Raw genomic sequence first — 52,128 nt, 5'->3', positions numbered from 1 at the left:
TGCTGCCTGGTCTACATCTGAGGTTTGTGGTTGTACATGTTGGAGTTGTTTTCTAATACACCACCACTGACTGTGCTCTGGGCCATGTAGTGCATGCTCTGGACGTAGAAAGTTTGTGCTTTATAGAATGGGTGTAAGTCTGACAAGCATTATGATTGTTGTAAATTGCTTTTCCATTTTTATCCTTCTTGCAGTCATTGTTTTATATTGCATCCAAAGTCTGTCATCTTGTTGTCATGCAGCTGACAGAAGGTAGTCTTAAGGCTTCATTCACCTGACCTATTTTTTCCACCATGTATTTTAGGATGAGGTGGTTCTTAAGTACCTGGGTTTCTCCATTGACCAGAATGGGAGTTTAGATTATGTGTCCTTATGAAAGCATCTGTATTGGATCAGCTGAGTCACACCCTGGCAGTGTGCTGGTGCCTTGCAGTGCTTTAGGGACAATAACTGTTCCATTACAAGGTGGAGAATGAAAGCAGCTGAGAAGGGGGAGCATCAGTTGATAATATGAACACGCATTAAGATGGTACATTCTTGACATGCATCAGAAACAGTGTGGCCAAGCAGGACCAAGGCAATGATTGTCCCTTTCTCAGCACTCACACCTCAAATCCTGTGTTCACTTTTGGGATCCCTCACTGCAAGAAAAACTATGAGGTACTGGCGTGTGTCCAGAGAAGGCCAACAGAGCTGGTAAAGGATCTGGAGCACAGCTCTGATGAGAAGCAGCTGACAGAGCTGGGGATGTGTAGCCTAGAGAAGGACCTATGGGAGGGAACTTCTCTCCCTACAAGTACCTGAAAGGAGGCTGCAGCAAGGTGGGGATCAGTCTCTTCTCTCAAGTCACAAGTGACAGGATGAGAGGAAATGGCCCCAAGTTGTATCAAGCCAGGTTTATATTGAATATGAGGAAAAAAATTCTTCACTCGGAGGGTGGCCAGGCATTGGAACAGCCTGCCCAGGGATGTGATGGAATTACCATACCTTAAAGTGTACAAAAAACCACATAGATGTGACACTTGGGGACATGGTTTAGTGGTGTACCTAGCAGTGCAGTTTGCAGGTGAAAAATTCCTCACTGAACAGGAGAATTATTTTTGACAAAGCCCCAAAGCTGTAATGGCTTAGGTGAGGAGGAGAAAGTCTCAAGACAGAAGTGTCCCACACATGGAAGGAGTAATACAAGGGGTTTGCTTTGAGACCAGATGACTGAGTGCAAAGCTGAAATGTGGAGATGCTGGCACAGCCCTGACATGAAGGAATGGGTGCAGTAAATTACACAATCTTTGTTTTAATAGATCATATCCAAAATGCTATTCCTGGCGACTACCGCTGTAGGTCAAACGTTTATCAGAGATGGCCTAATCAATAGTGTCAATTAAAACTGCAAGGAGAGAGAGAACAAAGAGAGTTGAGATCAGAGAGAAGACGATCGATGACCACTTGAGAGACCAGCAGTGCTTCTGAAACAAGAAATCCAGGGGGGAAACTACAGAGGAGACTCCACAATGAATAAAGCACTCTTTTACAAGCTTTTGCCATGATGTTTCAGCAGCTGAAGGATGAGCCAGTCCAGAAGCATAAGGACAACTGGAGGAAGATCCAAGACCATGTGCATCATCCCCAGGTAGGACAGAAGCCAGGTAACTGTGCTAACACAATGCTTGCCAAGTTGCCAGGCACATTAGCTAGAGCACCATGTTGAGCTAATGAGGCTGGAGAGCTCTGTGCTTGCATCCCACCAGCCTGGGGTGCACACAGCTGCATAACTGTGTCTTATGACCAAATTCAGCTTGTGTGTCAAGACTGACATGGTCTTGAACTCTTTGAACTCACTTTGGCAGAGTGCCTTACAAAAGGCAGAGGTTGCTTCTTGGAAGAAGCCTGTTGGTGTTGGGTTATCGCTGTGCTAGGGAGCCCAAGGTAAATAACGTCTGGGGTAAGGTCTGAGCATCTGCAAGTGCCAGACCTGGTCCAACAGCTCCGTGTGCTTCCCTTTGGCTTTTCTCACCACTTTGTGTCTGGTCATCTTGTGACTGTTTTCACCTCTCTGTACAAATATTCCCTAGCTGGCCATAGGATATTCAGGATAAAGCTGGGGATGTCTAGCAAATTGAATTCAAAAGAAGTTTTCATTTTATTCTACTGTTGAATCCTCCCTCTGCCTATCCCTCTCCTCTTAGCCCAGATCCCCACCACTGAGGGTGGTAGTGCTGCCCTGTTCTCTCCACAGTCACGGTGACAGCAAGCAAGCTCTGCAGCTCATCTAAATAATGTTATGGACAAGACTATCACCTCCTGCATCACTTTTGATTCTTGTTAGGCAACCATATTTCGTGACTGGCTTTGCTACTGAGCTGTGCTGCACCATGGCCTGAGGGTTGCTTGACAAGAATTTTGGGAACGTTGCATGATTTTTGCCCCCACTTGTGGATGGGATGGGAAGTGATGGGAGTCTGGGAAAAAGAGAACCTGTCATAATCTGTCTTTGAGACTGGGGAAAAGGGAAAACAAAGGGGATTAGCCAAGCCCAGGAGTCTGTATCCTAAGTGAGCAGGGAGCCTGAGGCAGATAGATCAGAGTGTCATTATTTATGAACACTCACAGATGTAGAATTGGAAATGAGCAAGAGTTCAAAGGGAGATATGGGTTTATTAGTGCAGCAGCTGGGATGAAAACTGATGGTGCCACAGCAGCACAGGCAAAGCAGTCATCCCTGGGCCAGGCACACAGGGCCTCCCTGGGCAGGAAGGGTTGTTCTTCAGGGCCTGTGAACCCTGAGTGATGGACTGGGGACTGGGCTCACTTTGTGAGCTCACTCCTAGTTCTCTCACTCTGTTTTATGAGATTGGGCAATGTTCTTTCCATGTGGGTAAACTGAGACACTGAGCAAGTAAAGCTGACACTTGGCAAGGAGGTTAAGAGTGTTGGTACTGTAACTCGAAGTGGATGTAGATTACAATAATGAACCCAGTACAAACTAAAAATATGATAAAATTGTGCTCTCCCAATGCACAAAAAAGCATTATCATTCTCTTTGCATCTCAGTGAATTTCTCCAAAAACCTCCCTCCCCTTTCTTCAAGTGGCCTACAGATGGAGCAGTCTGTGCTGCTGACTTGGTTGTTCTTCACTCATGAGAGCTCCAGGGACAGTCTTGCAGGAATCCAAGAGGAGCTCAGAAAAGAACTGAACTGCCAGATTAGGTACATGGAGCCAAGGGAGCTGGGAACCATCACAGGAACCCCTCAGACCTCAGAGCATTGCAATATTCAACCTCTTGCTGAGATTCTCATGCTTGAAGGCTCACAAAACATTTGGAACAAGAAGAGAGGTTTTCTTGTTTGCTTCCTTGAACTTGAAATCCTCTCTAGACTTGTGCTCTCAGCACCTTGGTGCTGTGACAGCAGGAGGAACTCCGACAGCCACATAACTGCAAGGGAGAAGCTGCTTTGCACACAGGCAAGAGCACTGTCTCTCCCAAACCCTTGGTCTTTTCAATCCTTTGAGTGGTGCTTTGAATATTTCTTATCCCTGAGCTCTCCCTGTGTCCCTTCTCAAGTCCCTCCTTGCAGGTCTTTCTTCCTGTGCTGGAAGACCTATGCTGTCACAGGGGAAAAAATACAGGATTTTTTAAGAGTGTGGAGATATATCAGTGCCAGAAGGCAGCAAAGGGGTGGATTCACTGTTGAGACAGTCAGGGGAGATGGGGAAACTGCTCCTGAATGTATCCTGCCCAGAAGGAGCTGTTGCTGGTGGGCAGGGAAGAGTTCTTGGATTCTACTGTGTGTCACACCTGTGTGGGGTTTGGGTACCAGTCTGGGTACCAACAGGTGGGTGGGAATGTGGCCAGACCATTGCCCCTTTCATCAGCTGAGGCACTCCTGTTTTCCATGGAAGGAAGGCATATCAGTCTCAGCCCTCTCATTGCTGCCCTTATATCTGATCTGACACCTGTGCCTTGCACCTACCTGCAGCACAGAGGGAAAGTGCAGGGACATCATTCTGGACAAGAGCCAACGTTTTCTTTTGCCATCCCAGCTTCACTGCTATTGTCTGAGACACCCTTTCTGTCAGAAACAATGGCTGAACCTGTTCTTTGTTCTTGCCCTGGGATAGGGTAGCTGATATGGTGCCCTGTGTGGATGGGAGCAAAGGTGTCCCACATCTCAACAAATCCTCAGGAACTGATCACTCTTAACTACAACTTGCTTTTGTGGAGTTTCTCTTCCTTCACTATCAGCCAGCTCCGAATGTATTCGAAAGTTCTTAGGCAAGTAATCATCAAGCCTTGGTTGCTGCTGTGACTGCACATATGTGCTTCAACTCTGCTCCTCAGTAGCCTGTGGCCTGGATGACTCTCCATGCTCCTTTCCAGCACCCTGGCCCCACGCCATTGCCTGTCTGTTCCTTTATTGTTAGCAGGGCCAGGCTGAACTGTCCAGCCAGGCTCTGTGGAGCTCCAGTGTCTGCGTGCCTGTGACAAGTGGCTGAAATGTCAGAGCACCTTGCACAGATGACCAAGGATGACACTTCGTGCTCGTTGCTGGTTCGCTCCTGCCCCCGCAGGACAGCTGAAGGTTAATGTTTGCCGTGTCGCTGCCGCTGCCGGGCTGGTCTCCGCTCTGCTCGGGTTAACCCTGTATCTTCCAGCTGCCCTCTCGGGCTCCTCGCCGCTTCAGCGGTTATCACAGCAGTGATTGATCATCAGCCCTCGGTGGGAATATGCCCTTCGAAACCACACAGCCAAGATGCTGTTTTAGCTGACTCCTCAGTCCCATCAGTTCTGACTCAAGTGCCCAATTTTAGGACAGGGTTCTTCAGCTTCCTTTAACACATGTGGAGCTTTTCCTGCACAGCATCTTGTCTGGTCTGTGCTGAGAATGTGAGGTCTCAAAATCCTGAGAAAACAGGTAATTTATTCTGGCACTTGCAGAGCCATCTCAGGTGGCTTCCTGCTGTCAATGCAGTCAGTGCTGTCACTCCAGCTCTGTAGGAGAAAGGCCCCTGGGAGACAAGCTGGGGCTGAGAACATAACACTGAGCCTTTGAACTTGTCTTCTCCCAGGGAATGTTTTCAATTCTCCCACAAGAAGAGCCTCCTTTCTGCCTACACTTAGTCAATGTGCCTCTGGGATGGGTCAGAGGCTTCTGTCTTTTCTCCTGATTACCAGAAATAAGTCTGATGTACAGAAGCAGAACTTGTAATAAGATCAGCATGATTGTCATTTTGGTGCAGACTGTGATGGTTTCAGTAATAGTTGCACTTTTGTATTGCTCTCTCCTTCTGAAACCTTAACTTTCCTGACTTCCCTTGTGCTGCTTGGGACCTCATTTGCCATTTCTTGCTTTGTTTCCTCTGTTCTGCGTAAATCCTGCGGCCAAATTAAGCAGTGTCTGAACAGCAGAGTCTGTGCATCCTGAACACATTTGACAAAGATGTCATGTCTTCTCATCTGTTATTAACAACTTTGCCTGCTTCAGCTGGCATAATTAGCCTTAAATTAGACACGTACCTTGCAGTGTCTAGACTGCATCTGTCTGTGGAGACAGCAAGTGGCTGTGTGGCATCCAGGGTCTCAGTGGAAGTGGCCAAAAGCAAGAGGATGCTGTGGAGCATCGCTGAGGCCCTCCCAGGCAAAGTTTTGCTCACAGGGAGCTGTGCTGATGGTGAGCAAAGGTGGCCAGGTCCCGGTGGTCTCCTTGCTGGCACGGCTCTGCCCTGCTGCTTCACTTGTAAAATCAGGGCGATGGAAAATGTCAACCGTGAACCAGCTGAACTTTCTGCTCTGCCCCGCGGGCCCGGGATAGGGAAGTTTGGACATTTCGAATTTCTTTTTTCTTCCTTCCATCCCTCCTTCCTTCCTTCTCCCGAGTGAGAAACACTCGGTGAGATCTCCCTTTCCCGGCCGGGGCGGCGCGGCTGGAGCGGGGCGGCCGCGGGCTCGGCGGTGCCGGCGGGCGGAGCGCGGCTGCGGCCGTGGCGGGGGCGCGGAGCGAGCGAGGGGCGGCCGCAGCTCTCCGGCCCCTCCGCCCGCGGAGCCGCGGTGCCAGCGCCTCGCCTCGGGCGGCAGGGGCAGGGCCCCCGCCCCGCCATGGAGAGCGGGATGCCGCTGTCGGGCGGGCAGCGAGCGCTGATCCGGGAGAGCTGGCAGCGGCTGAGCGGCAGCCCCGAGCAGCACGGCCTCGTCCTCTTCAGCAGGTGAGCGGCGCGATGCGCCCACCGCACCCCGGCCCCGGCCGCGCCGACCCGTGCGGGAGGGATGGCCCGGCTCCGCTCCTCGGGGAGAAACGCTTCCCTGCGCTTGGCATGGCTCCCGGCCCGCTGCCGGCCCGGCCCCTCTCCCCTCCCGCGGCTGGCGGCCCGCGGGGAGCCGCAGGTGCCGCGGGGCAGCGGGTGGGGCAGGGCCGGGGGCTCCGCTCCCCGCTGCCGGCCTGCCTTCCCCGGCCCTCGCCAGGGAGAACTTTGCCAGCGGAGACGGAGAGCGAGCGAGAAGCGGCGGGCAGGCTCTGTGCGCTCCTGCCCGCTGATCCCCCGCCCTGACACCGCGACTTCTGCTCTCCGAAGGGCTGCGTACCAGGGAAGTGCTGTGCGGCCCCAGGAACAGACCTGGCCGCCAGGGAGGCATTCAGTCGCAGGGCAGAGGAAATGGTGTGCCGGATGGAATGGCTGATACCCAGCTTCTTGCCTCTCCTCAGCAGATAAATGTATTAATTATGTGAAGAGAAAAAAGGAAAAATCAATGAAAAGTCGTTTAAAAAGGACAGCTGGAAAGTTGATGAGCAGCTTTCGGAGCGAGAGGGATCAAAATCTCCCAGAGCAGGACTAGAGCAGTGACAAGAATGTGGGGTAGAGGGATGCAGTAGTTTAATGTGCAGGATAAGGAGCAGACAGACTTGCCTGAATTACTGGTGGCCAATTGTATCTACCTGGGTGGCTGCTACTGAATCCCTGTTGTGCCTGACACACACTGGCAAGGGAGATGGGGCAGGGGGCAGGGGGAGAGGACATGGGAGCTGGTAATGGTGCTGGGGAGTGGGGCATCAGCTGAGTTTGTACATTCCCCCCTTGGTCCAGATGGCTGCTGGAGCTTCCCCAATTTGGGAGCTTTTGGGTTCAAGGGGATCAAAAAGTGGGAATGGGAATAGTTGAGATAACAGCCAACTCTTTGAGGAGAAGAGCCAGGCTGGAAGACACCCCAGAGGGTTGGGTGCCAATTCTCAGGTGCCATAAATATGTATCTGAGAGCTGGGGTTATGGGCTAGAGAAACAGAGAGGTTTTTGTCTATAGGCAATCTGGATTGCCCCAACTAAAACTTTTCAGAACTTTTGGACCTTTTACAGTTGGAGATGGATCAGTAGGTGGGAAGAAAGGCAGAAGTAGGCTGTGGGTGAGCTGCTGATGAGGTGAGTGGCACTTTAAATAAAGCTGAGGAAGTAAGAAGATGGGGTGTTCTTTCTTGCTCTTGCAGGCTGTTTGACTTGGATCCTGACCTGCTGCCCCTTTTCCAGTACAACTGCAAGCAGTTTGCCAGCCCTCAGGAGTGCCTCTCTGCCCCTGAGTTCCTGGATCACATCAGGAAGGTGAGAAAGGGGCTGTGGCATGGCTGGAGCACAGCCTCCATGGAGGATGAAACCCATTGCAAGGATTTGGGACTGTAGCGTGTCTGACCAGGGAGCACATGGAAGTCTCCTTCTGAGATGGTAACTGCAGGGGGTTACTCATGCTAGCAGAAGGCCAGGACAAAGTGCCCTACAACAGTGGGGAGGGAATGAGAATGCAGGTTATGGTGGCTAAGAGACACCATGCTGATTTCCATGCCCTCATCCGAGTGGATTGCTTCCTGTGAAAGCTGGAAGAATCCTTCTCCTACTGTGGAGGTGCCTCGGGGAGCTCACCTGTGTCCAGATGAGGAGTGAAGCTCCCTGCTTGGCCCCACGCTGACCAGGAGGTGGCACAGACCTGGGCAATGGGCCAGGCTACCCTGGACCTGCTGCTGTGGAGGGGTTGTTGATGCAGCTGCAGAGCCAGCAGGCACACAGCACCTCTCAGAGAGCCTCCAAGGGAGTGCTGCAGTGCACATTACCCTAACCCCAAACACAGAAAGGAGCAATGCTGAGGAGAGGCTCTTGCATGCACAGCACACCTGGTGCAGCAGAGACCCTTTGCTGAACCCTGAAGAGAAGCCACACTGGGACAAAGCACAGCCTTGGCTTGCAGATGTCTTCATAAACTGCCTGGCTCCATCTTTAAACCACTTTGGTGCTTTGCTTGCCTGTCTTTATTCCTTGTTAAGAGGCTGTTGCAGGACTGAGCTCCTCTGATAGCAGCTGCAAGCTTTTTGTTATTTTCCAGCCTCTCTTTATTGGCAAAGTTGAGATTATTGCCTTGAGCTGAAATAGTTTTTTGCTCTTGTTGGAGATAAATGGCCTGTTGAAATTACAGTGCACAATTCTATCACCTCTTGGCTTTGCCAAGATAACCATGCCCTGGCTTTAATCTCTTCTTCTAATTTGTTGTGTCTGTTGCCTTCATCTTTCAATAAATCTTTTCTGTCCTGTTTCCATTTGACTCTTAATGCTCCTGGGAGACTGTGGTATGTGTTTTACCAGACCAGGTCAAGAGACCTGGCTGTCCTCCCCACCCATCTCTTCAAAGTAGCTTGGCTGGTCTTAGAACTGGAGTGGCCTTATTCACAACTGCACCATTTTGGCAACCTCTAATCGGAAACTCTGGTCCTGGCAGCTTCTGGGGTTCCCATGCACTTGTCCTGGAGTCCTGGGAGTTCTAATGACTGCATCAGCACTAGGTCTTAACCTGCAACCAGCTCTGCTGTATGGTTGTTTATCCCCTCTGGGACAGGGTGGTCAGCAGTGCTGCTTGCTGTGCAGCTCTGGTGGTGTCCCATGGAAGGATGTGGTGTGTGCTGCTTCCAGCCTCACTGATGGGACACATGGATTACAGCAGAGCAAAGAAAAGCTCAGAGGGCATCTGGCCTGGGAGGGTGTCCGGCTGACATGGGTGAAGTAGAGGATCAGACACTTTGTTTCCTCTGGGAAGGAAGCTGAACCTTTCTGTTAACGCCATTCTGCCTTTCTGCTCCTGTGCTAGGTGATGCTGGTGATTGATGCTGCTGTGAGCCACCTGGAGAACTTGTCCTGCCTGGAAGAGTATCTCTGCAACCTTGGCAAGAAGCACCAGGCAGTTGGTGTGAAGGTTGAGTCTTTCTCGGTGAGGGTATTCTCCCTTGTCTCACTGTGGCTGTGTTTGTTCACCCCTGCCTGCAGCCCTCAGCTGCCCCATCCTTCCTCTGGCTTCAGCTGTCTGGAGAGAGCTGATGGCTCAGAGCAGCCTGTCCAAGGTGCTGATACCAATGTAGTGCCACTGCCCCAGTGAGGGAAACCTTTCTTTTAGCTCCCCTTGTTTTCTGCCCTTGCCCAGGCAGAAAGGACAGATGGGAGCAAAGCATTTCCACTGCTTGAAGAGCACCATGGTTTAGGACACTGCAGTCTCTCCTGTGCCACAGGGCTGCAGGCTCAGCCTTTGCCCTGGATCTTTTGCATCTGATGCTCTGGGCAAACCTCACCCCACGTGGAAAAGGGAGCATCCACCTCTCTGTGTCTGCACTGGGATGGGGTTTCTGCACCTCAGCCCCTGCTTCCTCCACACCAGTAATACCCAAGCATCTTCCATATTAAACTCTTGATCACTCCTCTCCTGCTGTCCAGCATGGACAGAAATGCAGTTGGAAAGGGTGGGCTGAAGAAAAGCTTTCTAACCACACCTGGCTCATTCGTATTGCTAGCTTTTGTTCTCTTCAGAGGCAGCAGGGTCCCTTTTGTTTGGGGCAGTGATGCCCACCAGCCCTGCACTCAGTGGGAGGGTGCTCCTGCATGGGGCTGCTCCCAGCTCTGTGAGGAGCAGGGCCCTGTGGAGAAGCCTGAGGCACTGAGACATGCCCTAAGCATTCAGCATGGAGTCTGATCCACTCTTCTGACATCAGGGCATTGCTCAGCTCTGCTGCTCCACAGCTGTGCCATGGGATGGGGCCAGCTACCTGCACCTGGGAGCCACAGAAACAGGATGTGCACCTCTCCCCTGGGTTACATGTGCAGTATTAGCCCTTGCTCCCTGACTTCCACTCCACACTCATCCATGGTGAGGGCCAGCATAGGGCAGGGGAAGAGGATGGCATGGGCTGGTTCTGGGCCCCCTCTGATGAGCCAGGGACTGGAGGGGCCTGGTACTGTTGGAGGAAGAGGAGCAGGTGCCCTGCAACTGGAGAAGTCAGAAAAGGTGGCAAAGTGAGACAAGAGACTGAATGTCATCCTCTGGTGCTGAGCTTGACACCTCCTTGTTTGGTTTGCAGACTGTTGGCGAGTCCTTGCTGTACATGCTGGAGAAATGCCTTGGTGCTGCCTTCAGCCCAGAGGTGCAGGAAGCTTGGAGCAAACTCTACAACGCTGTGGTGAAAGCCATGCAACGTGGCTGGGAGACCCTTCCAGAAGGGGACTAGGTCCTGCCAGCCATCCCTATCCCTGACCATGCAGCGGTCCTGAGCACGGGGAGTCTCACACCGCACTCGCTGCCTCTCCCCACCTCTGTCTTTCTGTGTGCCCCAGCCCATGGCTGCCTCTGCCACTCACACTGCTGCAGGGCTCACACCTGGTTCCATCCTGCTTCAACATGCGCATGTCTCTGCCTTTGCTAAGGGCTGGCAGGGCATGTCCCTGCAGAGAGCCTGGCAGTGCCACAGCACAGGTATGCCACCCTGCCCCAAGTTCCTTCAGGAACACCAACACCCAGGTACCTACTCTGGGTTTTAGCTTGCTCATCTTCCCTCCTCTTGCTACCCACCCTAGGTAGGTGACAGCTGGCACAGGCCTCTTGGGCTTATTTGCCCAAAACCCTATTTGCTGTGCTTTACCTGCCAGGTCTGACATGCTCAGTCCTCCTGTGCTGCTGCACCTGGTTCAGTTGTGGCAGTGACAGATTTGGCTCCATCCAGGTCAAAAGGCAGCAAGAGAGCAAGGCTGGTCACACCATGTGGCTGTCCTCAAACCTTGCAGAGAGTTTTCCCCCTCTCCCTTCATCAATATATGACTACCAGATGGTTAATCCTGGTGCTTTTTTCTTCCTTGACTCTGACCTGGATGGGATCCCTGGCCTTTCCCTGTGTCAGATTGGCCACAACCCAGTAGGTTTCCTAGGAATGCTTCAGGCAATGGTGTCACATTAATCCCAAGGTGAGAACTACTTTTGGCAGGGTTGGGCTGCCAGCTTAAAGGCTTTGTGTTGATTTGGCCAGCTGGTTTAACCTTAGAGCCATCTGAAATGCAGCAACAGCAGCAGTAGCAATGTCTGTTTACTGCTTTGTGTTTAGGAGAATAAAATAAATCCAAGGAAAACATGTCTTAAAAATGAAGGTTGCAATTGTGTCATAGCAACAGCTTCCAGAAATTCTGGCTCTAGGCCAGAGGAAGCATAGCTGGAATCTTTCTGCTGATGCTGTCAGAATCTGGAGCACTTCCCAGCTGCTCACAGTGCCCATCTGCAGAGTTCCTCACACTCACAGCAATGAGGAGACAGCATCTGCTAGAAGAAATCCCAGAAAACTGCTGAGAGGCAGCACCTGAGGGCTCTGTGAAGGGGCTGAACTTGAGCATTTTGAGGAAGAGTTCATCTTTATGGGGAACAATGTTTCTGGCCACTGTTAGCCCCAGAGGAGGACATGGAGCAATTATTCAGTTACAGGCAGCATCCTTTTTTTTGCTTCTTCTTCAGTACAGGAGGAGCCCAGTGTTGAGGTCTGAGATGGTCCTGTTCTGAAGACACATTCCTCCTATTCTCAGATGTCCTCCATCTCTGGGGGCAGGAGAAAGCTGCCTGCTCAACGTAATTGAGGTCTCCTAGGCCCCTGCCATGGAGAGGATGAAGGGGTGCCCTGTAAGATGGGTCTCTAGTGCCCTGCCATGGGCTACCATCAAAAAGCCCCCCAGCTGTGTTTGGAGGAAAGTTAGTAGGTGTTGTGAAACAGGCAGTGAACATCCCCAGGTTCCTTGTCCTCCCCATGGTACCATGTTCTGCCCCTGCAGCCCTGCAGTGTGGTGGTGTCCATCCTGGCCCATGGCTCTCTCCATCAGCTGGGTCAGGTGAAGTCCTCCCCATTCTTGCACCCAGCAGTGAGGGATGGAGGAGCTGGGGCTTTGATGGCACAGTAAGGGGCACAAGGGTTTGGGAATGTCCTCTTTGCAACCCTGTTATGGGGCATCCGCCTTCAGCATCATGGGACACCTCCTGGCTCTATGTGACAATAGGCAGCTCTGTGATGGGTGGGATATGGGTGTTACTACCCAAACCATCTCTGCTCCCTCTAGCTTTCCCAGCTCCTTGACTTCTGCTCTTCTGTGCCACATTTTATGTAACTCCCAAGAGAACTGGTTTGTGTGCCTCTTGTACCCAGCTGTACTGTTTATTAAAAAACAACAGTGAGTCTTTGCCTTTTCTGATGCCTTGTGTTTATTTTAATATAAAGGGCCCAAGCAGACAAGAAAAAAAGGATGCCAGAGAGGAGTTTACTGGTTTCTTGTTCATTTTAGCTTTGGAGACCTTGGTCACTGGGAGCACTTGTGTAGTGCAGCTTGATGACATGAGAAGGCATCCACCAGCAAAAGCATGTTGGAGCTTTTGTGCCTGGTAATTGAGTGGGTGAGCAGTGGAGGGGCTAATGGAGACACCCTGCTACTGATTGCTCAGACCCTTCAAGTCTGATAATCTCTAATGGAATCAGAATTTTAAGCAATCAGCCTAAAAATCCCTTTTCTGTTGTTCAGACTCTGCTTTTGTTTTTTGACATAGCACAGGCTCACCTGTTGCTGGTCACCTGCCACTGGTCATCCACTGCTGGTCATCAGAGCATGGACTTCATAATGGAATCCTGTCTGGCTCCATGGAGCATGATCCACCCTGCCAGCTGGATTGCAGTTATTCCAGCAGCCCTGCCCAGGGAGCAGCTGGTGGGCATGCAGGAGGTTCTGTCTTCTAGCATGTTCTAGCTTTGACATGATGGGTTTCTAGCCCTGTGAGAGTTGGGCACTTGATGCTGGAAGAATGGTGCCTCGAGTGGGGAAGCCAGGCCAGGGTCTGTAATAGCATCTTCCAAAGGCTGGAAATCCCAGCCCTGGCACAGGAGAGAAGGAAAAACATCCTGAGAGAGTCATGCTGCCCATTTAGGATGGGATTGTTCCAAAAGGCAATGTGTGATGGGCTGTGAAGGGCATGGAGAGCAGCAGAGATCTGAATTTAAAGAAATATCCCCTTTGGGTCATTGATAAAGTTAATTTTCCCACTCTTCCTGGTCTCAGAACTGGTGGTGGGAGCCCAAACCTGGCACTGCAGGGTAGGGCCAGCATGGCAGCCTCCAGCAGCACTCCCATCTTTGACTGCCTGTGCCAGCAGGGAGGTTTGCCACAGCTCCCACAGACTCCCCTTTGCTGTGGCTGCTGCCCAGTGGGGACAGTCCTGTCACTGCCTGCCAGCAGCTGGCACAGTGGGAGACTCCATGCCATTGCTGGGCCTGGCTGTGAGGGATTCTGTGTGCAGGCTGCACTCAGGGAGCGGGGTGTGCTGAGCGGGTTTCAAGGCAGAGGTGCAGTGTGACAGGGCTGACACCCCTCAGCAGGCCCTGGTGAGCTTCCCAGTGTGAGGCTCAGGGAAGCTGCAGCCAGGGGCAATCACAGCTCCCAGCCAGAGCTCCTGCCCAGCTCCCAGCACAGCACTGCCCTGTGTTAACTCTGTTGACCACTCCTTGCCAACCGTGGGGGGTCTCTGTAGGGGCATGCGATGGGTTTTACATTTCCCAGGTGTTCACCCAAAGGGAAGCCCTCCCCATGCCTCCTGCCCGGTGCCATTAACCAGAGTGGCAGGGCTCACTCCAGGGAAGCTGTGGAGGAGCCAGCATGAGGAACCTGCTGAAACCAGAGGCAAATCATTCAAGCAGGAATTCAGGTAAAAAATAGTATGTATTTTGGGAGGGAGGAGGGCAGAAAAGAACACTGTTCTCTCAAAATCTAGAGAAGAACTTCCAAAATGGTGTTCACACCCTTCCCTGGGATTTGCTGGTTCAGCTTTGGGAACACCTGCTCCATCCTCAGATGGGATGAGTTCCTCCTACCCCTGACCCTTGCTGTGGTCCCAGAGGGGCTCCAGGCCACCCTCCTGCTACCCTCAAGCAGCATCTGCACCTTTGGTGGTGTTCTGAGCCAGCTCTGCTAATGGAGTGACTGATGACAGAAGGTGGGCAAGAAAGGCACACGAGTGTCCCAGGACTGCAGCCCACCCCCAATGGGGGGATGGTGCCAAGGGCTGTGCCAGTCTATCTGGGACACAGTGAGGTGCCCTCCCACTCCTGAAACTTTGCTGCTTCTGCCCACATGTTGGGGTTTGTTTTTAAGGGGATCATAGTGGGCAGTCTGGAGGTGGGGATGCGTCCAAGCAGTCTCCCTGCCACAGAAGTATGTGCAGGATGTCCCACGCAGGGTCAAAAGCAGCCCACAGGTGGGAAAAGGCTCCAGTGGCAAGGGTTCCCCCTAAACCAGTGCCAGGAAAGACGCATGGGGGTGACAACGCCAGGCAGCAGCTGGGTGAAGTCATTTTATTCAAGGCACGGTCATAGCAATAAATCACGAGAAGGTACAGACCTCTGGCACATTCCTGCAGTGGGGCAGCCAAGGGCAATCAGACCAGCAGCCCGAGCTCCCGAGGACACAGTGCCACTAGCAGGCACTTGCTCCCACCCCCCGAGAGGCCACCAGCACGCCTGTGCCCTGCCTGGGGCTGCCTCTGGAGCAGGCAGTGAGGGGAGCAGCTCACTGAGGGGGGCACGGGGGCACCTGGGCAGGAGGCCACAAACGCCCCAGGGAACTTTTTGGGATTAAAAGGGTGCATCTGAGCTCAAGGCTCCCCCGAGGCAACCCCTTTGTGGCTAGTGTGCCGCAGCCACCGCCTCAGCGTGCAGGAGCGTGGATGGGGGGGGGCCATGGGACTGCCAGCCGGCTGAGCTGAGATCCACCAGCCCCACAGGAACGTCCTAAGGGCCCCCTTAATGCTCTCACTGCTGGGCTGCCTCTTAACCTCCTCCCCAGCCCAGAACTGGCACACTACCCCTCCTCCCAGGGGCACTGCTAATGCTAACCAGTGCCAAGGAGCATCTGCCTTCACACAACAGCACTTGGCATGCCAGCAGCCCTGGCGCTGGCAGAGCTGCACCTTCCTCCCTTCCCTCTCTGCACTGCTCTGGGACAATGCAACTCTGGTTGCTCTGAAGCTAGCAGGAGAATCAGGGACAGGAAAATCGCCCTGAGGCCAAAGCAGGGCTGAGTGAGGAGCCAGCATGCCCAGGTGGGTTATGGTGGGAGAGGAGCTGAGGAGAATGAGGATAAACCTTCATCCCCAGAGGCCACCACAGCTACTCTGGATGAGCTGGAAAACTCCAGGGATGCTGTCTGGGCAGGTAATGGCACATTTACACTAATCACAGCAGGACTCACACTTGAGAGGCAGTGTGGCTACTGGGGGAGCATCACACAGCTGCAGCTTGTGGACAAGGGCAGGCAGGCAGGATGTGGTGGACCAGGAGGACCTGGAAGTCCAGGTCCTGCCAGCCTCCACCTGTCCCCTCTGTTCTGTTGCATTAGGACAGAGCTATTCTGGGTCCCATGGGCAGCCCCAGTGAGAGCATGAGCATGACGGGGTGCTGCCAGGGAAGAGGAGTGAAAAGGAGCTGTCCTCAAAGACATTAAACACACTTGTCTCTTGACCTCCCACTTCTCAAGAGCCCAAGGGCACAGGCATTGTACAGCAAATGGGGGGATGGGGTGGGAGGTCGAGGAAGAGCTGGGCTTGCATTTGATGCCTACCTTGGTGCAGGGCTGTTGGTGCTCATGTAGGGGCTCTGGTGGCAGATGTAGGGACACTCACCTCCTCCACCAAAGCACAGGCATGTCAGCAGTCCCTGCTGAAATGGGCAAAGCAGGGGCAGGCAGCAGCCTGCAGGCCAGCAGCAGGGGAGGCAGCAGGACGGCTGCCTGAGCAGTGGATGGCTGGGATGAGATGCAAGGGTTACGGGCGGCTGTCCCCTGCCACTGAAGACCCAGAGGACAGCGTGGTGGCAGGCACATTCATCTGGGCTGTCTGGGCTGCTTCCTCCTCTCAGAGGGGACAGGGCCTCCCTCCTGCCCCCAAAAGCATGGCCTCTCAGAGAGACCCTCTCCCTATACTGCTGCACCCCGCAATGTGTGCTGGAAGAGGCAGGTGGGGACAGGGGGGCACTAGGGGGCTCAGCCAGTGCAGGCAGCAGGAAGGACCATCAGACCCTCCTGCCACTGCCCATGCAATGGGGTCTCCCTCACATCAGTCTTGTCATCCCCTGCCCCATCAGCAAGGTGGCCCCCCCAGTGCAGGGAAGGCTCCCTCCTGCCCCAGGGCACGTCCTCTGCTCTCAGCACAGTCAGTCTCAGCTGTGGCAGGGATGTTCACTGGTAGCGAGCCTGGCTTTCTATCACGGGGCCACTCCTGTACTCGCCCTCCACGGTCTCCAGCTCTGTCTCGAAGCTCTGCAGCCCCCCATCCTCCCCATCCTCCGCTGGCTCCAGGTGGTTGCCCATAGTGCCATAGGACTGGTGTGCCGGAGAGGCTGCCGGCGTCAGGCTCAGCTCAGGCTCCTGCAGGACGGTGGCCACAAAGAGCTGCCCCGGGGGCAGGGGGCCATCAGGACCCAGGGAAGCGACAGCAGATGGCCACAGCAGGGCTGGGGAGGGGTACTCACATTGGAGTTAGGGGTGGAGGAAACACTGCTCCGCTCCACATCATTGAAGGCGCCCTCAGACTGGTCAGACATCTGAGGGGAAGGAGGCCATGAGGAAATCATGGTTGGAAGGGCCCAGCTTTGACTAAGGACAGCCAGGTGCTATCTCAGATCCCCCATGGCAGGCCAGGAGAGGATGCACTGGGGTGAAGGAACAGAGTGGGTGGCTGGCTGTGCTCACCTGGTAGCTTGATGGTTTCCGTGGCTGCAGCTTCTTCAGGCAGAGGCCAAAGAAGGAGAAGATGATGCAGGAAAGGAGGACCACAAAGGTGAAGAGGGTGACAGGCCGGGTGGGACCTATAGCACAGAGACACTGGGGCAGCACATAAGCCTCCAAGAACCTGCTGCACGTCCAGCTGAGCCCCAGGCTGGTGCCTGCTTTGGGTTTTACAAGCTCTCAACCCCCTTCCCAAAATACAAGCTGACACCTCCTTCATCTGCCAGGTCTTCACACCACCCTTATTACCCTCCATGCCACGCCTAACTCAAGGGTGACACCAGTGGCTTGTCACCCCCAAACACCAGACAGGACCCTCAGCAGTGGCAGGGCACAGCCCCAGGCTCTCCCTACCGAGGCGCAGGACGGAGAAGAAGAGCAGCCAGAACATGCAGAGGATGGGGGCCACCACGACCTGGCTGATGGCGGCGACGTGGAGGCGCTGGTTCAGTTTGGTGGGGATGTACACATAGTAAATGTTGTACCGGTCAACCATGTGCTTGAGCAGCATGTAGAGCAACCCTGGTGGGACAAGAGGAGCCATTTGGATGGATGGCAGTGAGGACAGCCAGGCAACAGGGAGAGCAGGGCAAGCCCTGGGAACGATGCCCAAGGGTGCCCTCCTGTACCATGCAGGAAGCCTGCACTCCCGTGCTGCTGCTGGTGCCTGGGACAGGCTGTTCTTGGCATGGCTGGGACCATGGGCATGGGATCATACTCACCAAAGGGAACAATGATGGGGCATGTGATGCTGTAGGTCATGACAACAGAGAAGATACAGCAGGTCCAGGCGTACTCTAGTCCAAACTGGAACTGGTATGCTTGGCTCTGGGGCACAACCAACAGAGTAATTGCCACCTCTGTCACTGCAAAGCCTGCACTTGCACCTGACCCACGGGACTGCCTCACTCCCACTAGCCCCCAAGGGGCCTGAAGAAGTCCCCATAAGCATCCCCAGAGAACCATGACAGCCTGAGTTTCCAGTGAATGCACCTCTGCTGTGCTGGGGTCACAAAGGCTCCCGGGTGACCAGAGCCACATACCCGCTTGACATGGAGCCGCTCGGGCTCAGACTTGGCAAAGCAGAGGCGAGCAGTGTAGACGAGGAGGCCTGGGATGCGCAGCAGCTCCATGGCCGTCCCAATCAGGCTGGAGGTCACTACGTAGTTGACGAAGAAGGCGCCATTGTCTGGGAGGAAAACGCACCTGCCCCAGGGACAGAGAGGTGACACAGTGAGAGAATGCTCAGGCAGGAGCTGCAAGAGCTGCTGGCGGTGGACAACAGGTGCTCCCGCTTGCCTGGGAAGTTTGGGAGCTTCCTGCTACTCACTGGAACTTGACTTCAGCCTCATCCAGAAAGTGGGTGTCGAAGAGCCAGCGGAAAAACAGGTCCAGGCTGGAGAGGACAGAAGAGGAGCAGCTCAGACAGAGGGGGAGCTACAGAGTGATGTGAGACACCCAGCAGGCACGTGCTTTTTTCCCTTGTCCTGAGCAGGCAAAACCCTCTGCACCCTACACTGCCAGGGCCCTTCTGCCACATGAGACCACTGTGGAGTGTGTGCTCGCCTCCTGGATGGCCACCAGGATTACTGTAGCTGGAGCTATGCACGACCTGACCAGGTTCTTTTAGGGTCTGCTGAACCCAAGCAGCAGCTGATCAATGCCACCAGCCCCCTTGGGTCAGCTGTGGCAGCCTGGTAAACTGCTCTGCTCCACTCCTCTGCAGGGAAAGTTCCCAGATGTGACCATGTATGAGTGGCTCAGCACTGCTAAAGGAGTGTTTTCCTCCCCAGAGATTGCTGTGTTTTGGAGGGCAATGGGATGTTAGCCCTTTGGGGCTGGATTGCAGGGGTGAGGGGCCTAGGTGTGATCCTGGCAGCTCAGGAGCAGGGAGAGCAGCATGGCAGGGTGGTCTGTACCTGCTCAGACCCAGCGAGGGCAGGATGATAACCATGAACACCAGGAAGAAGAAGCACTTGTGCATGGTGATCTGATTTTCACTTGACCTGCAGAGAGGGAAGACAAGAAAAGAACATTGCACTTTTTTGGGAAAGAGCAGAAGGTGGGGTGAGGGGCTGGGCTTGGTCTCGCTTTTCACCAAGGAGTTACTCCCTGCTTCACAAGGCTGTGTGCATTTGGTCTGTACATCCCCTGGGGCCTTGCAAAGACTCTCCTAGGCTAGAGTGTGTTACCATGAGGAATCTGCTGTAGCCTCTCATCTCCTTCATCTTTGCCCTCTCCTACCATCCCTGCTGGTATAGACACCCAACAAGAGGCAGAGGGGGGTCTAGTGTGAATTCATAACCTGTTTCCCCCAGAAAAAAGAAGGGAGGTGGTGACAAAGCTCCTGCAAGGACTTATCAGATGAGGCACAGGGCTTGGGGCTGATGGAGGGTCAAGACAAAGAAAGCTCCTTGTAGGAGCTGGGCAGTTTCCCCTACTTTAAGCATATTGAACCCATACCTCTGCCTTGGAGGACTGGAAGCATGCCTGGGATGGCCCTGCTGCTGCCAGTCCACCATCACACCGTCCCTCTTACAAACTTCTTCCATCTTCAAGATCATCTTAAAACCAACTGACTTTGTCAGTAGCCTGAAAGTGTTGAGGACTTTGGGAAGCAAATGGCTCCTCTGTGCAGGGACCCAGGAGGCTCTGCTCCACTGTGGGTGTCTACCGCTCACTGCCTGCCTCCCTGCAGGCTGGGTTCCCCTTCCACTGCAGTTCCTCCCATCTGTGGCAGCCCTGGGGACTGTGGGGGCCAGCTCATTACCTTGTCCAGTGAGACTCGAAGAATGCTGAGTAGTAGACAAGGAAGGGCAGGAAGACGGAGAAGGCCCAGAGCAGCAGCGTAGGGAAAAACTGGGTGATGATGGGGTTCTGCAGGAAGAGAGAGGCCAAACACCCCCTCAGCAACCCATCACAGCACAGCCAGGCTGGAGACTGCACACAATGGTCTGTGCAGCAGGTAGGCTGGAGCATCCCCTCCCTGAGCAGGGGCATTTGTTTCAGGAAATAAGAACTTGAGACCAGCCAAGGGCACCACAGCCATGTTCTGAGCCCCAGTGCCCACCCAAAAGCTCACAGGTCAATGAGCAAGAAGGGGCTGTGCTGCTGGCAGCTCCTGACATCTCCTGAGCTCTTTCCAAATCTTTCTTTTTGAATGGACAGCAACCTGCCTGCCTCCATGGAGGCACCAGCACCAAAGCTCAGGTGCTGCCCCAAGGCTCTGCCACTGGAAACACAATGAGAAGGGGATGGATAGCAAGCACAGACATGATCTCATCAATGACTTTGTTTCCCATCAATGCCCATCCTGGTGATGGCTCATCTTAGGACAGTGTAGAGCTAGTGCCCTCCACCTGTCACAGATAAGCCTGGAAATTACGAACTTTCAGGAAAATTGGCATGGGTTAGGGACTACCTTGAGGCTCTCCACAGGGTGTGTGACATTGAACATGTCCATAGTGTTGACAATGATGGCTGGCGTTGTGAGGAAGAAAAGAAGGATGAACAGGCAGATATTAAGCAGAATGAATCGCACCCACCAAGATGTGCCACGGACTGATAAATTCTCCCTGTAAGAGGAAAACACAACTTGAACATGATGAGGAGGAAGAAATGCCCTGTGTCCTGGGCCTCCCATCATAGCTTCATGAAGCTCTGTCTCCTGCTATCTGCACCAACCATCCTGGCAGACATTGCTCTGAGCTTGCCCTCTTCCCCTCCCCTCACTGCTTTGCTGTGATATGCAGAGCCCCCCAAACCAGAGAATAGCCACAGTGGAGGTTCATACCATCAGGAGGCTTTGGAACCAGGCCAGACAAATCAGAGTCCGGCAATCACCCCTAATCTCAGCTGGCTGGGCCCTGCCACCTTTGGGAGGATCACCCTAATTGCCCCTGCTGACTTCTGCTATGGCAATAGGAGCGATTTTCAGCCCCCATCACCCTTGGAAAGTGTCCTACAGATACAGACACAGGTTTCCTACAGCTATATGGGCTCCCTATAGCTATGGGCATAGGCTCCTTATAGCCAGGTACATGGGCTCCTTATAGGTATGGACATGGGCTTCCCCATATCTGCTTGTTCCCCCTGCCTCCCTCCCTTCTGCCGTGGGGGTTCACCAGATGATATCACTGGGTGAAGGGGCATAGCGAACACCCCAGTGGTGTGACTTGACCACGGTGGTGACAGAGGACTGCTGGGGGTGCTTGCGGCAGTGGATGTGGCTGTAGTCCTTCAAAATCCTGCAGGAAGAGGGAGCCAGGGGTCAGGTCTCACTTCTTGTGAGACGCTTCCCACAGCCTTAACAGGGCAGGTAATGCCGCAGATGGCAGAGGCATAGAAGAGATCAACAACTGCCTGGCTTTGGTGGGAAAAGCTGGCAAGGTGCCCCAGCTCCCTGGCAGTGGTGGCCAACAGGCTAAAGGACATCCCCATGGCCTGTGCATGAGGGGGCACTCACACAGCTGTCATCCGCTCGTCCTGGAAGGTGACAAAGGCCATATCAAGCCGCTTGAGTGTGATGCGGTTGCGCTCCGCATTGAACTCATCTGTGAGCTTCTCCTCCAGCTCCCCGTAATACTGCTCAGCATCCACCTGTGGGAGCAGCCAGGGCTGTGCTATGCACGGGGCTGGGGCAGGGACAAGCTGCCATGCTCTGCCTTGCCCGTGGTGCAGGTGTGCTGCCTGCAGCCCTGCCTGCAGCCTCCTACCTCATCAAAGCCACAGAAGCGGCAGCAGAAGATGCGGGCGCAGGGGTGAGTTTTGATCATGATCTTCCCCTCCTTCTGTGCCTTGGTGGTGAAATAAAGCCGCCCCTTCATTGCTTTGCGCCTGCCAGGAAGCCAATAGCAAAGGTCATGTGGGGAGCACCAGACAGACAAACATAAACCCAGACTGGGTGCCTTGGTGTGGTGGGCAGGAGCAGCACACCCTCCCAGAGAGGCAACACGGACGTGCATGCACTCACCTCTCTGCATCCAGCTTCATCAGCTTGCGCACGTCAAAGCAGAACTGGACGTTGGTGACGGTGCAGCTGGGATAAGCCTCGCTGCAAGCACAAGGACATGGTGGCACCAGCAGCCAGGGGACAGGGACACTCCCTGCCACCTGCCTGCCACTCACACAGCAAGGCTGTGGCACATGGCTACTCACTGGAAATGCTTGATGATAAGTGAAGGGTCTGTGATCTCCTTGGGGATGTGGGTAACCATCAGTGTCCGGGCAACCTTGGGGAAGAGAAGAGGCAAAGAGATCTGCAGGATGGATCTGCAGGATGGAGCTGCAGGATATAATGCTGCCATCCTGTCCACCCAGCAGCGAGCTGGGCCACCAGCTGCCACTCCAGAGGCAAGTCAGCACAGATCTCCTCAATGCCCAGTCCCAAACCCTGAAGGCACAGCCAGACAATGCCATACCCCAGACAGATGGATACAGCAGAACTTCAGTCTCAAGATACAAGACAAGAGAGAGAGATTTGCCTCCAGGCTGTCACTTTATCCAGAAGCTGGTGAAAATCAGCCACACCTTTCCCTGCCAGCCCAGTTTCATGCTGTTCCCAAAAACCTCTGTACCTACTGGGACCAGCATTTGTGCAAAGCAAGAAGTTGGCTATTAGCAGCACTGAACAAGGCAGGGTTGGAGGAGGGGTGGTTTCTCACCTTCTCATTCTCTCTGTATTCCAGGTGGACAGAGTGGTGAGCCATACAAAGGATGGTGAAGATAAAATAGATTAGGGCGAAGATGCTGTGAAGCCACAGAAGACGGTCTCTGGAAGAGAGGAAGTGGGGATCAGTGAGCACTGTGGTGAGCATGTGGCACAAGGACCAGCCTGGCACTCAGCATCTCACTCATGGCCCCCTCTTCCACCCAGCAGGACCTCCCAGTGCCAGCTGTCAGACACTCACCCCAGGAACTTGAGGGGCAGCACCCAGGCTGTTGACTGAGATCCTACAGAAGTGCAGCTACACAACATCCCCAAGAGCACTTCTGCCAGCAGTGGGGTGCAAGAGCAGTGCCACTGTCTTGGCTGCCCTAACTGTGCTCATGTAGTACAGAGAGACAGGAGAGCCAGTGTGAGTGGTGTGTGGCTCACATGGACCTGTCCCTGTCCCCAGGACTGGGCTGTGATGAGTTCTGTGCCTAGGTGCTCCCAGCAGTGCCCACCACACACAAGCCCCCCTGCCTGCGGGAGCACCTACTGAGTTGGGATGTTGGCGATGGTTGTCCGGCCAAAGTGGGTAGGATTGTGTCCTGCAGAGGAAGAGGAGAAGCAGAAGGTTAAGAGAACCCAGTGCAGTGTGCATGTCCTTTTGCAGTTATTGGCTGTGGTCTTTGGTCCCTTCTTTTCCATCTCTCAGATCCCCAAGTCCCCACTGCCCTGAATTTCCCAGCCTCTTATGCTCTTCTGTCACCCAGCTGAGGGTGAGCTCTGCTCACATGCAGGCTTCTGAGAGAGGGGTTTTTTTTGCCTTCTTTCCCAGAGGCACAACGCTTGCCAAAAGGCTTGGAAGCTTGCATGGCACTCCTGAGTCATCCTGTGACTAGGGAAGCACCTACCCAGGAGGTCCCCAGAGAAGTTGACAGGCAGGATGACAGCCACGGAGAGCACGCAAACCAGCATCAGCAGGACCAGGAGGTGCCGCTGGAAGGAGAGGTAGGTGGTGGCATCGATCCCACACTTGCTCTGAATCTCCTCATCCCTGGAGAGAGGCAGGGGGGGTCAGTGCTGGTTCCTCCCCACCACCTCCTGTCATGGGGACACTGGCTTGCTCCAGCTTCCCACAACCCACACCAACTCATGACACCCTGACAGTGACACAAAAGGATTTGAGCACAGAGGGACCCAAGCAGCCCTCCAACTGCATCTCATTACAGGATTGGTTCCTATCAGGAGAGGTTGAAGCCCTTTTCTTTGGGATAGGATCTAGGGGCCAGGAGGAAATGCAGAAGTGAGCTCTCTGCTCTCTCTTCAGAGAGGATGTTTTAAGAGGGCTCTCCTCTGCCACTGCTCCCAGCAGCTCCTGGTGATGGGCCACCACATGTGGGCACCAGTTCCCCATTGGTGGGCAGCGGTGGGGCAAGACCATAATGCCAAGCACACACACTTACTTCATCTGGTAGATAGAAAGGAGCCAGGAACAGAATCCCTAGAAGGAAAAAGAGTCAGGATGAGACAAGGACAACCACCCCCAGTTCCCTAGTGAGGGACCGAGTCACAACATATGCTGGGGAAATATGCAGAGGTGGTGCAGTGCCTGTGGCCCTGAGCAAATGGAGGCAGTGCCCAAGACAGCTCAGCAATGCTCAACCCAATGGCAAAGGCAGCTGCCTCAGGAGAAGCAAGGAAAACACACTCCAAAGAGCTGATGGGAAGCTGAGCACAATCTCTCTTCCAGCCCTAATAGATCATGTAACCTTCCTGAAAGTAGTGATAAGATAATTTCTGTGAGTGGGAACAAGGAGTCTGCTGGGGCAGGGGTATAAAGAGACAGGGAAGTCTCTCTACAAACATCAACCATCCTGATGGATGTCAGGTGCATATTTTTGGCTGCAGGAGGATTTGCAGAAGAAGCTGAAGTCAAGCATTAACCCACTGTTTCAGGGGTGACTTGCTGGACTTCAGCTTCCTCTGAATATTAAGGAGCGTCACTGCAACAGGCTCCTGCTTCCAGAGCTCCCTCCTCTTCCCTTTCCATGACAGTCCCTAACATTCAATGCATGTTTTTTACCACTAGCAAGTGCTGAGGGGGCACTGCTGTAGAGTGCTATATGACAACCTAAGTTCTTGTGCCCTAACTAGCTTATTCCCTGTCACTGTGTACACACATGGGTTTTCAGACATTCCCCTGGTGAAGGAGGATTGGGTTAGAAAACACCTAAGCAGACCTGACATCCACAAGTCTGTGGGCCCTGACAGGATGCATGTGTGACTGCTGAGAGAGCTGGTGGACACCACAGCAAGGCAGCTCATGATCATCTTTGAAAGGTCGTGGTGATCAGGAAAGCTGCCTGAGGACTGGAAGAAAGTACCAAGCACTGTAACAGATTGCCCAGAGAGGTTGTGGAGTCTCCTTCACTGGAGATACTCAAGATACAATCCTGTGCCATATGCTCTAGGATGACTCTGCTTGAACAAGGAGGTTGGACCAAATGACCCATGTTGGTTCCTTTCAACTCTGCCCATTCTGTGATTCTGGACTTTTATGCTCTCTACAAATTTCTCCTCAAAACTGCTCTTCTCCCCTCTTAGTGTATTCTACATCTAACCTGGCAGAGTTGAGACTTTCCTGATTTGTGAACAGTTTGACTTTTTAAAGGATGACTTCTTACTTCTAATAATCTCCTTTAATCTGCTCTTTAGTGTGCTGGCTTTCCCTGTAGTCTTTCTCACTTATTTTTTGATGAGCAATACACATTTGCCCAGAGCACCTGGTACAGAGCCTTTAAAGAGGCCTCCTGCCACCTTGCAAGGATTTTGCATCTTTTGCTTCTTTCCTACCTAGGTTTTTTAATAAGCCATGACATTTTATCATAGTCGTACCAGTGGCTGATTTTCGAGCTTTTGCTGCCAAAAAAGAAAGAGACAGCAAAACATGTCAGTCTGTGTGTGTTTCCAGGAAAGCCTGATGTGCTAGAGAGAAGCAGATTTTACTTTAAAGCCCCACCATGCTGGCAGAGGAGGAAATATGGTGTGGGGGACTTGATCCTGAGGGGTGGGAAAAATCCTTGCAGCCATGCAGCTGGGCTCTGGCCATGCATCATTCTGGATCCACACAGCTGCAAGGAGAGCCATGCAGCTGTGAGATGCTGGCCAACAGGAGCATCCCCTCCAAACTGCCATTCAAAATAGATGCCTCAAAGAATCCAGGACAAAAAACCCTCAAGCTTCCAGGAAATTTAATTTCTCACACTTAACTTCTGACCAGGGTTTCTGATGAAGAATAGGACAGGCTGGGTTGGGACAAGCCCAGCCCAGGTTCCCACAGCCACAGCCACTGGCACTCACCACATCCTTGTTGTCAGCATCCAGAGGGCTGCTCTCTGATGGGGACTTCTCCTTCTCGCTCTGCTCTCCATAGAAAAGCGATGTCAGGCTTTGCAGTGAGGGGACGAGCGGAGGGGTGAGGCAGAAGAGAAGCAGCAAACACGAGAGGATAAGCACCCTTGGAGAAGTCTCTCCTAGGACAGCAGTCCAAGAAATCCCTCCCCCTCTCCCTGCATCCCACACTGGGGATGGTACAGTGATTACTTCTGGGCTTGGGACAAAGGGGTTCTATCTTGCTGCCTTCACACCAACAAGTCTCCCCAGCTTCTTTGCGGCCTGACCCATGATGGGATCATGGAGATGGAGCCATAGCTCCATTACAAGGGACTGTTGAACCAGATTATTTTCTATTCCACTGTTTTCAGATGTCTCAAATGGTTTTACAGTAAAAAGGAATCTAGTCAGAGCTTGCATTTTAAATCTTGATTGCCCTTTGATCTCACTGGTGAAGGGAAAACATCTCATATTCATTGCCAGACTCAGCTCCAGATTCAGAGGTGAAGAGGAACTGGAGGGGAGAAGGCAGAAGAAGGACTTTAACAGATCTTACTCTTGTGGGCTGCCCAGCCTTGCAAAGACCCCTCCTGTTGCACCAGCCTATTCAAGGAAAGATGCTTTGCTGCCCAAGGTGAGCTGTGCTCTGGCAGGCCAGCTGTTGTAGGTGGTACAGCCCACCTGGAAATATGGTCTGGGCTGTACTTTTACTAGAAAACTGCTTATTTTTGTGGAATTCTGCACCTAGCCCAAACGATGGGCCAGGCAATTTGCTGTGGTGACATGAGGAACAGTGTTATTGCTGTGTGTCTCCATCTGCCCCCTCCACCAGCCAGTCCCGTTCATCCCAAGAGAGTGGCAGAAGAGGCAGCAGCTCAGTCTCCACTGAAAACCAGCTCTTTGTCCTTCCCAGAACAGTACCCCCAATGGCACCAAGAACACTGTCACCAAATGCTAGAGGGAATGAAATCTAGCCCAGGCTTTCCCTCTCCCTGTAGCAGATGGTGGCTGTGTCTCCATGGGAAATGGGGGCAGCAGGCCATTCCCAGTAGGGAGGAGGGACAGGAACACCTGCTGATCTCTGTGTCATGCCACAGTGCTGGCCTTCCTTCCAGCCCTCTTGAAGAGAATGGAGCCATCACCTGCAGCAGCTCTGCATCCTCCTCACCTGTCATTGTCCATCAGCAGTGCCAGGCGCCCGTAGTCCCAAGCTGCTTTCCGAAGACATGAGAAGATCAGAAGGAGAAGCTGGAAGAAGAAAGGGAAGTGTTTTGCTGCAAGGTCTCACCCCATGGGATCTCCTCATATCTCCTTTGTGCTTTCCCACTCATGAGCCCAAGCTCGTGCAAAACTCTTACCCCAAACTACTCCTGCTCTGTGACCTCACCACTGCTGCCCAAGTGTCCTTTGCAGCCCACCATGATGTGGGTAAAGCCCTTGGACCCCTGTACTCACCTGTTCCCCCCTCAGCCAGGTGCACCAGTGCACTCATCCCTTTTCCCCCTCAGCCAGGTGCACCACTGCACAGGCTGACTTGTGTGTGGCTGTCAGAGCCTGCAGTGCCTGCAGAGCCCATAGAAATGCCCCCCTCCTGGCCCCTCACCAGCCAGAGGATGAAGTTGATGGCAAGCACGGTGGGCACGCCTCCGAAGGGCAGCCCCTCCAGGACGGTGCTGTGGGAGCGGGCACTGAAGCACTGCTCCTCCGTGCTGTTCACCGGCGCCTCCAGGAAGATGAGCATGTCCAGCGAGGTGAGGCCAGCACCATCCGGTGCTGGCTCCATGGAGTACGTGCTCTCCATCGACACCACTGTGAGGTCCCACGCTGCAACACAGAGGCATGAGTGTGGATGGAGAAGCCTTTGTTTGAAAAGGGGCCATGGCTCTTCCAGGTCCCTTCCATCAAGGTCTGAAGAGCTCACTAAGGGTAGAGAGGGGAGAGGACTGGCTGGTGATCTCAGAGCTTCCCCAGTCCCAGTCTCTCTCAGGGACAGGTTGTTGGACACAAGGCAGAGGGTGTTGCTGAAGAAATCTCACAGCTACTTCCTGCCCTTTCCCCACCCCATTAAACCCCATGCTATTTGGTTGTCTCTGTCATACCTGAGACAGGTCTCTCACCACCTCTGCTCCTCAGTCCTGGAAGCTGGGTTGAGTCATGGCCACCCTGGTATTGTCAGCAGGCAGGAATAAGAAGCTGAAGCATTTGTTTGAATTTCTGAAAAAAACCAGCAATGATAATATTGACAACTGGGCTGCTGGGGCTGCACTTGCTTCTTTCCCCACAGCCAGGTATCTATTTCCTATGGAATATCCCTAAGCCTGCTGTCCTGCTCCAGCACCATCATCTGTGTGACTCAGGAGTTAGAGGACTTCCCTTTCATCTTTCCATCTAAGCAGAACTGCTCCTCCCAAGATATCTTGATCTCTTCTGAAGAGTTAGCTTCTCAAAACCCTGAGTGTCAGGCTTCCCACCACCTTCCCCAGGAGCTGATACCATAGGTTACAGTCCTCACTGCCAGGAGACACTTAAAGGCCACTAATGGCCAACACTGTGGCTTTTTTCCAAAACCTTTCCTACCACCATGCTTTAGGTAGGAGAGGATCCTCTTCAAACCTGCCTAGAACCCCTGAGAAGGAGTACCCTGCAGCAGCCAGCATGGCAGTCTGTTACTCATAGGGATGCCACAGGACAGTACCAAATGGCTGCTGCACCCACCATTCAAAGATCAGGAGAGGGAATCAGCATAGCAAACACCAACAAACATGGGGTGGGGACAAGGGGGCCAGAGTCTCATGTTCTCACGTGCCTGTCCTCCCTCTGTGCTTTGGAGTCACCTTCAACACCTTTATCCAGCTGCTTCTCATGCCTGAAGAGCTGCATGGCCTTCAGAGAAGAACAGCTGTCTGTGGTAGACGATCCAGACGTTGGAGGCCTTGAGCAGCCAAATATTTCCTGGCCTGGGCCCTGAGCAAGGGCTTTTATCAATGACCTCCAAGGGGGCCCTTCCAACCACAATTATTCTACATCCCTATTCTCAGGAACTTGTGCACCTGACAAGAACATTTTCAGGCCTGCCTGAAGTTCATAAGGAGCTATATAAGTGCCTTGCCTTGCAGACATGATGGGCACAATATATTGGAGTCAGTATATTGTGACCAGTGCAAAGGCTATGTGAGAACTCAAGAGTGGTTTACAACATGTAATCCTGGGAGCTTTGCATTCAAGCCACTGAGCATCCGTTCCTCTCCTTCCTTTCCATCTATATTCCAGCTACAACGGAGACCTGGCTACAGTCCCTGCAGTCACCTAGCACCAGGTAATCCCTGCTGGAGGCTGCTTAAAGCCCACATGAACAGGGTGGAGGAAGAGAAACAGGACCCATGGTTTGATTAAGCAGTGGAGGAGAATGCAAACAAAGACAGATGGGACCTCCAGGGATGTGGAGACACAAAGTGTTTATGGCAGTTTTTGCCACCAAGACCAAACAAGATCAAATCTTCTTCAACACCAAAGGAAGCCTAATTGAGAGGTCCTTGGGGAGCACAGAGACAGCGCACAGAAAATTACTTGGCTTAGAAAGGGGGTATTCCTAAGCTCTACACAGATTTGCTCTTGTTGGGAAACATTTACTTGTGCTGTGTCAGTGTGATAGATGGGGGGCTACAGTAGCATGTGATTTTATATGCATGGCTGTGGCTTCAGCCTCTCTCTCTTAGACCTTGCAGTTTGCTGCTTGAGGAATCATGCCCTAAAGTTCAAAAGAAGGAGATTAGTCCTGTCCTAAAGTTCATGAGGAGCCCATGAGGAACCCTCAACCCTCAGCTGACCAGAGTGGGCAGGACAGGAGTGCTGGTGCAGGAGCTGACATATGTTACATGCCTGAGACACTGACTCTCTTTAACCTCCTCATCCAGGGAAAGAAAAAACTGAGGATGAGGGAGGTTTTAAAACACAAGAGTTGACCAAAAAAAAGAAAAAAGAAAAAAAAAAAAGGTGACCTGCAATTTTCTTCATTTCTGAAGCATAAATTCCATCCCAAAGCCCAAAGAAAAATCTCCACTGGAAGCCTAACAGTGGCTGGGATGATTGGAGCAAGGCTATGAGCCCAGAAGAGCTTAAGTCTCACCCCACTACAATATTAGGCTGGCATCTGACTACCTGCATAGATGTCTTGAAGGGGTGTCAGAAGCTGCTGAGTTACAGGCACCAAGTTCCCCAGGACATACAGACATGTTTCAGTCCCTTTTCCTGTGCATATGGTGCAATGTCACCTGAGCCAAAGGGCATCCCAGTAGACTTGGGGCTGATACTTCCACCCCACAGGTAGGAGGATGGATGGATGGATGGATGGATGGATGGATGGATGGATGGATGGATGGATGGATGGATGGATGGATGGATGGATGGACAGGCTGGCAAAGCCTCTCTGCAGTGCCCTCAGTCACAGCCTGTCTCTCAGCCATGGCTGGGAGTCCTGTACTTCAAGGGCCAGTGTGGTCCCATCAGGGTAATGACCCCTGACACGGGACCTCTACAAGAGACCTATAAGAAGTGAGGGAGCTACTCTGGCAAGCAGCAGCTGTTTGCCCTGGCTTGCCTGCCTCCTGCTTGTCACCTGGGCCACCAGGACCTCTAGCCAGGGTCTGCTCTTTGCTATGGCAATGCTCTCAATCTGTTCCTCACCATGTGCATGTCTCTCTCTCTCTCCCCTCCTCCTGTAAGCAGCAGAGCCACTGCCATCTGGCATTTTCAGCTGCTAAATAATTCACTGCCTTTTCGTTAACAAGGAGAGCGTGTCTCTGACCGAGGAGCTGTTAGACCATCAGCAAACAAACAAGGAGACCCTTAGCAACTTCAGAGTCCTTTCTCTGTCACCACCACTCCACTACACAGGAAGAAGATCCTGCAGCTTGTTTCTAGGCACCAGCTTCACGCTTGTAGGAGGAACATCCTGTCAGGGATGGTAGGGTGAGGGGGATTTTCACAGGGATCTGTACAAGTTGTGTTTCTCTATCAAGTCCTCGTTGCTCTCCCTTTCTTTCCCGTATCAGATATTTTGCTCCTGGTGGCCAAAAGCAATGGGTTCCTCCTGGAGATGGTGTTAGCATCTCCTGCTCCCAGCTATTCTGCCCAGAAAGCTCTCAAATGCAAGCCTTCACCCTTCCAGCCCAACCAGCTCATTTATCTCCACACAGCACTGCCCATACAATGCCAGACTGCACAGACAAATTTCAGGAGCAGAAAATACTTGAAGACCCAATCCAGCTCTGTCCCCTCTCTCTTAAGCACCTCCAACTCCAAAGGAGTTCAAAGGAGCCATCATGTCATGCTCAGGCTATAAGCACAGATTTTGCAGTGTATCACAGCTCCTCTGAACCTGATCTCAAGCCACTCTCCTGACACCTTTTGCTGCTCCTTTCATTACCAGATAGCCACAGAAACTCTCCTCTAAATACCCAAATCACTACTTTTCTGATCATTTGTTCCAGCTAGTCTCACCGTTTATGGTGCTGCTCTCAGAAAAGCTTATGCAAATTATATAGCTGCAATGTTACCATTAAAATAACTATTGGGGGCAACCAGCTAAAAGTAAATAATGTATATGTTCTAGGAACAGCATGCAGCAGAAACAGTGAGAGGAGATTTCTGCTCACATGCACCAAGAACAGCTTAAATTCAGACTTATAGAACATGTTCGAACTCCCTCTGGTTGGAGAGGTAAGTTTTTTGGTATACAGAATGAGAAATCACAGGGACACTGCAGGTCATTAAAGTAATTGTTGAAACGCCTAAGCTCAATTTTCACATCAAAAAAATGAGAAAATTCAGCATTTTGAAATATCACTTTCCAATAGTATCTGAAGGATTCAACAAAATCCACAGCATCATCAAACCAGTTCTTGCTCCCTGCTACGCCACTGCCATTGTGCTTTTCCCAATCTTTACAGGCCAAAGGAACAAATACTGTTGTGAATAACAGAGCTGGATAGGTGTCAGCTCCAGAAGGTGTCAGGACAGCTTCCCATTAGCTGTGTATGAGGCAGGGCCTCTAGATGCCAACCACAGACAGATGTCCTTCAGAGCAGCCACAGTCCTGGAGAAGTGACAGCAATGGACTAATCAAGAAACACAGGTGTGTACAGGATTGCAGGTGGGAAAATGAAGCAATAAGATAAAGGCAGAAATTTTGATATATGGTCTGTCCATTATAGGTCTTACTTAGAGAGAAGATACTAAAACAGGGTCAGAAAAAGTCAGAAAACATGTAGAGCAATTCCTTCTTCTCTTTGTGGCCTGTGAATGCATGAGATTTGCCATTGAAACTGATTTGCTGGATAATTTCTATGAAGCATTTTCAGTGCGTGTAAGCTTTGCCTTGAATATTCAGTGCCCCCTTTGTTTTGTTGATACATCAGCATATGTTTCTTCTCTCCGGTTGGGTGGGCACTAATCCAGAGAATCAGATTTCCAATTAAAAATAAGGCATGTCTTTTATGTGAATGCAATTTTTCATAATTTGTCTTCCCTTGAAGCATCCTGCCAGCAAACTCATTTGCTGGGGGATTCACGGACAGCTGGAGTAGCAAAACATCAAAACAAGTCTTGGGAGCATTGAGATGACTAAGCTGGGTTTCCCAGCATGCCTACGCTCATCCAGCCTCAGCATCCTCCTCTGGAACAGGTGGGATTACTGACTCTGGCTGGCCAGAGGGCAGCCAGGGCATGGGGCTGTTGGTGGAGCGTTTCTGTGCGTGGCCACACAGAAAAGCCAGGCTGAGGACCCGGACCTAGAAAACAAACATCTGTGCTACGCCTCTACATCCTTCTTCCACTACAAGTAGATTGTGGCTGGGCTGTGGAAAGGAAAATCAAGGACTGCTGAAACAGGGAGATCAGGTTCATGCCCTGGTGTGCACAGGACCAGGCAGGCAGGAAACCTCCAGCATCCCACTCTGCAGGACTGCAGTGACCGACCTTGCAGGACTGCAGTGACAGGGAGGGCAGGAAACCCGAGCCACTGCCACTTACTCAGCATGGCTAACCAAGTACCTCAGGACTTCAGGGAAAAGGCTCATCAACAGCCTGCACTGAGCTCAGCACACACCCCAGCAGTTTTGGCATCACAGGGCATGGTGACCTCTCCATTACTGTAGCTTGGGAGAACAGGCACACCATAGGTCATGTGTGTCCCCAAGGGGTATGAGCACAGAGGGCATGAGACCAGAGACACAGCCCTCCAAAACACCACAGAGGCCCAAGGCATTCCTCCCTAGCTCTCCTTTCAACCTTCCCTCTTAAGATTAATGGCCTCAAGATCCAAAAAGCAAAGAGAGGATCTGGCTGCTCATGGTCTGTGAGGTGAACACATGTGGGCAGCAGCATCCCTGGGCAGGGCTCATTGACACTGGTGTGAATGCTGTGCTCACACCCTGTCAGGATACAAGACAGACAACCCTCCAGCAGAAGACCCCATCCTATCACCAGCAGGCCATGAACATACACCAGCTTGCTCTATTAGCCAGTTGCAAATCAGATCCATCTTTCAAACAAGAAGGAGCATACAAGGCTTGTGGGCTATGGAGACTGGGGTTAGTAAGGTTTGGAGGTAAAGAACCATTCTGCAGCAACAGATGACCCTTAAGAGGTAAAAAAGCACCTGCTCATATATTAATTTTGTCATTGCCAATGGATCACTCGGAGAGGTCATGAGGACTCATGTTTCATTGTTCTACTCCATCTCGCACACATACCCACCACTCAATGAGAAAATGAATGTGAGTGCATGACTGCTAAAGAAAAACCTGCTTAAAAATGGTACACATAAATTTCACCCTCACTATCAGTAAGCTCTGGCACTGCTCTCTCACTGAGGAGTGCAAAGCCAGGCTAGGCTCACTGCCAGCCTGGCCAGGAAGGCTGGGGAAAGAGCCAACCCATGAGCCCACCCAGGCCCTGGGGGTGCAAACCCCACAGTGAGGTCCTTCCCCTCAGTGGTGAGCCTGCCTTTGGCACTGCTGCTCCTACCCCCAGTGCTTCACCATTCCCAATCTGCCCTGCCAACACTGTTCATCTAAATAACATAATGCACTAGGAGTCTGAGACTGGCCCCATTTTGGGGAGCTAAGCAAGTTTTTCTGCACTAAGGATTGGCAGGTTGCCACTACCTTCCGGAAACCCTGTGCAGGGTCATGCTGCCCCAGGGACTCACCTGAAACCAACACATACCCCTCCCCTGCTATGTGTCCCTGTGGTGGCTGCCTCATCATCCACAGCTCCCTGCCCTCCCCTTCTTCCCCAGCACCACCACGCAGGGCGGGTTTTTGGCACTTAGACCAAGTTCCATAAGTTTTTGAATGGGAAAGCATCCCTGTCCCCTTGGGACTCTGCAGGACAATGGCTGCAGCCTTCCAAACACCCACCTGCATAAACCCCTCCTCCTGCAGGTGTGCTGAGGACCGAGCAGACCAACGCTGACTTACTGCAGTGCTCCTTGCAGAATAAAGCCAAACCCCAGGCAACCATGAGCAAACTGTGCTTACAGGGAGATCTACAGCCAGGGAGATTTGTTTAGGCCAGTGTGTGGGAGATGCTGTGCAGGGAGCAGCGCTTCTCCAGCCTCCTCCACACATGTGCAAGCCAGCGGCTGCTGGAGCCAGCACACTGAGACTAGGAAGGAAGAATCGGAGCGGAATTTATTTATTCCACCCCCAGCCATTTTTGCCACATTTGACTAAGCTGCCAGTGCAGGTTGGCTCTAACCCATATTTGGTTTGCATTTCACTCTCCTGCTGTGCACACAGCCCCTCACACCACATTTTGTGTGTGCAATGCACCAAGCAAACATGAGCCAATGGGGCTGCAAGCTCCCCAGAGAATCGCGCACCCTTTGTCCTCTGATAAAACTTAAATCAGCACTCCTCAGCACAAGGATTACCTGGACCAGGACCAACCAAGCAGAGAGCAGGGTGCTAATGGTAGGTGATGGCTGGGAGCAGAGAGATAGGAAAGGGGCCTTATAACAAAGATGGGAACAGGCTTTTTAATAGACCTTGTAGTGACATAGTTTTAAACTATAAGAGGGTAGATTCAGACTAGATATAAGAAAGAAATTTTCTAAGTTGAGGATGGTGAAACACTGGTAAAAGTTGCCCACACAGGTGGCAGATGCCCCATCCCTGTAAACATTCAAGGTCAGGTTGGACAGGGCTGTGGGCAACCTCTTCAAGTTGAAGATGTCCATGCTCATTGCAGGGGCATTGGACTAGAAGATATTTAAAGATCCCTTTCAACCCAAACTTTTGTATGATACTATGACAAAGTCAGAGTTGACTTCAGGGAATGGAGACCCAGGTAGCTCACATGTGGGAAACGGGAAGGGTACCATCCCAGGGTTCCCAGTTAATCTACACACATGAACACATACATCCATTCAGAAAAACAGTATTTCAGGAAAACAGTAAAGAGACTGGTGTCATCAGATCCCTGCTCCAAGCTGGGCTGCTGCATGCTGTTCAGAGTCCCCAGAGCAACACCTGCACTTGCAATTAATTAATGATGATACATGCAGATGAGAACAACTCCCAGCCCCGGCTGCCTGTGACTGAGGGACATGGCAGCAGCCAGACCTAGAGAAGGGCATGAACTTTCCTGCAAAGGGTATCTCTGGGTTCCTTACTGCCTGCCAGCTCCAAGACCACAGCATGTGCCCCCATGCACAGCCCATTTTGCAGAGGCAGCTCCCATTTTGCACTGAAGACCAAGGAAGATACCTTTCAGCAAGGCAGCAACTGTGGTGGGATGTCAGGCATTACAGGCAGATTGCTTCTTCTGCCACCCAGGTTACAGTGCTCACACAGGATTTTAAGGTCTTTGTGAAGGAAAAGTGCAACCTTTACTGGGAAAAACACTCCCTTGTGGAAACCTGTACAGAAACCAGGAGTGGCTGTGCCTTGGTCAGGGCCCAGACTGAAGCTGTCACCATGAGTCACAGGCATCTTTCACAATGCCACAAGGTGCCAGGTGCACTTTGGTTCCTGGAGATGGGGAACAAGACAGGATGGAAATAGGGAAAAGGCCACTCTTTCTTCCCCAAGTCCCTTCCACTGTTTGGGGAGCAGGGAGCTTTGGGAGGCTCATCTGATGCCTTTGATAAAGCCACCTGCTGCAGATACTGTTAGCCATGGGAGCAGCCAGCTCAGCTGGAGCCATCACCTGAGGGAACTCCAGCTGAGGGCAGAGGGAAGGAGACTGGCAAGGAGAGGAGTTGGATTGTGCATGAAAGGGATGCAGACTGGGAAGCTCAACATCACACTGCTTGGGCCAGGCAGTTCTGGTGGCTTTGCACCCCAGTGTCCAGCCTGGCCAGGACAGCATGACACACCTGGGGATGGCAGGGACCGCACTGCTGAGTTGGTGGAGAAAGCAGGCACGTTTCAAGCCCTTGTGCAGCTGCTCTCAGCTGCTGAGCTCCAGCCAGCCCTCCTCACAGCTGATGCCCATCAGCCTGCTGCGCAGTGTGGAGTGAGCACACATGGTGTGCTACCAAGGGCCTGGCACTCATGCTGTGCACAGCTCTGCTCCATTCCAGCCTGCTGCTGCCTGACAGGGAGCACCCTCCCACCAAGCCCCCTCATCACACAGCTTCCTAGGGGCCAATGGGCAGTCCTAGGGTTATCCTGATCCCCTTCTCCTAGATCCAGATGTGCACCTTCCTCCACACTGCTCTGCAGGATGCCCTGGTGCCTGGCTGCCCCCAGCCTCTCCACCCTTCACCCCTCCCCATCTTCAAGCAGTCACATCATCCTCCACAGCTGACTCTGCCGCAGAAGCAAAGAAACACTCCTGTCCTGCCAAGCTCCCCTCTCTGCAAGTACAGGAGCTTCTTCCTGAGAGCAGTGTATTATAACACTACACACACACACACACACACACACACACAAAATATGATTTTAGAGCATCTAAAATCTAGAGCAGAGCTAGAACATTTCTATTGGCTTTGCTTGGTGCCAAGAGCAGAGTAAGGTTTGGACTGTAGCGGGAGCCCATAAGCGTAACCACTGGCCTTGCACATGCCTAAGCATAATCTTGGCCTTGACAAGGCTTTCCTCCCACCTCTGCCCAGCTTCCTAACAGATTTGGGTGCCACCATGTGACTGGGATGAATCACACTGCCCTGTGAGCATGGGAGCTGGCAGGAGTGGGTTGCACAAGTGGGGATGGCCCCAGCAGCTGCTGTGCCAGTCACATCCAGCCACGCTCATTGCATCCAGCTGTGCCAGAGGGATTAGCACTCAGCACACTGGTTTGAGTCAATAGTGCATCAAAGGGAAGGGAAAGCTTTTGATGGTGTACACCATGCAGGGCAATCCTGGGGAAGTGGAGGGAGCAGGTAGTCACTCTCCTCTGCTGGCTGGGGCACTCATGCAGTTGTCTCTGCAGCCCACACAGCTTTTGGGGGAGATGAGAGGAAAGCAGCTGCTGCAGCCAGGATGGAAGGCAGCTCTCCCAGGCACATGTGGCTCTGCAAAGCATGACTGTTTCAAACTCCTTCCAGTGCGGCAGGTGCTCTTGTATGGTGATTTGTCCCCCTAACTTGCATTTTCCCGAGGAATTCCCCTTGCCCACAACACCTAAGCACAGTTACAATCATGTACCTGCTGCAGTGCACAGCAGAGCCAAGCAGAGCAGAGCAGGCAGCCCATCACACCCACCACGATGCTCTCGTCTCCTCTATGGAAAGGATCTGGGGAGTCAAATGGCCCTGGAGCACCAGAGGTAAGAAGGAAATCATAGGACTTTTGGGACAAGAACTGGGGTTCATGATGCCCTCCCCAATTCACACCTATCACAGGCAGGTGGCCCAGCACAGGGGATGAATGTGCCACAGATGCTCAGCAAACAGACTCTGTAGTGCCAGAGCTGCAGGCTGGCACCTCCTGCACCCACTGTGCTGCTGTCTTGCCCTGTTCTGCCCATACCCACTGGCTAGCAGCTGCTCACACCAGCGCAAGGCGTGCTGGGAGTGACAGATGTGATGGAGAAAAACACAAGAAATGGGTTTTTTTCCCCTTCAGGCAGAGAAGGAAGTGTCACATCTGGACATGTACAGCAGCCAGGCTGGGTAAGGGACAAGGCACGGGGAGAAGAGAAGCCGTAGGCTGGGAGGCACAGCATCGCCCAGAGGATGAGACAGATGGCAGATCTGGCAGCGGGGTGCACACAGAGCGACCTGCAAGCGTTTCCTGCTGCAAGAGCACACAACACAACACTGCATAGGGGCTGCCAGCCCAGCCTGGCAGGTTGGCTGGGGGGGCTGCATCCAAAAGGCACCATCAGAGATGCTTCATGAGCAATTCAGCCTTAGAAAAAGGCTGTCTACAATCAGGGAAAGCAGAGACATTGTCCCTGAGTTCACAAGCCTACCTTCCCTGCACACAGGGCCACACAGGCAGCTCAAGGAAGGGCTGACACCCCCTGTGCTGATTTGTCCACTCTGCCGCAGTACAGGGTCCTCAAGCAGCCACCCCCTGCCCTCCACAGAAACACTGCTCACATGGACCAGAAAAGACTGGCAAAGTAAACATGAGGCACTGCAGAAGATGACTGCAAAACAAACCTCCCCAAGTTCATGCCTCCTTGTCCTTCCAGGGTGGTTTGGGTACAGCAGAGCCAGCACTAGGAATACAGCTGGATGAAGAGATTTGGGGACCCAGTGTTAGCAGGATGGTATCTTTCTCTCTGATGCCCCCACCCTGCAGGCATTAGTGTCCCAGCAAGAGCCACTGCAAGCCTCTCCACAGCCCAGCAGCCCTTGAGGCCCTGTCACAACTAGGAAACAGACAGGCTCTGTGTCCATTTTGGAAGAGATGTTTGGGGATGCAGCATTGAAATGGAGTTGTTTGTGGAATGGCTGGGTATCCTGGCCCAGTCCTAGACAAGGCTCCTGCTTTATGCCTGGCTTTGTATATGCTGTTCTCGCTTCCTGCATCCCCACCCAGCATATCCCAACTTGCCACCATGTACTGTGGCTCTGCACTGAGCACCCTGAGAACCTGATCCCACATTCAGCCTTTGCAGTACTAACAAGTAGTTAGTACTTGTTACCTCCTCATCCACTATATGACTGACATAAGGGGCACTTTGGTGCTCACAGTGCTTCATAGCTGCTGTCCCTGCCCTGGGAAGCATCTCCCCACCTGGAAACACCTCCAGCCAGTTTGGGAAAATGCAAAGTGTGAATGCATGAGGCCTCAGCACAGCTGCCACCTCCCTGGAGCAACCAGCACTTCCAGTAAAGCATGAACACACCCTGCGGTGAAATACCCCTCTGCTCCACTACTGCCAGCAGCACACCTGCACTCACTAGAGACAGAAATCTGTACTACCACAGATGCTATGGAGGTTCTGGCTCATCCCAACATCCTTGTGCCAACCACAGCTCTGGGAGGGTGAGCAGAGCTCTGAACAGGCAGCCCAGAGTGGTGGGCACCAACATTTAAGTGAAGCTGAATCCCACACTGTTGCTCCTTCCCTGAGAATACACTGATACCTGCAGGACACACTGGTCTCCAAACCCTGCCCAGCTGCTTTCCATGCTTCTCCTGGCAGCACAGCTCTGCCACAGGGCACATGAATGTCATGCTGGAGGGTGGGGCCCAAGAAGTAACAAAAGCCAGGTGTGAGGAGCCACAGAAGAACACTGGAAAGGCTCCTCCTAATGCTCACCATGTCAGAGAGGGATCCAGTGCTAAATGAGCTGCAGGACCAGACTGAACCCGAGAGCTCCAACAGCGCTGCTGCTGTGCAGAGCACCAGGCTGGCCACACACAGGACATGGCCACAAAACCCACTCCCCAGCTTAGCTCTGTTCAATCAGGGGGGAGATAGCTGCTGGAACAAACACTCTCCCTGCTTTCTACCTCTCAGACAAGGTGAGTGAGCTCTGAGGCACAGAGAGCTCTCCTCAGGGTGTTCAGGGAGCACACCAGCCTGCAGCACCGAGAACAGCGCTGGAGCCAAGGGTCAGCAGGGTGCCATCAAATGGCTGTGCAGCTCTTCTCCTGCCCCAGGGGGTGGAGAGGACACAGCACTGGCACAGAGGACTCCCACGGGCAGCTGGGGAGGTGGATGGATACCAAGCATTGCTCCCAGCTTGGACTTTTAAGGCTACACATGTACAGAAATTTATGCTGCCTCCAGGATATTTTCCACAAAACAAAACCAAAACAAACAAAATCAACAACAACAACAACAAAAACAAACTTCCTATTAAAAGCAAACAAACAAAACTACACATACACACACACAAAAACCCCAAACAAAACCAAACAAAAACACCCCCAAAAAGCAAAAAAACAAGGTCCAAAGAAATGTGGAGTGACATCTCTTCTCTGCTGAAAAAAACTGCAACATGCCTTTTAGGAGGGCTGGAAATTCACCTTCCCATAATGGAGGAAATGAAACCCCTCAAGTTTAACTCTGTTCAGGGACTGTCCAAATAAACAGCTGGTCCTTCAGACTTGGCTGCCAGGATGAAGGAATCCTGAAACCTGGAGCAGACACAGAGCTATAGTCATCCAAGTGTATGTATGTACCTAAGACAAGACCTAGGACATGGTCATGGTTTCTCTCAGTTACTAAAGTTTTCCACAGCTAGCTTTTTCCAGCCCAATGTGTAGGGTATCAGAGGACTGTATTTGCAAAGCCATCCATCCTCTGACTCCTGAAATGACTGAACAAAACATGAAAGTCTCTAAAATGCATAATTCTAAGGAGGTTACACAGCCACTACCACAATTATTATTAATATTCCCTTTGTTTGTTTTTAAAGAAGGAAGAAATTGATGAAATTTTAGGAAGAAAACATAAGTAATTAAAAACTTGGATAAAAGAATATTAAACTTGATGAAAATCTCCCAACAGAAAAATCAAGTGAAACTGCTTGATGAGAAGATTAGCAGCAGTAATATGAAAGGAAAAAGCAATAAAGAAGACTTGGAACCAGAACAAATAAAAGAATTATGGCTCTTGGAAACACACACCTGACTGAAAAGTAATCAGATTTTGTCTGAACTAAAAACTTTTTAAATTAAAAAGACAGCCAATTTAAAACTGGAAGTTCTTAAAACCTACATGATAAGACCTCAGATCCCTCTCATCAGTGAAAAATAAGTCACTAGAAATTCATGCAGCATGTCCTTGCTGCCAGATCTGCTCAGTGGCTGAGAACCTGGAGCTAAAGCCTGATGAACTGCAAAAGTGGCTCTGACAGCCACAACCTTTCTTGAAAGTAGAGGGGAAAAAACGTTTCTATTAACTTAGTACACGGATTTGTTTAGTAAAAGTTCTGAAAAATTACTGCAGGTTAATGCAGGAAAGCCTGGTTCCCTTTCAAAGCCTAATGAAGATGAACTGTGAGAGGATAATCTCTACTAGTACTGAATTCTTAAATGTCAAAAATAATCAGATTATATCACTGGCTATATTTTGTATCTCCTATAATAAAATTTTGTTTCTATGACACAGTATTATAATAATACAATATAGTATAGCAGTATAGTATTGTAAAATTCATTACAGATATAAAAAAATGTCTTTATAAACTTATTCTCTTTTCTTTTGTGGACTCATACATTTTAAGCAGTTTTATTTAACCAAATAGAAACCACCTTTTAAATGCTCACATTCTGCATTTTCAATTGGACTGCATTTTCCATCGAAGTACAGCTGGACCAAATTTATAATAGATATTTAAGTGATATCTAGTAAGAAATGCATCACTCACCATTTTGTAATGCAAGAAATATAGACATTAAGTATTTAAAAAACCATATGTTAGCTATAAACCCACCCACTTAAGCACAGTGCAGCCTCCTGCTCAGCCCTAAGCATCACATCATGCTCATCAGTGAGAATCAACTTGTCCTTAGGAAAAGAGCAGAAGTGTACAAACACAGCAAGATTAAAAACAGGTACTTGGGTCGTGGCTTTCTGATCATTAACTTAGTCCTGACTTTAATTCATCCGTCCTCTTCAGCAGCAGGTCAAGAGCCAAACAAGGCACAGACCAAGTCTGCTCTGAAGTCTATAAAGTTTGGTTCATTTTTCTGTCCTCTTTGCCATTACACTTCCACATAGTTCTGCCCTCCCTGAGAAAATCAGCCCAGAAACACAATGAACAGTGCATGTCCTCAGCCTGGAGTCTGCAAGCCCTGGCAGTCTCCTAGTCTTGTAGAAACCTCCAGAATGCTGCCTGCAGACAAAGGGAAGCTAGGCAAACTTCAGCTTCTGGTCATATCTTTAATGCTGCCTTGGGGATTACCCCACGGTGACTGAATTTGTCAGAAGACAGGACAAATAAGCTCAGAAGCACTGAGGATGAAGGGAGGGCATGTAGTCCTGCCTTCCTTCTCAAAGTACTGTGAGCTAGAAGAGGTTCCTCAGAGCTGTGTCCAGGCAGGTTTTGAGTATCTCAAAGTATGAATATTGTGCTCCAAACCACAGCCATGCCAAGAAGACCATCCCTACCTGCTGTTGGAACCAGATCCTCCAGCCAGGTGTGTCCCACGCCCCATGTTACTAGAGGCTGTCCCAGTGCTGGCTGGGATCCTAGCTGCACAGGTGCCTGTGGTCCCTGGCCAGCCACTTTTCATGACTCAGGAGTCACCCCCCAGCTTGCCACCCCTCACACAATCTCAGCACCTCAGCCTGTGCCACTTCCCTGGTGTGTCATCTTAGTGTGGACACCTTGCTGCACGGGTAAGAGCACTCCTCTGACAGGATCACCTTGGCTTGGCTAATGCAGAGGCCCCAGAGCTTGGCCCAGGATACCACAGGCTCACTTTGGGCAACAGCTGGGAGCCACTCCCCAGCTACATTTCCAAAACTGTTCTTTGCCCTAACTCCTGCACCCCCAGCTTCTCTGAATTTTGGTCTCCCCTTGCCCATCCAATACAGCACATTAAGGGGCTCATGGTCTCAATCTCCATCACCTCCTTCTCCAGCTGTCTCCTACCAGCATTTTCCAGTGAAGCAGGGCCAGAGCACTTTCCTATCTCTGTTAGAGGAACTCAAAATTACATGATGACATATTTTTCCACCTCTCACAAGCTGCCTTTTTGCACTTGGGGGTGCAGTGGAGCTTGTCTTTGTTCAGATCCTGCCTTCTTCTCTGTTCACCCACAAATCTGTGGATGACAAGACACAAGACTGGTGCTGGGGAGGGGGGATCAGGTCACCCAAAGTTTTCACACACCTCCCACTGAACAGGAGCACTGAATTTCCCTGCTCCAGTACTCCATTTTAAACACATCTTTATTTAAGATCAAACTATGACTGCAAGGAGCCCTTCCTTGGTCAAAATGGTAACCCCAGCTTCTCATGGGGATTCTGCTTGGAACTAAACAACTGATTCCAGTGTTGGAATGTTTCCATACAATGGTGTTCATGCTCCTCAGAGACTGGACAACATTATGTTAGGTGAGGGTGACATAGGGACAAGGGCAGCAGGCTGGGAGAGGTAAATCTGTGCCCCTCACCAAGCTACTCCGCAGAGAGACCCAGGAGGACTTGCCCTTTCTCACCCATTAACCAGCAACAATAGTGCCCCGGGTGATGGGAAGGGTGTGCACAGCTCTCTGTCTGTCCCATTGTTGCAGTAATAGCCTGAGCAAACTGCTGACATTGTCCACACCTAATACCAAGGTGTGATCACAGCCTAATTACTAGTCTCAGACACATTTGAAGCAGTAACTTCAAACAAGCTTTGAAAGGATATTTAGGGACCTCAAAGTGCAGGTAGATGCCAAGTGGGATCTTTTAAGCTCTAAATTCTCTTGTCACACCTGGTAAGGGACTGAATGCGTTCAAGCCATGGCTGAAGGAAATTAGGACTGGAGCTGCTTCTCCTGAAATAATCTCAAAGCAAACCTGCTTTTGCTCTGAGCACAGTGCATCAGCAATTCAACATTTTCTTCGATCTTAGGGTTCAGTACACAAAATATATTTACAGCAACTAAAGTAAGTAAGAAACACAGGAATGACAATAGTAGAAGGCTTTGGTGTTTGTAGGACTCGAGGAGGAGTCAGCATTTGCATAGCACACTGATGTTTGCCAAGGAGCTTAGGTGATTGATTAGTTTAATATCAATTGAATTCACTTGTGGGTGTTAAAAACATTTCTCCATCTTCTTCATGTTTTCGGAAAGCTCTCGAAGTCTCTTAAGAGTATTTCCTGCAAGGAATATTTTAAACCAGAGACACTCATCTGCACTTTTACAACTGTGCAGATGCAGGCTCTCAAGCTGTGCTGAAATCTGCCTTATGTTCCCATGGGCCAGAAGACTCTGCATGGGAAGAGGACAGTATTTACCTGCAAGGGCCTACACACACCCCTGAGCAGCATCCCCAGCAGGCACTGCTATTTCTGTCCTGCACAGGACCACCCTATGCTTACCATTGTCAGCAGCCACCAAACCAGAGATGAAATAGTTAACCTCAGGGAAAGCTCTGAAGAGGAGAGTCATTAAAGAGCAATTCAAATGTTATCATAAAATGAAATTTAAAAATAAATTTAAAAAAAAATTAAAAGGAGCTGAAAGGCATTGGAGAGGAGTTTCAGGAGCCAGGCTCGAGCCATGGGAAGAAGACAAGGGTTTAAGCTCACAGGGAAGCCAGAAAAGCCCATATGTGCTATGGAGTCAGAGGCTGCAGGGTGCTGGTGGCCTCCCTGCTTTTATTTATTACTTATTTGTTTGCCAGTGGCTCTTTGCCAGGACACTTTCGACAAATCCTTCCTGAAGGAGCTGCTTCTGCTTCCCTCTCCATCTGTTGCCCAGCCTTGACCACCACTTTGCAGGGCAGCAGGGAAGGCAGCGAGGCCAAGGCTCTGGTCTGGTATCAGAGTCAGTCTTTCTGCTTCCTATTTTTCCCACTTTCTCCCCTCTCCTCTCTGAATAAATACTGCAAACCACTACAACAGCACCTTTTCTCCCAAACAGCATATTTTGCTGTCTCTCTTCTGCTCAGACAGGCAACCTGACCAGTTCTACAGAATTGTGTAAATCTCCACATGGGGCAAAGTGCTTTCTCATACCTTGTTTCCCCACCCAGTTTTCCCTTCACACCCTGCTCCCCCATGAACTCTCTGAAAGGGGGAAAGGCTGGCATGTACCTCAGTCCTGGAGATGGTGGCTAAACAGTTAAAAGGAAAAAGATGTTCATGCAGAAATAACATCTGTCAGCCAGACAAAGGTCTCTCTCTCTCTCATTCTCCTGGAAAACACTCCTTCTGTTCAGAAGGTTTCTGAATAGCAAACCCACTGTGCTGCTAGTGAGAATGGGGAAGCACGCAAGGGAGAAGGCAGGGCCTTCATCCATGGACAAACCTGGATGAAGTTGAAAACTGGGGGAGAGCAGCTTGGCCAGAGCATTAGAATGACCTACCAGCCCTCTCAAAATCATCAGTATGACAAAACTGGAGGGAGAAATGGGGGGAAGGTTCCCCCTCCTCCCCCTGCCAGCACAAAGCATATCTAACACCCTCAGGTGTAGCTCCCAGAAGGAGAGTTCTGTGGCCAGGATGACGTGGGGACGAGCACAAGCCATGGCATGACACAGCGTTGGAGTGATATTTTATCTCCCATCACAGGCCAGTGGCATAGGCCAGTGCATTGGGAGAGGGACTCCGAGGGGCTGGGGCTTGCTCCCTGCTTCTGCCACCAACTTGTTCCAGCAGCGCAGGGAAGCCCCTGTGCCTTGCTGGGCCTCAGCCACCCATCAGGCTGGCAGACACAAGCATTAGTTACAAACGCTTTGGTACATGGTCCAAGATAAAGGCGGGCAAACAGTGTCTAAACAGAGCCAAGTCCCAAGAAATCTCCCACAACACCGACCCAAACACGTCCGTGCCTCCCGGAGCCGCAGAACGGCCCTGGCGAGCTGTCCCAGGGCTGCCCGAGGAGATGCTGCCTTACCCGCCCAGCGAGCATCCCCCGCCGCAGTCGCAGCCGGCAGGCGCAGCTCGGCGTGGGCAGGCCCGGGTCGGTCCCACGCACGCTTCCCGCGCACCCCATCCACCGCACCGCCGGGTCCTGCCCCGGGTCCGTCCTGCCCCGCAGTCCCACTCGCTGGAGCCCCGCCGCCCCGGAGCCGAGCCCCGCGGCCCGGACCGCGGCTCCCGTCCTGCCGCCGCCTCCCGCCCCGCACTGACCTGCTGGGGGGCACCGGCCCCGCTCGCTCCGGGCCCTGCGCCCGCCGCCTCCCTCCTCCCCTCCCCGCGGTCGCCTCGGGCTGCCCGGCAGCGGCCCGGGCCCGGCACCGGCACCGGCAGGGGAAGGGGCCGGGGCCGCCGCCGCCCCGCCCCCCGCCCGCCCCGCTGCGGCGGAGAGGCCGCGGTCCGCGGGCTGCGGTGCCCGGGTGCTCCCCCCGCCTCACCGTGCCGGGCCCGGGGCCTGTGCCGGGAGCCGCAGCCGCCTCCCGGCCCGAGACGGGCTTGGGCAGCCCCCGCCGCTCTGCGTACCGTGCGCCCCGCGGCATCCGTGCGGGGAGGAGGGGGCGAGGCGGCGGCCCCGGCGCTCGGAGCGGGGAGCGGGCGGGGAGCTGCCGGCAGAACGCCTGGGTGCGGGGTCTGCGCGTCTCAGGCTATTTCTGGGTGTGAGTGAGGCTGTGCCCGCCGCATCCGCCGCTCCGAGCAGCTTCCGCGGCGCTCGGGCTCCCCGGGAGGGCTGCCCGGCGTGTGCCCGGGGCGAGCGGAACGGGCCTCAGGGGGCATCAGCCACGGCTTGTGGGGAACACGGGGGGCAGCCCACAGTGGTAGGGGCAGGTGGGTGGGTACATTTGAAACCTCAACGCCGTTTGCAGAACCTCTCCCCTTGATGGAGCATTGCTCAGATGCTTGGCAGAGGCGGCAGCAGGGGCGGTGGCTAAGAAAATTCCTAGGGGTCCTGTTCCTGCAGAAGGTCTCTCCCTTCGTCAGGAATGACCGGCAGGAGAGAGAGGAACCTGACCCACCAAGTGTAAAGGGACACTGAGAGCCTTGTTTTCCATGAGCATCCCAGCCTCCTCCCCAATTCTCCAATCCGTCAGAATGCAGGCAGTGCACTCCGTGCTGGAGAAACCACCCGCAGCACCCTCAGGGCTGCAGTACTGGGGGTCTTGCACAGCCACCACTGTTCCCAAGTGATGGTCAGAGACACATCTGCAGTGGGCTACCAGGGAACAGTCACCAGAATGTTACTGAGGAGAAGTCTCAATGACATGCCAAGTGCTTCATTGCTCCCACCTTGTATGGGGGACTTGGGGGTCCCACATCTGTGACTTCTCCAGATGCTGCATAAATAGTGTTGTTCTGCAGCATCCTCTGAAGGCTTGTTTTGGCTCATTTCATCTCTTTTGGGCTGAAGAAACACAGTCTAGTGGTTAAAGTCCAGCCATTTAAGTAAAGGACCTTCCAGTCTGACAAGCACAGCTATGAAAATCACCAGGAGAAGCATCAGGAAATGAACATAATGTAACAGCTGCCAGCAAAGAATCTTTGTTCATACTGCTAGTGAAAATGGCTGGCACAGCTCACACACCATGAGGAACCAAGGGGTGAAAGCCTGGTGTCCCCTGTAGTGTCTTTCTTTTTTTAGGCTCCCCAAGGCTGAGGTAGCACTCAGCTGACTTCTGGTCTGCTGGAGCATGGTGCAGAGAACAGGTTGGCTACAACATGATGGCTTTTGATAAAACTTCAGTTTCATGTAAATGAGTCTCGCATAAATGAGATCTTTATCTCCAACCAGGAGTTACCATAGCCCAATCAACACATACCTGAAACTTTAGGGAACAGCTGAGTAAAAATAAATTTCCCAATCTCTTTCACTGGTATCTTTAGCCATATGTGTAATGAGCAGAAGCCAGACAGCTTGCCCTCTCACTCCAGACGAGCCAGTGCCACTCCTACAGCATCACTGAGGCTTGGAGACTTGACTGCTGCCGTGCATCAGGAGACACTGTCTACCTCAGAAGAGTGCAGAGACCACCGTGCCAGCTTAGTAATGGGAGCTTGTGGGAGAAACAAATCCATGGGGATTTTCTAGAGTGCCTCATGACTGTGATCTGCCACTGGGTCCCCAATATTTGATCCCCTGCTTCTGAGCAATGAAGTAGCATGGCTTCTCTGACTTACTGAACTGGAAGCCAATATGTTTCATCACTTAAATTGGCAACCACTGCTGGGAAATGTTAACTTCTGCGCAGATCTGGCAACCTTGCTGCTGGTGACCTGCCCCAATCCCAAAGGAACACCCTCTCCCCTTCCTTTGGCCTGACAAGACATCGGGGATCATACAAAGCTGGACAAACCTTGCCTGTAAGTCATTCCCTGGAGATACTTGTTTCTTCCTGCCTCGGGCCCATCCTGTGCCTAGTTGGTATAGAATAGACTGGAATAGAATAGAATAGCATTATAAACAAAAAAGGAAGTACAGAGCAGCCCCAAAAGGGAGAAAAACTCCTTCATTTTCTGTTTTATACTAGGCCTCAGTGGCCATGATTTTGGCCCAAGAAGAGCCTTACAGGTGTGGTCTCAAGGACTCATGGTTTTGAAGTCCTCCACATGTCTGAGAACCGTGAGTGGTGTGTGGCTCAGCTCCAGCTCTCCATGTGAAGGAGCACAATACCTCCTTCCTGCATTGCTTATAACCCTGGAGCTGCAGCCAGAGGCAGCAGGAGGATGAGGCACAGGGAGCTGTTGGGCAGCGGGGACTCTAGCACTGCATCCTGCTGTCTGTATGAATCTCCCAATTGTAATTCCTCTTTCCCATCATTTATGGCTTTAGCATTTATGCTGAATTTCTCCAGGCAGACTGAGGGACTCAGGCTGAATTTGTCCAGACACATTTTGAGCAAGATGGTGCAAATGTTCCTTAGAATGACATCTGTATAAAAAGGCTATTGTGTCTATATTTTTTTAAAAGCTGTTGGTTTACCCTTGGGCAGCACCAGTATCTCTGAGCTTCAGAGAACAAATAAATGGTAAATAAATACTGGCAAAGGTGTGGCCTTTAGCTGGAGATGTGCCTTTGAATACTCCTATGGAGCTGATGCTTGTGAAACTGGAAAACTGCAATTTGCCCAGACCAGTGGCAAACTTGAAGGCTCAGGCAATGAAAACACCCTTTAGTCCTTGATTCCTGCACCTGGAGCCAGCTAGACCATGTTTGTGTCCCAGGCTGACAGCCCAGCTTGGCATGGCACATGGCTCTGCCAGGATATCCCCATGCCAGCTGCCCCTCACCAGGATGAGTGGGCCAGCTGGAGTGTGGTGAGCACAGCATGCCAGCCCGTGGCAAATGGTTGCCTGTAGCAAACATCAAAGAGAGTCCTGATCTCCCTGGTGCAGGGGTGGGAGCCAGTGCAGGGCTCCACGGGGCTCTGCAGAGTGGGCAGCCCTGAATACAGGACCTGGGAGGTGTGGCTTGGAATGGGCAGAAGCACAAAATGGCATTGAACAGTCCTGCATGTGGCCCCTGACTTTCTTATCTGCAAACTGCTTCTAGGAGAGAATTACTTATTTCCTTGGAGGGCTGATAGAATCATTACATTATTTTCATGCTGCAAAAGCAGGAATTAATTTCTTCTCATCCCTGGACAAGTGGGGGATTACCCCCTGGGAAGAGATGGAAGCTCACACCTGCGGAGGTCGGAGCTATGCTCTCTGCGTGGTTGGATTCTCCCCGGCACGGCCCTGCAGCCCTTCTGTGCCCGCTCCAGTCCCGGCCGTGGGCGCCCGGCATTCTTCGATCTGGACTGCGGGGCCGCGGGCGGACACCCGGGACACGGAGCGCAGGCAGCTCGGACACGGTGTAAGGGGCTGCTGAAGCCCGGGCCCCGCCAGGGCTGCCTCCCCCCAGAGCTGCCGGCCTTTCCTAGCGCCGCCTGCCTCCTTCCCGGAATATCTCCTGCCTGCCGTAACTAAGGAAACGGAGCTCCTGTCGGCAGCAGCTCCTGGCAGTGCGCACATCGCAGGGCGGGGGAGATGCGGGTACCACCCTGGGCGGAGGCAGCCCCAGCCCAGCCCGGCCAGGGGACGCCGGGCTGCCCCCCAGCCCGCTGCCAGAGCCCGAATGAGGGGCAGCAGGTCCCGCACAACCCGCGACATCCGGCAGAGGCGCCGGGCAGGGCTCTGTGCCCGGCAGAGGCGGCTGCCGCACAAGCACAGCCCCGTGCGCCGGAGAGGGCTCCAAGGAAGCGTCTCCCTTCCCACAGTAGACCATGGGACTTAAGCTGTACAAAAGGAGAAGCCAGAAGAGCTCCAGCAGAGGCTGAGCCACCATCACACCCCCCACCTCAGTTCCGTTAATTAAAAAAGTTAATTTCTTAATTTTCAAGTGCTCACCCTGGACCTTCTCAGGGCTCTTTGAAGGCAGCTTGCCATTGGGAATAGCTGAGAAACTGGGGCTGCAGCGACTATGCTGGGAAATCGTCTCTCCCCCATGCCAGCTCCCTTGTGGTTTGGTGTCTGCATGCTTATAATTTCAAATCTGCTTCAAAAATCACCCACCACCCAGGCTGCGTGACCACGCACTAATCAGTTGCATTAAAATATGCTAATTGGCTCTTCCCAATTGCCAGTCAGGTGGGACAGTGTGGTTCAGTACTTGCAGGCACAGGATTTCTCTAACTCTATTTCTGTTCCTTGGCTGACCTGGGTAAACGAGATATTCCCATGGCGCTGCCCATTCACCACCAGCCCTGGTCCAAAAGACACCATAGCTGGGCCCTCAGCACATGCAACTCAAGTTGTCCAAGTCCCCATTGCAGCCTAAACCCAGCATGGTCATCTTCACAAATGCCATCCCCAGCCCTCCTGGCTGTCAGCCTCTAGTGCCTGCAGCAGTGTCTCTGTGGATGCTCCCACCTGCTCCTGCATCACTACAAGCAAATGATGCAACTTCTTGTTTGGGGCATTTCTCTCTTCACCCCAACAACTTGCCACTAATCAAATGTTCTTCCACTTTACCCTACCCTGATACTGTGTTAGCAACATGGAACAGCTCACTCACCTCCTTGAAGAAAGCCCCAGTGGAGAGCTAGGCATTCAGGCTTGCACTTGATAACCCCAATCCAGCTTTTGTGCATCAAACATCCTTGCATTATTCTGCACATAGGTAGTCCGCACTTCCCCAGAGGTCAGGCCTGCTGCTCACCTACCCTCAATACCAGACATTCAGACGTGGCCCCTCGTGTCTGCTCTCAAAGCCTAGGATGTGCTGTGTCACTTCCCTGGGGAGATGGATGCAGAAAGGAACATGGGTTCATTTACTCTGTGTAAAATACATCTCCCTCTCTTAGACAAATGTGTATGAGAGAGAAACAAAATAAATACCTGGCTATATGGAGCTTGAAATGGAGGTCATGGGTCAGAGTGAAATGTTTTCTGGAAATCTCAGGGAAATGACCCCTCTGCTTCAAGAGGTGCAACTGGTAATTCCTGACAGAGGAGAAAAAGATCCAGGCTGAGCATTTGACCTTCTGAAGCAGTAAATGGCATTTTTTATGATGTTTAGAGCAATGAAAGACTGATTGCAGATAGATGAGGGAAAAGTGGTGGTAGTTTTAATGAGAATGACAGTGGAATATAGGGGAAAGATGTAAGCTAACAGGCTGAGCTAGGAGAGGCAGTGAGGAAGATGCACATCATGTAATGAACCATACTGTTCTGGCCGAATGGGGCTCTGCATGCAGGCTGTGTCTCTGCCCACATGCCAGCCTTCCTGGGAGCAAACATTCAATGCACTGATTTTCTCCCTGGCTAGAACAGTTGCCAGCAGCGCAGCTAGCTAATGCACTGTGGCACAGTCCTTTGTCAAAGTCATTAACTCTAAATAGGCTGTCTCATAAACAAAGTATTCCACAAAAACTTCTTTTCTATGTAGCTCATTGCCCCTTCTTCTATGTAAAGAATAGTGGCAGAATAATAAAAAAAATAAAATTAAATTCAAAAAAAAAAAAGAGGGA

The 52,128-nt window shown here is 52.1% G+C and overlaps 2 protein-coding genes across 5 annotated transcripts; one reads left to right on the top strand and one right to left on the bottom strand.

Annotated features, from left to right (window-relative positions):
• The first annotated feature begins 5,994 nt into the window (after nt 1-5,994).
• NGB (neuroglobin) lies at nt 5,995-12,512 on the top strand. The gene is made up of 4 exons (XM_036385022.2): nt 5,995-6,203; nt 7,475-7,586; nt 9,115-9,234; nt 10,373-12,512. The coding sequence occupies exons 1-4, from the start codon at nt 6,097-6,099 to the stop codon at nt 10,517-10,519; spliced, it is 486 nt and encodes a 161-aa protein (XP_036240915.1). The 5' UTR covers nt 5,995-6,096; the 3' UTR covers nt 10,520-12,512.
• A 2,130-nt stretch (nt 12,513-14,642) lies between these two features.
• TMEM63C (transmembrane protein 63C) lies at nt 14,643-46,858 on the bottom strand. Of its 4 annotated transcripts, none has more exons than XM_036383968.2 (24): nt 46,646-46,858; nt 28,227-28,341; nt 27,731-27,951; nt 27,296-27,375; nt 26,095-26,182; nt 24,198-24,235; nt 23,646-23,788; nt 23,288-23,339; nt 22,748-22,856; nt 22,242-22,315; nt 22,057-22,137; nt 21,800-21,920; nt 21,550-21,683; nt 21,209-21,331; nt 20,506-20,659; nt 19,855-19,961; nt 19,004-19,090; nt 18,415-18,480; nt 18,128-18,290; nt 17,807-17,912; nt 17,439-17,606; nt 17,049-17,164; nt 16,829-16,900; nt 14,643-16,748 (listed from the first exon to the last, which is right to left on the bottom strand). In XM_036383968.2, exons 3-24 carry the CDS (start codon nt 27,926-27,928, stop codon nt 16,536-16,538), a joined length of 2,493 nt encoding a protein of 830 aa, XP_036239861.1. In that variant the 5' UTR covers nt 27,929-27,951; nt 28,227-28,341; nt 46,646-46,858; the 3' UTR covers nt 14,643-16,535. The 4 variants fall into 4 exon arrangements, with proteins under 4 accessions (XP_036239861.1, XP_036239862.1, XP_036239860.1 ...); XM_036383969.2 differs by lacking the exon at nt 46,646-46,858 and adding an exon at nt 46,561-46,643; XM_036383967.2 differs by lacking the exon at nt 46,646-46,858 and adding an exon at nt 46,337-46,441.
• Nucleotides 46,859-52,128: the final 5,270 nt, after the last annotated feature.

The sequence above is a fragment of the Molothrus ater genome, chromosome 6 (genome assembly GCF_012460135.2).
Source record: "Molothrus ater isolate BHLD 08-10-18 breed brown headed cowbird chromosome 6, BPBGC_Mater_1.1, whole genome shotgun sequence".
Classification (NCBI taxonomy): Eukaryota; Metazoa; Chordata; class Aves; order Passeriformes; family Icteridae; genus Molothrus; species Molothrus ater.
This window is presented reverse-complemented; position numbering and strand designations above follow the sequence as displayed.

Bases quoted from the DNA above. Each gene is read 5' to 3' on its own strand.
- NGB (XM_036385022.2), top strand. From the start codon at position 6,097: ATGGAGAGCGGGATGCCGCTGTCGGGCGGGCAGCGAGCGCTGATCCGG. The intron at 7,587-9,114 runs GTGAGAAAGGGG...CTCCTGTGCTAG, and splicing joins TCCTGGATCACATCAGGAAG to GTGATGCTGGTGATTGATGC. The intron at 9,235-10,372 runs GTGAGGGTATTC...TTTGGTTTGCAG, and splicing joins TGAAGGTTGAGTCTTTCTCG to ACTGTTGGCGAGTCCTTGCT.
- TMEM63C (XM_036383968.2), bottom strand. From the start codon at position 27,928: ATGGAGAGCACGTACTCCATGGAGCCAGCACCGGATGGTGCTGGCCTC. The intron at 19,962-20,505 runs GTAGTCCCTAAC...CTCTTCCTGCAG, and splicing joins ACCCTGTGGAGAGCCTCAAG to AACCCCATCATCACCCAGTT. The intron at 17,913-18,127 runs GTATGTGGCTCT...GTTGTGCCCCAG, and splicing joins AGCGGCTCCATGTCAAGCGG to AGCCAAGCATACCAGTTCCA.